Source organism: Dermacentor silvarum, chromosome 6, assembly GCF_013339745.2.
Source record: "Dermacentor silvarum isolate Dsil-2018 chromosome 6, BIME_Dsil_1.4, whole genome shotgun sequence".
Taxonomy (NCBI): domain Eukaryota; kingdom Metazoa; phylum Arthropoda; class Arachnida; order Ixodida; family Ixodidae; genus Dermacentor; species Dermacentor silvarum.
In genome coordinates, this window is record NC_051159.1 from 11,369,294 (window position 1) to 11,441,382 (window position 72,089).

Consider the following 72,089-nt stretch of genomic DNA (forward strand, 5'->3'; position numbering starts at 1 on the left):
GTTTATCATCCACGCCTTTGCAGAGGTACGAGAGTACCAGCTCATAAGCCTATGGGATCATTCACGCTGGTGATCTAGGCACTAGTATATTAGCTGTGTTTGAGAGGCACCATCTCGTACTATTCTTAACCTTCTCAGGCACTCACAAACCTGCTCAGTCTCTTTTCTTTTGCGTTTCCTGCTAGCTGCTATGCATGCCGACCTCCACCTTTGCTTTAAAGTATTCCACTCTAAAGTATTCCACGCTGGCAAGAGATCACGGAATAACGACCTTCTGCTCGTATTTGCAGGTTGCGGGGCTCATCGCATTGCCTGAACTGTGCGCCTCGAATCCCGCACCAACTGCTCCTGAGTTGACGGCGCGGTTTGTTCCTCCCTGTGGCTTGCCTACTTGTGATTATCCGCCACCGCCATCTGTAATGGCTGGACATAAATTTCTGGACGTTATCGCCTGCATCTTGTGGGCCTCAAAACGGCCATGCTTCGCTCCCTTTGGTAGCGGCAGCGGTGGCAAGAGGTCACGGAATAACGACGTTCTGCTGATATTTGCAGGTTGGTTATACAATTAGACACATTTTGGTAATGAGTGCGTGTATACCGCCACTGCTGCTGCTGCCACAAGCGTAATTCATAGTTTCTGTGCCTCCGCTGTTCTTATTTATTGTCGGGCTGCGGTTGCGGGTTCTGTTGTGACTGTAATTGTGCAATGCATTTATATCCTTAAGATGTCAAAAGAGATCAGAGCACTTTTTCAAGAAATAAAGCGTGATATGCGGGCAGAGTTCAAGGAATTCAAGAAAAGTATTGAGCGAGATTTTCACAAGGAATTAGGAGATATCAAATATTTCTTGGCTGAGATGAACAAAGAATACGAGGAAATTCAGGTGGGAAACAAAGAACTTAAAGAATCGAATGCTAATTTACAGATATTGTGCTCTGATCTCGCACATCAGGTAAACCACCATGAATGCGGAATTATTCAAGCGGAGCAGTATTCTTGGAAGGCAAACATTGAGATTAAAGGTATACCATGCAGTGCTTCTGTGCACCCAGCTGAAAAGGTCATCAAGATTGGTGAATGTTTAGGCCTTCCGCATATCCCAGCCGTTATTCAGCGTGTGCACTGAGTTCCAACTGCAACGAACGAAACTAAGAAGAACGTGGTAGAACAATTTGCACAGAGACAAAAGCGAGATAGTTTTCTGATGAACGCGCGCAGGACAAGCCTGAAGGGTTCTAATGTTGGCATTGATTCTCGAGCAGCAGTGTTTGTGAACGAGCATTTGTACCCTGAACTGAAGCGTCTACTCGGCTGAGCTACAGCGCGCAAACACGAAGTAGGCTGGAAGTATGTCTGGATGCGTGATGGCAAGATCTTTGTACGACAAGCTGATGGCACACCCAGGATAATGGTTCTCAGCGGCGAAGACGTAGCGAAAATGGTTAGCTCGTCATGGATGCTATGCAATGAATCTAGTGTTCCGGATAAGCTGAATTCTTTGCGCAGTTTCATTAAGAAACAGCGAAGTAGACATTTTTCTTACTGTAACTTTGAAGCAGGGATGATGTCTGTGGAACTATTTCGAGCATTAAATTTAGGCTTACTGGTGTCAGCCTTTTTTTTTCTTATTTATTTTTGTAGTATCAGCCGTAATAGGCTAAACAATAATTTTCATCACTGGATGCAAAAAACTTTTTTCTTTCATGTTCACTAAAGAAGAAGACTGGGAGGGGGCCCTGAGAAGCGACGACCACCAGCCCCAGCTCCCGGCCGTCCAGAGGGCTCACGAAAGGGCGGAGGCTCACGGGCTTCCAGTCCCAACGTGGGCGCGGCCCGCGACCCTTGCCGTCCACTACACCAAGAGTGGGTGGGGAGGGGTTGCTTAGGACTCAATAAAGTTATTTCCTCCTCCTCCCCCTTTTATGTCTTCCTTTTGTAATATAAAACGCCAGAGTTTATGGTGTTAGTATTCACTTAGTTTGCACTTGGTTACCTAAAAGCTGGTTGTGTGGGAAACTTGTCGCTGACTTCCACAAAAAAAGAAAGGGCAAGTGAAGGGGGAAAACAGTTTTACTCCGGCAACAAAGTAGATGAAATATTATCACGTGCATCTTGCAGTATTTTTTTATAAATTTTAGTAATGAGTACTGGTAATACCATTACCTCAACCTGTCCACTTAAGACTGCTGCAAATTTCGATTCTTCTGACCAATCCCTGTTGCCTCATGACATACAGAACAGTGTTGCTCGAAAGTGGCTAAACACAACGAAATAAAATGCTTTCATCTAAATGTTCGCTCAATAAGCAAACAAAAGAAATGACTTTCAGATACTCCTGGATAGCTTCGGATTTACATTTGATGCTTTAATGATATCTGAAACATGGATCGATGGTTACGATAGCTTTCAGGTACCCCATTACAAAACATTTGCTGTCAGCCGCGTTGGCCGTCGAGGTAGGGGCGTGTCTATTTTTATTAATGAAAGAATAGAGTCTGAAGCTATACAAGAATTCTGCCTCTGCTCTACTGATGTGGAAGTTGTGTCAATAATAGCTGGGAATAATTCAATACTATCAGCGTTTTATAGACCGCCAAATTGTAACATATGTGCCTTCCTTGAATTTTTCAAATCGTAGCTCCCATTTCTTGTTATGCATAAGTATGATGCTATAATCGGGGGAGACTTTAATATTGATATGCACACCTCGTCTTCTAACAGTGTTAGTTTCTATGTGCTTCTACACTCATACGGATTGACTATTACAACTAAAATACCTACCCGTATCACACCAACCTCTGAAACACTCTTGGACATGTTTATCACTAACATTAACGTGTCAAACGTACATTCAGGAGTTACGTGCCGCGATTTAAGTGATCACTTGGGCATATACCTTTTCTGCCAGAAAGCAGTTCCCAAACAAGTATCTCGGACTAAGGAACTTTATCAGCCCATAACAGGCGGCACACTGGACAGATACCGCTTTGATTTTTCTAATACAGATTGGAGTCTTATACATCAAGAAAGTGAGGCGAAGACCGCGTATCAGCTGTTTTAGATACATTTTGTACAATATACGAAAAACATTTTCCTTTTAAAGAAAAAGGAATCCATAAAAGAATAAGAAAACCCTGAATAACCCGTGAAATACATGCTCGCATTAGAGAAAAAATAAATTGTATAAATTATTTATCACTAGCAAAAGCATAGCCGCCCTAAATGACATCAAGAAGTACAGAAATAATTCAAATAACGACATTCGAAATGCAAGACAAATTTACTACGAAAAATACTTTGAATGCGCAGTAAACCGTTCGGATAGACTTTGTCTTCTTAGGTCACTTAGGTCACTAGATCCTTCAAACATCGGCCGTCGACCAGTGGAGAGGGTTACTCAGAACGGCAACCAATACGCGGGCAAATATCTCGCTGATGCATTCAACGGGTACTTCACTGAACAGTTCAATATTCGAGTAGATATGCCTACACTAGCCATTAAGAGGCATTCACCTACCATATTTTGGCACGAGTTGATGGAAACGAAATAATAGGCATATTTTCTGAAATTAATAACAGCGCACTTTGCGATGTTAATAACATCCAAATGCGTCCTGTGAAATACGTAATCGATTTCATATCTTATGAACTAGCATATTTATATAATCTATGTTTACAATCTGCGCAAATTCCTTCAGGCATGCAAATTGCCAGGGTAACCTTCTGCACAAAAAAGGCGATGTAAATGATTTCTAAAATTATCGGCATATTAGTATACTTCCTGTTTTTCCAAAGTCTTGAAAAAGTAATTCTTCGACGCGTAGAGAAATATTGTCAAACCCACGCTATAATCACTGATTCCCAATATGATTTTAGAAAAAATCGCTCGACTGAACTTGCCCTGCTTCATCAACAAGAATATATATTAGAGTGTTTTGAACAGAAAAATATTCTCTTAGCGATCTTTATAAATTACATGAAAGCGTTTGATCGAATAAATCACGATATTCTCTTTCAAAAGTTATAACTACACGGAACAGGCCATGCCTTGCTCCTCATTAAGTCGTACATGTCATCACGGACGCAGTACGTTCAAATTAATCAGCTTAGGTCATCTCTACGTCTTGTTGTCTGCGGCGTGCCTCAAGGCAGTATCCTCGATACACTACTTTTTAATACCTACGATAATGACATCGTAACCATTCATACAGTCACCCGATTTATATTATATGTAGACTACACTAGTATCGTACCAACACTTAAATCACTTGGTGTATACTTTTCGGAAAACATGCAATGAGACGACCAGATTAACCATATCCTCTTAAGAACAACCCGAGTAGTAGGCCTTCTGCTGCGCCACAGAAGCATTTTGCCTCAAAAAGTAATATTAATTTTGCATAACTCTCTTTTTGTTCCTATCTAAACTACTGTACACTTGTGTGGGCGACGACCACAAAGTCAAACCTGAAGAAAATGTCCATCATACAAAAACGGTTACTTAGGATAATATATACCCTAGTCTTTATGGATCCGCAACAGAGGAGCTCTTCGTTATATATGATATTGTTAATATATTTAGTTTATACCACTACAGGCTACTGCATAGGTACAAAGCGGAGTTGAAAAATCACGAGTACAGCTTTTCCAGCCTTGCGTCGTTAAGCTTATTCCAATCCCCGTATCCACACCTTCACAAAGCATATTGGGTTTTACCGACTCCACGGACTAACTACGGAGGGCAAATCCTGCACTACTAGTTCCCCCTCATATTAGATGAATTAATCGACGCGCATGTTAGTTTTCCGGACATCCAACATTTGGGCATACGCCAATTTCTCATAAAAAGAAATCAGCGACAATAACCACTGTCATTTACCCCCTTTCTCCTAATGCAGGTGATTTTTTGCTGTTTTTATTTTTTTATTTTTTTATGAGTAAGGCTATGTTCTTTGGTACCATGGCTGTATTTATATCTATGTATGTTTGCGTATATATGGGTCTATATATATATATATATGGATATATGTATATATGTTTATTTGCGTGCATTTGTGAATATATATGGCCGTTCTTCTATGCCTGTACCCAGCTAGCACAAAAGAGATATAATCATTCATATTCATGGATATTTCGCTTTGACCGTCAAAAATCTAGATTGAAGAAGACAACATCGAGTATGATTCAATTGGGATGGAAAAATCTTGCTATAAGGCGGATTTTAGAAGACGTTTAAAATCGCTTGTTCTAGCAGCCTACAATTATTGATTTTTTTGTTGTTGTTTTCTTTGTTCTCTTTTTGGCGGGAAAAACGGACGTTGGTTCTTGTTTTTGCTTCGCCCTGTTAGAAGAGAGTGCAATCAACCCAGGCGCGGGTGTTTGCATTGTGGTGAGTGAGCACTGAAGGGGCAGCCGCTTGCTCTTTATGCTCATAATGAAGTCCACAATAAAGAAGAAAAGTTACGCTGACCTTTCAGACCGTCAGAAGAGGCGTAGAGTTAATGACGAACTGATATCTGCCAGTCTTGTTGCCACGAGTACCGTCCAATAAGTATCATCGTAGGTTAATGAAAGTAGTAACCATGCTTCTAGTGAAGTATCCTCGCCACATGAGGATGCTCAATCCAAGGACAGTTTTCACGAAAGTGACGTTGCCTTGAAAGGAGAAAATGTAGAAGCACATACGCAAGGCATTTCTAGAGAATATTTTGTTCCACAAAACGACCCTCCTGTGAGCGCGGGCATCGAAAATGGAGGTTCTTCGGACTATGCATAATCATCTGCAGAAAATCAGGCAAGTCTTTGCCCACGTAAATGTGTGGAATTTCAAGGATGGCTTGCATCATGGGTTACAAGTCACCGAATTCCGCTTGTCGCAGTTTCTGAACTTCTCCGGAAACTAAGCACCACTTTCGACGTTGATTTTGTCATCTACGCGAGGGCATTGTTGAACAGTCCTCTATACACTTCAACGCGATCTGTCCCTCCTGGCGAATATTGCCAATTTTCTTTGAAGGAAAATTTAGAACGCATGATTGCTGTGTTCCTGAGTGGGTGTCGAGGGTAGATCCCTTGACAACGCTCAGAGAATTTTAAATGACAATGTCAGCGAAGTTGGACTGACGGTTCAAACTGTAAAATGTTTTGATATTGTTTGTCGCAGGTTTCGTTTTGTCTGTTTGGTTAACCTGTTTTACTTTGACCGAAAGGAAGAAAAAGACACCGCAGTCTAGTTGCTAGAGAACCGGCTGCTGTGCCCCATGGCAGAGGTTCGATTCCATTATAGGTTGCACATCACTTTTTTTGTATTATAAAGCGAGTTAGGAACCTACCTACCTACCGCAAAGTGCCAAGAATGAGGCATTAAAAAGTTCGACTTTTGTTATTTCAAATTATCTTTGTAAGGTGGCGCTAGCATTATGGTAGCAGCCGCATTTTGTATTTTCTTAGTTAAATTAGCTAGCATTTCTGTGCTTCAGGTACCGAGTACGAAGCCACACTGAGTATCTTTCTGCATTGCAGCAGCGTGTGTCGCAAGAGGATGCAGCGCCGCGACTTATCATAGCGGCTACCTGACAAAGCGAGGAGTGGCGCGACGGCTCATCGGCGTCATCATTGCGCCGACGCAGTCTGAGCAGCCGAGCGGACTGCGCAGTGCGCTCTCCGCGCAGCTTCCCTCCAGATTGCGTAACTTTTGAACCCGCCGTTACATTCACCGTTATTTTTGTCAGGACCAGCCGTTAAGTTCCTGACGCGTATTCGTTCATGAACTGCGGAGCGCCAGACTGCCTTCCACATCTTCTTTGCTTACGTAAGTAGTCATTGCCACTTTGACACCTGTCGTGTTTAATTATTTACGGTTTTCAGGCGGGAGTTTTAGGTGGAAGTTTTAGGCGGTAATGAAGTTTTGCAATGAAAGCGCCTTGATTTTAACTGGAATCTCCAATATTGTTTGAGAGGCATGTTTACGTCTGCGTACGTTTCTTTTATTGTGTGCGTATTCAGGTTTGCCAAAGCTCTCTAAAATTACTTCTGTGACGTTTCGTTGACCATTGATCGTTAGGATGACGATGACATTCCCGTTTGGCGCAGAATTTTGAGGCGTGCCACAGCATTCGCGTAGCCACAGCATTCTTCCGTCAACGCTCTTGTGCGAGATCACTCGTGTGTTTTTCCGAGCGTGAAAGATGCCCGCGAATACAAGCAAAACTGCCGAATGACTGGCCGCTCGAGGCAGTTTGCGTGTATTGCCAGGCATCTTTCACACTTGGAAAAACACTTTATGTAGCTCATATTGAGAAACAGAAAGCGGTATCAGGGGTTTCTCATGTTGCTTTACAATCTTCTCATTGACACTTTTCATCTAACTATGGTAATTGAGAAGTTAATTAATTAATTAGAACTAATTATCTAACTAGGCGGAACGCAAAAAATAATCTGAGTATCTCCAACATTACCTTGGTTCTGTCCTGGTACGTGGCAGTTGCATATTTTTAAAGTTTGGCTAAAGTAAATGAAACACCCTGTATGTAGTGCACTGTTGCCTTGTTTTTTGTAACATAATCCGACAGTGTAGCTATTTACAGCATCTTTTTTGAGGATACCTAACATTTTTTGGCTTGTCATGCAACAAATAAATTTTGATGTCGCACTGGCGTTTTCTTTTTGCAAGTCTGTGCAGTAACAAAATTCTGTGACAGAAAGAAAAATTCCAATATACAGTTGTAATAGGCACTGCTATTACATTATAAACATAGATACTCCGAGTTTATCAGCATAACAATAAAGAGCTTTTTGTAACTTACTATGCAGGCACATACCTACGTGCAAGAGAGAAGGCGCTTGAGGGTGAAGAGACCGATCATGTACCCTCTACAGGTGCCGAAAGGGGCATACAAGAACGCCGCCGCCCAAAGGGCCACCACGAAACTCCTGAACTCCAAGAACCCAGGTAACTGTTATTTCATATTGAAGTCGTACGAATTAAATTTTCAGCGTGACACATATACAGTCGTATCTCGATAATTCGAACTAGAAGGAGCCCGAAAGTTTGTTCGAATTAAAGGAAGGACTTATTTCTGAAGTATTCGTGCACCACAGGACGACGTACGAACGGAGTCGTTATATATCACGGCGCGCAAGCATATGGCGAGTAGGGGCCACGAGACTGCCCACGTCGGCCAACCCTCGCAGAAAACGATGCTGTAGGAACTGGGCGGCGACAGCACGGCGGCGCCGGGCGCGCGCGGACACGTCGAAGGTGAGGGAGGAGGGCGTCAGGGAAGCGGATTTGGCTTCAGCAGAGGTGACCCCGTCGCTTCGGTGGCTCCCCTCACTCTCCCTCTCAACTCCCTCGTAGCTCCCCCACCTTCGACTGTCTCCGTGCGCGCCCGCCGCCGGCCCGGCGCCAGCTTAAACCTCTCCCTTTCTTTTCCTGCCGTTGAAGCGAGCATTGGCCGGTTGTGAGCAGTTTCGTTGGCCGGACTGGGCCTCCGTCGTTGTCTGCAGTCGATGTCGATGTCGATGTCGTTGCAGTCGATGTCTCAACGCTGCGGCTGCGACGCAGCGTTGAGACATCGACTCGAATACCCGTGTTACGGCGCGACGACGTAACGGCGAGCTTGCCATTTGAGAGAGAGAAATTTACGCCGCGGTTCTTTTTCTTTTATTGCGATAGAAATTATATGGGCACTCCAAGCGTATTTTTGTCGCCGTCGTCGTCGCCGTGATATTCCGTATAAAGTGCAACGGCGATGAAATCGTCGCCGCGCGCCATGTGTGGGTTTTAGTGTGTGGGCTCATTTCGGTGTAAGCAATAAATTGCATATGCAAGCACTCTAGATCATAATTGATTTATAAACTGCACGAGCTTAACCTTTAACCCATTGCGTAACTATAAATGTCACCAAGGTCAAAGTTAGTGAAACTGGGTGGAAAATTACGGCTTATGTTCCCACCTTGTGTGTGGATGACTCACTGTTTTTGTAAAAAAAAATCTTTACAAGTGCTTGGCAATGTTATTGTGTGGAGGTTTTCAAACAGGCAAGTCATAGTCGTGCAACATTTGAATGGTTTAATTACAAGCAACTGAAATTCTTACTGTATATGCTTGAAGCAGCCGTGCTGCAAATAGTCGCTGTTACTCAAGGTTGCACTCGTCTGCTGTCTTTTATTTTTTAAGGAATCGCAATATATTTGCTCAATTTGAAGTATGCGATGTGTTTGATAGACTGGTGTTTAGGTATATGCTCAAGCCTGCGCCATTTCTGAATTGGCTATGTGATCTGCGGCAAATAAAATTGGGGTGGTGTAACAATGCTGTCACACTGAAGCTGTGCCTTTGCAGAGCCGCACTTACCTCTTTTCTCGTACAACATTATTAGGAATGCATTATCTATTCCTTTCTTTGAATGCTAATTGGCACCTACTTCGCACATGTTTAGGAGGCTGCTGTCAACTACCAGTCGCCAACTAGTCAAGACAACAGCCTTCTGAAAGCTAGCAAAATAGCCGACACTTATACTGGTTGGCGATTGTACATGCAACACCTTCAGTTAGATGTAAAGTATGTCTTCAAGGCAACAGAAGGGAATTTCACTTGTGATCGGTTATTGTTAGAATCATGTTAATAAAGGTGGAATGCTCGAAAACTGTGTGCTTGGACCAATATATTGTAGTGCTGCCCATTGCCAAGATATATTGCAGTGCTTATTGCCAATGCATTGAAAAACTATACGTTCACTAAGAAAAGTGTGCTTCAATTAACATACGTTTTACACATGCCTAATGTTTTTGCAGTAAGAAGACCTGCTGAATTAAGGAGCTACAGCCCAGCAGCCTGTTCGAAACCAGGTTTATCAAGGTCGATACATGTAATGGACGTTACTCGGAGGCACTCATATTTAATGTTGATTGCTAGCTTGTCTAGCCGTGTTTACTTTTTGCAATAAAAAAGTGTTATTGCTGTGTGTGTTTCGTGTATTGCACAAGAGCAAACCTGCATGCCGCCGGCCGGCGAAACGCCGCAGGGGCATGGGGAGAGGGAAGCAAATAGAGACGAGGGGGGCGCTAGAGGGGAGGGTGAAAGAAAACGGATATCAAAATCCCGATTGTAGCAGGATTCAATCTGTATTTTTTCAATTCTTCTAATGGTCTTACAAAACCCCATTTCAAGACGGGATTTTTCGAAACTACTTTAAGCAGGATTCTAGAACTTCTTGCAATAGTCACATCCGCCGGACATTAGCAACGATATACGACCGTTTATCACCTTCTAAACGGACTGCACGGATTTTTTAGTGCGTCTTTCAGACGTTCATTTAGTCTTGGCGAATCGGCATGGAAGCAGTTTTCTATCGCTTTTGTGCTAGCTGGGTAGATGTGCATATGCACTTTTTTTTCTTTCTTTTTTATGCCAGCGTCAACAGATGCTTCTTTTCTTCTTGCCTTTTTTTTTTCTTTTTCTTACTTTTGGTTAGTTCAACTGCAGAACCAACATTATTACGTTTGTGCACCCAAATGTTTCTGCACCGTATGCCCCACTGCTGCTGCCTCTTGTAATAGGAGCCGGAACTTCGTCAAGCAGATTGTCGCTTTTATTCCCACCTTCTCCATCATCATTTTTGTATTGATAGGAAAGAAACATTATTATTATTATTATTATTATTATTATTATTATTATTATTATTATTATTATTATTATTATTATTATTATTATTATTATTATCGCTTACTGATGTAGCTATTGCGGCTTTGAGTTCGGTTAGGGTTACCTGGTCATGCAAAGAAGCAATGTCTAGTTTCCCCATATCAATGCGTTCACCTGGCCTTCCTTCGAGGTTCAGGATGGCAGTGAAAGCTCTATGATCATAAATGTGTCCTGCGTCTGCAGGAAGATCAAGGATGGTGCATTGGACAATTTGCGATGATAATTCAGGAGGGAAATACAATTGATCTAGACGACAATGTGATTGCCTTTGCTGTCATGTGGCCCCGAAATTTGTACCGTACGTGTGTACCCAGGCATCTGATAAACTGTATTATTTCACTATACGAGATAATTCAGCTACATGCGCATTGAAAGCGTTTTTCCTTGCCCCTCGTGAGTCGCGCAAAAGGTCGAGTACACAGTTAAAATCGCCAACCATGAAGAATGGATGGTTGTCTAACAAAAATGGGGAGAGTCTAGCAAAGAAGTCATTTCGATCTTGTCGTACAGCGGGCCCATGGACATTCAAAGCCCGAAACTTTCCTCTCGCCCCAGAAGAAATCAAAACTACAATATCACATCAACCTTCTAAATCAAATAGGCGGTGATTTTCATGCAGAAGCACCCTACGAAAAAGCTCCGTCGCATGCCCCCGCGCGAGGGACACGTGTAAATGCAGAGCATAGTGAGTTTCCGTGGTGTTGGTGTTGTTGGTGTGGTGGTGGTGGTGATGGTGTGGTGGTGGTGGTCTGGGTTGAGAGAGAAGAGATAATCGTAAGTAGGTAACGTAAAGTTGTTATTATTTTATTGGCATCACTGCGATTCTTCTTATTATTATTATTAGGGTCCGCGGCCCGACGCTGACGCCTGCCCGCGGCTTCTCGTGCACGCTGCTCGGGATCCGCTTGTCGACGTTGACGCCTGGCCGCGGTTTCTCGTTCACGAAGTTCGGCGTCGGCAGCGCGCCGCCTCGCCGCCTTGTCTTCTGCCGCCGTCGACGAAGACGATGGTACGATGTCTTGAACTGGTGCTTCGGCGCTGATGTTGGATTGCGTCGAGGTACTAGTTGAAGGTCTTGCTTCCAGCGCTTATCAACTGCGACCGCCGACGAACGCAAGAGAAGAGAGCGCAAGAGTTGACGAGTGGAGCCCGCGCCAACCCGCTTTATATTCCTAGCGCGCGCGTTAGAGGGAGAGGGGGTGGAGACAGGGCGCGCTATCACGCCAGCACCTGCTGTTGCTACGGTGCTTGCAGCGCCGGAGCGCGACTCAACTACGACGCTTCGCGCGCTGGAGGTGTTTATTATACATAAGGAAGAGACGCTTAATTCTGCAGCCCATAAGGGAGCACGGCGCAGCGTCGTAGGGGATAGGGGGAGTAGGAGGTAAAGAAAAAGAGAAGAGAGATAGTTCAGGGGGCAAGTCCGCACATGGGTAGGCAGCAGAGGCGGCAGATGCACATGTGCTGCAAGCGTGATGCGGGAGTGGAGGAGTGGGGGAGAGGGCGCACCTGTGCTCGAGCTGTTGCGGACGTACGGTGCACGCTACATGTGAGTTAAAGAAATGCTCTGCATTTAAAACAACTCCTACACCGCGATATCGCCCAGGTCTATATGAAAAATATGCTTTTACAGAAAAGTCCTCAGAAAACTTTTTAACTTGCTGCTTGTCTCTTAAGTTACACTCCTGAAGAAAGAGGATTTCGACTTTTTTCTCGCGGGCAAAAAGAATTGCTTGTCTCTGTCTATCTCTGCTACGAAATCCCTGTGCGTTTAGTGCCATTATTTGCAAATACATGGTGAATGAGTAATTTGCGTACAAGATAGATTAAGGCAAATTGCTTACCACAAATAAGTTGCGCACTGAATCGGCGTCGTACATCTTTCCAACAGCCAGAACGCAGCAAAGTAAAAAAATTTGGCGGTGGCTTAACTCAGCTATGCCTGGGTGTGTGTAGCAAGAGGTACGGTGAAAGTTATTGTTTAGCTTGGTTCTCTCTACGGTTACATTTTTATTGTTTAGATTCGTACGTCTGAGTGTTTAGGTTTGGTTGTTACCTCTCGTTAAGTTATGGTTACATTAAATACTAGACATTTTTAAAGTGTAACGCATTTATTTTGAAAGTCTTCACCATGTTGTTTCTCAATTGCCACGAAGACGGCCTGATGGTCGGTGAGGAGGGAGGATAAGGGGTTGTCGTCCAGTGACTTGAACACGTTTCGGGTGCTATCCTCATCGGAATCAACTCGCCTGGCCGCTTCGTACTTACGACGCTTCTCGAGGCGTGCGGTTCGTTCTTCGTCTCCTCGGCTCGCTGCCTCCTCTTGGTTTTGTTCCGACCACGAAGCCTGGCTTCTTTCGGTCTCTCCGCCTCACTTTCCATATCTGCCGACGAATCTTCTATACATACGATGCAACGCCGGCGCCTCCTATGTTGTTGCAACGCGGTTTCACCGGCTCCTCCTCTGATGTCATGCCAGATGGCGCGGCAAGCGGCGCTGCGGCAGCTGCTAGGCAACAACTCAGCTCGCGGTGCGGCCACCGGCCACAGCGAAACGGCGAGAATACGGCCAGTGTAGTTCGCGCTACAAAAAGAGCATAGGAGCATCACAGCAGCGAACGCAAAACGGGCACTGATTATGTTCCTCACACAGGTTAGTCCGAAACAAGCCGGGTGCGACTGTTTTCACAAAAAATCCGTGCAGGGGCGGGACCTCGCCTCGATGACGTGGCCTCGCCTCGATGACGTGGCCTCGCCTCGATGACGTATCACCATTTTCTTTTTTTTTCTCTCTCTCTGTTTGGCGGCGCGGTCGGTGTGCGTCACCTCAGCTCGTATCAGCTCATACCACGTGAGCGTGAAGGTGGCGCGCGTATCATATTCGCGGCGTGCGTTGTTGTGTTTCGCTTGTGAAAGCGCGGAATGCAACGATGAGCGGGCCTCCTGACCGACAGAACGTGATCGAAAAGTACCTCCAAGGGTTACATCGTCATGAAGACGGCTGCTTCCATTGCTACCTGAAGTCAGACAATGAGCTTAAGGTTTTGAGAGGTCCATGGCTGCCGTCAACGAGAGGTATGCTGTGCGGACATCTAGAGACCTGAACAAGCCGTCTAAATGTAAGGATGTATCGACTGCTTCTTAATGTTTCGCTCTGCACGTAGATTTATCATTGAAAAACGAAGTAGTAATTTTAAGCAGGGACTCAACCCGGCAGAAATACTTGTTTTGAGTTGCGGTTAGTGCGCAACACTAGACAATTGATTTATCTTGATTCGCCTTTTTGAAAATCGGGTTATCATTGTTCTGGTTATCGGCTCAGAGTTCCCCTGGCACCGATTTATTTCGGTTTGAGTGAAGTATTGTTCTTGTTACCGCGACATGACCCGATCCTCGAAAATTTTGATAAACGTAAAAATAACTGAATTGTTATTTTTTGGTTTCTGTCATGGTTAGAGCCGCGCATGCAAGCTAATTGTGACTATAAAAAATTATAAAGTCTGCCCCTGTGGTCTTTACATAAATGCTTCAGAGCTGCGCTTGGGCGTTTGTTTTGTAAGCATCTAGGCATGTTTTTTTTTTTTAAGATTGAAAAAGCATTCGTGCGCAACGCGCTTAACACGAGACACGAATTGCGGTGGGGCTGTACTATGGTGGCTAGAAGGGCCACCATAGCTGTACTCCATGTCTTGACACGGCCGTCTGTGCCATCGTGGTCCTGCTACAAGGCATGGCCTGATATTGAACTGTTGATATTGAACTACAAGGCAAGGCCTGATATTGAACTGCTGAATATAAAAAAAAACAATTTTCAATGAATTGAATTGAATTCAATGTTCAATGAATGTATTCAATGAATGTATTGAATTCAATGTTAAAAAAACATGCGCAAATGCTTACAAAACAAACACCAAAGCGCAGCTCTGAAGCATTTATGTAAATACCACAGGGGCAGACTTTCTCATTTTTATAGTCACAATTAGTTTCATGCGTGGTTCTAATCATGGCTGAAACCAAAAAAGAACAGTTCTGTTATTTTTAAGTTTATCAACATTTCTGAGGATCGGGTCATGTGTCGGTAACCAGTACAATACTCCACTCAAACCGAAAAAAATCGGTGCCAGGGGAACTCTGAACCGGTAACAAGAACAATGTTAACCCGGTCTTCAAAAAGGCGAATCAAGATAAATCAACTGTCTAGTGTTGCGCACTAACAGCAACTGAAAACAAGTCGTTCTGCCGGGTTGAGTCCATAGTTAAAATGACTACTGCGTTTTAACACGAAAGTGTTTTATGCCGGGGTCCACCAAGACTTCACTGACGTATTTCCGTCACGGAAATCACGTCATAGAACATAATACAAAGAAAGAAACCAGAAGAAAAAGTTCCACAAACATGCAAAATTTGGAAATCGAACCCACGACCTCTCGGTCCGCGACGATAGATCGCCGAGCGTTTAACCCATTGCGCCACAAACGCATTTGCAGAGAGCTACACAGACGCGCCTTATATATCTAACACTCCTCCGTGTACCCGCGCTCTTGCTCGGGGCGGTGCCGCCGCCTACGAGCAGAAAAGAGAAGTACTGCATTATGACACTAACGCGCACCGACAGTGAACGCTTCGGTGGTCTCAGCACTACGACGCCTCGATGCCAGCATTCGAAGGGACGCTGGCATCAAGAAGCACTACCAACGCCACATAGGTGGCGTTCACCGTACTCAGCACAGCGGAGCGTGGCCTCCGCAATTAGCTCTGAAAATGTTTCTGAAGTTGATCGCGGAGGCTGCAATTACGACGCGCTGTACGCGCTGATTTGACTCGGTGACGATTCAGTTACGTGCTTTGTCTTGCGCGTTGTATTAGTGTGTCAGTTACGTGCTTCGTCTTTCGCGTTGTGCTAGCGTGTGCAGCGTAGTGCAGCTTCCATATGCACGACGGTTGCTCATGGTCATCGACGTTGGTAGTCGTGATGGAGGAGACGTGCCACCAGGCGTCAGCGTGGGTGCATCAACGCCTAAGGGCGCTTTAGCCACAAAACACCAATAGACATTATATATCAATGTGCAATAAACATTACACTACTTCTGTGAAGACACGTTTCACTTTCGTGTTCTATACCGATTCCTATATAAGAGGGATCAACCACATTTTTTTCAATGATAAATCTACACGCAGAGCGAAATATTAAGAAGCAGTCGATACATCTTTACATTTAGGCGGCTTGTTCGGGTCTCTTGATGTCCGCACAGCATACCTCTCGGTGACGGCAGCCAAGGACCTCTCAAAAAGCTTAAGCTCATCGTCTGACTTCAGGTAGCCATGGTAGTAGCCGTCTTAATGATGATCTTGATGTAATCCTTGGAGGTACTTTTCGATCACCTTCTGTTGGTCAGATGGCTCGCTCATCGTTGCATTCAGCGCTTTCACAAGCGAAACAAAACAACGCAAGCCGCGAATATGATACGCACGCCAACTTCTCGTTCACGTGGAATGAGCTGATCCGAATTGAGGCGCCGCATACCGAACAACAGAGAGAGAAAAAAAAAAGAAAATGGCAATACGTCATCGAGGCGAGGCACGTTATCGAGGCGAGGCCCCGCCCCTACAAGGATTTGTTGTGAAAACAGTCGCGCCCAAACAAGCCGATTCCTAAAATACCAAGGTTTCAGAGGCTCGCACAACGACGGGAACGCGATGTCTGCATCAAGCATCGTTCCGTCAACGCTGCGTCAGCTTCGTAGTGGGGAATAGAGTAAGAGTTGTCTACGAATCGGGGACAACGTCCATGGTAGTGGTGTCTCGTGGCATTTTCTTCCCATTTCCTGGAGTGTGTCCCCGTTAGTTCTAATGACGTAGAACTCTCCGAAGACAGAATTCTCTTGGCGTCTTCAGACGCCGTTTGTGAGCGCGTTCGTCTATCATTCACCGCTGCACTGGTACTACTCGCAAGCGCTGTCGTTGTTATGACAACCGGCTTGATATTCGATGGACCTGCCGAAACTTCGGAGATGCTGAGATGGCGTCCATCTGCGTCCTCGCCAGCATTCGGTGTTGTAACACATGTAAGAAGCCGTTCTGGCTGTGATCGGGTAAGCGGGGCGTCTAACGCAGGCTCATCGTCATCTTCCGCGGCAGACGACGACGTTGTGGCAAGTAGCATCTCGTTGCTCTCAAGACGCTGCGTCGCTGGCATCTGGGGACGCTCGCGTCGGCACCTCTGGTACACTTTCTTGTTCTCCTGGTTGATCGCTGGTTTGCGTCGCGGCTGTTACTTCAGGTACATTGTCCTCCAGAGCTGGTTGGGCGGGTATTGCTGGTATTACTGCAGCAGCATACGAGTGTGGTTACACACCGTCAACAGTGGCGTGCTCGCCATTGCAACGTCTGCATGGCACATAGCAAGTTGCAGTGGCATGGCCGAAAATAGCACATTTGCGCATCGAGATGACGTGAAGGAGGCCCCAAAATGACCGTCTGCACCGCACTTGGAGCATACTCTCTTCATTCCTTTGTATTCCAGCATTACCCGAAATCCAGTCACCATGATGAAATTCGGTGGAGGTTTTACCATCTCGAGCTTAACCAGTCGGCTGCCATTGCTGGGGCACTATAACGTAAGATGAATCCAAATTCTTTTGATTTCAAAAACCGCGATAGCCCCCCATCTGATATAACGTGTACACACTGAATATGCATGATTAAACCTCACAAAAGAAAAATAATTATTCCTGATTCGACGCCTTTTCACCATTAGCCCTCTGCTATTGGTCCGATGTTTTCTGGCTACGCCCACTTCGCCTGTCTGTCATGCGACCTCACAAAACCGCGAAAACTCACCACGTCAAAGGGACGTGTACGCAAAAAAAAATGCATTAATATGCCGAACAAAACTGAAAATTTTTCTGAATAGCCACAGACTGCCCCATTCCAAAAGGAATAGAAGATGGCTGCCCGCCGATCACTCAGGCCCTCGCTACTCGCACCTGCCGGGGAGCATGTATTTATTTGCGCATGATAAACCTTTTTGCATGGCAGTAAAACGTTATCGAGCCCTTTCGGCATGCATACGACATCGCTCTGCCTACTCTTCTTTGCTGAGGATCCGTTTTAGCGGCATTCTTATCCTTCCGTTGAACGCCGCCGCGATTTTCGACCAACCACCGCAAGCTAAGGCGAAGTGGACCAACCGGAGAAGCCGGCACCGCCCTCTTCATGAGGTTATCTATTTTCACTGTGCTGGCTCGGCCCCATCGAAACCCTCTCGACTAGAGAGTGCTCCTCGCCTCTTGTTAGCTAATTAGATAAGAAAAACCGCTGAGTGTAGACAATGTTATTGGTTTTGAAAGGGAACAAAGCTGACCTCCTATAAACGAGGAGAGTGTTTGATTGGGTTGTTCAGACAACGCTGTGGTCACCGCCCGGTGCTTGCGTCGGCGGTTACGTAAATTTGACGTTAGGAGTTTGGAATAAAAAAAAAGTTTGGAATCATTTTACGTTAAGTGGCTGACCTACGCGACGGCGACTGGCCAGGAAGGCAGCCACCGCCTCGACCGTGCCGAGGCGGTGGCTGCTACCTATGGGGCCCCGGACTAAGGGCTCCACCTTCGAGGCACAACTAGTCTCCTCGATATTGTCATAAAGTTTATTCTCTCTCATTTTACGTTATAGCGCCCCTGATGTCCCTCCTGTCCTTCGGAAATGCCTCGGAATTTCCCGTACGGTGCAAGTGCAGCAGTCAGGACGTCGTCACTGACACAGGATGCAAGACGGTACACCGTCACATAAACCACTGGAGTGCCCATGCGTTCCAGCTGTACGACCTTCTGGCGAGCAGCAGAGAGCCTTTCGCCGCTATCTTGGCAGCCTGAGCCGCGGAGCGGACAGCTGCCAAGAACTTGTTGCCGCCGTGATGTTGCAAATACTGCAATCATCCGGCACCTACGACTTCTTCGACGGAGTCGATGATGGCATCAACCGGCGTTGAAACCGGTACATTGAAGAGAAAACACTGGGCTTTCGTTGGGCGTTTAACGGGCGCTGGTTTGTCCATGGCTACTTCGCCTAAGCAATAACGGCGCAGTGCGTGGTGCCCAGGCTGATGACACGTATGTAAAGATGCGCCGAAAAGAAAACGAGATCATCCGGGTAACCAGTCAAAACTTAACAAAATGTGTTCTCGCACACCCAACCCTTTATCCAGGGCCGCATTGCATGCGCTACTAGAGCACTGCACGGGCTCGGGCTTACCCGAAAGCCCGGGCCCGGCCCGGCCCACGGGCCGGGCCGGGCCGGGTAGAGCAGTTTTTTCACGGGCTCGGGCCGGGCACGGCGTGTGCTTTTTGACCCGGGCCCGGGCCGGGCTCGGGTTTTTTGACGCGGGCCCGGGCCGGGCTCGGGCTTTCTGTGAGTTATTCTCGGGCTTCTCAACTCTGAAAAACATGTATTTTTCGGTCTCGGGCCGGGTTCGGGCCGGTTTCGAGCCGGGCTCGGGCCGGGCTCGGGCTTAAGGTAAAGGGGTGGCGGGCCGGGCCGGGCGGGTAACGTAGATTATTTCCGGGCCCGGGCCGGGCCCGGGTCTCGCCATAAAAGTTTTGATCGGGCTCGGGCGGGCCGCCCAATGTAACAACGGGCCCGGGCCGGGCCCGGGCCGCAAAAATCGGCCCGTGCAGTGCTCAGCGCTACATACTATCCAAACAAGTCACAAAAATATTGCTTCCGAGTTCTTCCTAATGTTTCTTCACTAAATCACTCAACCTGTAACTTCCAGTTCGCTGAAGGTTTATTTGTCATTTCCAACAGCGACGTTCAATAGGCAGACACAGGGGACCTAAGGCTGCACATTTACAGCCGACCACTTCGATGCGGCGAGAAGTGGTGGCGACAGACGCTCAGCGTGTTGGGCTGTTGCAATAAGAAACGTGGATGAAGGCGGAGGCCCCACAGGCAGCCAGAGACGCCGTATGGTGGTCATTTTATTGCGATAGCAATAATATGGACACTCCAAAGCAGATTTCTGCCGTCGGCGTCGCCGTCGCCGTCGCCGTCGCCGTCGCCGTGAGGTTCCGTATGACGTCAATGGAGATGAAATCGTCGCCGCGCGCCGCCGAACGCTGTATGTGCGAGTGAAAGGGCGCGAGGGACGCGCGCTTTCACGGGGAGTGAACCCACGGCGGAGAACAAACGCGCGGTTTGCACCGTGCTCCCTTAAGGGCTGCAGAAGTAGGCGTCTCTTGCCTCCTTTACAATCGCCATATATGTAGAGCAAGCGCGCCTGATTCCGACGCGCGAAAGGGCGCGCGGGGGGGGGGGGGAGGGAAGGGAGGCGACGTTTAGCTGCAGAACCAAGTGCCTATTTATATCAGAGGCTCCGGCAACAGTCACCAACGCCGCACGCGTTTCGCGCGAACGCGGGCAAAACGCCGACGGCGTCGACAACAGTTCTGCGTGTTGCCGGTGCTGCTGCATGTCCAAGTTTATACAGCTGATAAAGCTACCATCATTACTCCGTATAGATCTCTACAAATTTGCTATCGCAATTGATGCTTCGCCTTTCAGGTGAAACTGCGACAACTTTTTTATGCCTACATCTACTCTCGATTACGGAAGAGCCAGCAATTCTTACAGCGAAGCTGTATACCTCTTCCAACCAAGGAAACTTTCGGGTCGTTATCGTAAGCAAAAAAAAAAATTCGGAGGACACTTAAGCTTCTCTTTTAAGAGTGAAACGGGATAGCATTAAAAGATCCCTGACTGCTTCTCGCGCCTCCCGACAACTGCAGCTTAAGCAACGTAATGGTTACCGGGAAACTCTGGCGCCGAACGCTATGCATGAAGGCGAGCTTTCTGGTAGAAAAGCGGCCTCTTGCGTGGGCGGATCCCGAAGATATTGCACAGCCACGCCAAAAAATTACATGATATTCAGGTTTCCGCTTTTGTTGCGTATTTTTAATATTTCAGTGTGAAAAGATTTAACATAAAAGGCATGCGCTGTGGGTGTTTTGTTTGATGACATTTGTTTCTAGATTTTCATTCTAGAAATTCCGGGGAAAAGCTTAGCCAAGAATCCAAGACAAGGTATGAGCAACAATAATAGTAGGATGGTGTGGCAAAATAACCCGCATATACCGCATGTCATATAAGAAGGCGTGGCATATACATGTACCTAAATATATTCGGAAGGCCTGCGTGGTAGGGGATGATTTTCTCCGCCACCCGCCAACATCGCACGGCGACGCCGGTTGCCGACGCTGGATTTTGCCGAGCGTCCCGCGTGCCGAGCGTCCCGCGTGCCGAGCGCTCCCGCGTTCGTCGTCGTCTTCCACAGCTGTTCTTTTACAGTTGCCGCTCATCATTCTAGCGTAGAGTTCCACTTTTCTGTCGTCGTAAGGGGGAGGACGTGTTTACAGGGTAATGAGCCATTGCTTAAAAGGCAGTATGAGCTCATCAGTGGTGCATCACTGCATGCTTCGCACCTCTCCAGGTTTCACGTCAGTGGAGCTGCATTTCGCTCAATGGGTCATTGGACACTAACGCATAAAATTTAAATCACCACTCAAACCGACCCTACGACTTAACTCGTGCCAACTGTAATGACTAATAAGAAAAGCCAGCAGATCCCACGCCCTGTGGGAATCGATGTTATGCGAAGCAGTGTGCGGGGTGCCTACCAAGTTAACGAAACGACCATGAGAGCACCAAGACGTAGGCGGCTCTTTCATGACCTAAATGACCCGCATGTCATGACATTCATGTCGTGAGTCCTCAGGTGTCCCTTCAGCCCCACCTAAGAGACCTTAAGGTGAAAGCCTTAGTCATGCTAATGAATATGACTTCTGTTACCATCCTTTAGTGTTTGCTTCACTTAGTACCGACGTCCCAACCCATTTCAGTGGTTTTTCTGTGTTAATCTTTTTTCGCTGAGTCACTGTCATTTTTGCTCAGTCACGGTCATAACTATGACTTCGACCAACAAACCGAATCCGAACCCATTCCATTGGTTTTTGAGTGCTGTACTTTTTCGCGCATTCATTGTCATTTTTCTAAGTCATGCTCATGACTATGACTTCTACCATCATCCTTTAGTGTTTCCTTTACTTAGTACCCACGTCAGCACCCATTTCAGTGGCTTTTGAGTGTTAATGTTTCTTCTCTGAGTCATTGTCGTTTTTGCTGAGTCATGCTCATGACTATGATTTCTAACATCATTCATTAGTGTTTCCTTCCCTTTGTACTCATGTGCGAAGCCATTTCAATGGTTTTTGGGCGTTACTATTTTTTTGCTAAGTCATTGAGATTTTTACTGAGTCGTGCTCATTACTATGACTTCTACCAGTACCCTTTAGTGTTTCCTTCACTTAGTACCCTCGGCCGAACCCATTTCATTGGTTTTTGAGCCGTAATGTTTTTGCTGGGTCATTGTGATGACCTACATGATACGCATGTCATGCCATTTATGTCATGACCTATCACTTATGTTCGTCATACACTCCTGTCATACTATGCCAATTTTTGTACCTACCACGCTAACAAAACGACCATGAGAGCACCAAGACGTAGGCGGCTGTTTCATGGCCTACATGACACGCATGCCATGACATTCATGTCATGATATATATTTATGTTCGTCATATATTCTTGTCATAGTATACCAATTTTGTTACATACTATCGTAACAAAAAGACCATGAGAGCACAAAGTCGTAGGCGGCTAGATAGACAGATGGATACTGTCAAAGTAGCAAATGTTCGCCAAGAAATGCTTCGCATTTAAAACTAAAACAGTAAGAGAGGCGTCCATAATGGCCAAATTGCTGAGGGGGTCAAAGAAAAAGATGATGGCTTCACAGCATGTAGCTCAGCACTCGTTTTCAAAAAAAAAAAAAAAAACAAGCATCAAAACTACATGATGGACGATAAAGCGCGTGTTAACAATGGGAATACCCTCCGATGGGTTCCGATAAAAATCAGGTTTGCAACTGCTTCGAAAGGGGTTGACGTCATTCAAAACTATCGTGTGAAGTGCAAACCGTATAATGTATGCTAATGACGTCTGCGAATAATGCGACGCACGTTCCTTCTCCCGCGTGTGTTTCCCGGTAAAGATTATCGTTGCTTAAGCTACACCGAGTGGAAAAGTAACCAACATCATAGAAATCACGTAGTGACGTCACCATGATCTAGCAACTCATTCAGTTCATTCGAGGCTACCATGGGTAGCACACGGAAAGTAAAGAAGCCAGAAGAACCGCGTGCATAAAATGTCGTTGGGAAGTAATAAAGTGTGCGGTTAAGTACATTTCACTTGTCTCTGGTTTCACTCTTTGTCGAGTCACGTTTGTTAATTCAAGTGACGTCACAGTGGGTAATCGTTGTAGGTGTCTTTTACAGCTTCGCTGTCTAAACACCTTCACAGCGTGGATTGGAGCCACAGTTTTTTTTTTTTTGTCAATCATAAGAAGCTAACAGACAATGACACTAAAGAAAGCATAGGTAACATTATTTCTAGTTGTAATTGAAGAATAAATGAAAAATTCCTTTCGGAACTTCCACAGTCCATTCGGTCTTCACTTTCGCTGTCAGTGCTTAACATTCCGGCATAGCGGCTGCTAAGGTTGTTTTTAAAGGACCGCTATTGTACGTCCTGTCACTAAAAAAACACCAGTGGAACTTCCAGTTCAGCTTGTCACAGCCGGCAATGGACAGATCAATACGTTGTCTAGAAGCTTCTGTGTAGGGCACCCGAGCAAAGGGACCAATAAAACATGTTTCAATCCCAGTGGTGCACAGCTGGTTTGGTCGTGGTTTGGTTTGGCGCCAAGCAGACTTGGTTTGTAAAAGCTAGCGAAATTGGTTTCACACTCTTCCCTAGATGGCGCCTATGTTCTAGTGCCTCCCACGTCTGTGGATCAAAGGAAAGAACTAGGATGATAACCTTAGGTCACACCGACTGGATGCCACCCAGCTTATGATGGAATAAAACACTCAAGAGATCAGTGAAGTTTCATATCCTGTTTGGCATGTCTGTAAACAGGCTGGAGGTGATCGCCTACGTGCATCGCCCGTTCTTGTTTAACCAGGATCTACTGCAGCCGTCACTGTAAGGGAGAGCTTGATATGTCGCATGTAGCCGCCGCGCTGCAGCGCCACCGCAGCTGAGGGGCCACCTTTATCCATGGTAAACCCGCGGAGAGACTGCAAATGCGGCTGGCATGGGCTGGAAGTTTGGACGTGTACGTTATATATTTGATTGATTTTTAGGCAAGATGAGAATTCTGGCATTCTACAATTGAAGCAGCACGTTCGCTGGCGATGCCATTCAGGTGTTGTGTGCCGGCGGGCCGTTCCAGCTACAATGGCACTGCCGAAAAGGTATCGCTGTTTTGGATGCCGAGTGATCCTGAGCACTTCGAGAATTGGAAGCGAGCCATACCACGGCAAGAAACGGACGATTTCAGCTTCGAGTCCAAGCTTGTGCGTGTGTGCGCGGAGTACTTTGAGCCATCATCTATCTCCGTACGGACGATTTCACGATAAACGGTGACGCCGTATCGTTGCCGAGGAACAAGCCGCGCCTCAGACCGACTGCCACGCTTGTGTGTGTGTTTGTGTATGTGTGTGTGGCATTCTCAGTAGCCTGTTCTGTTTACAAGATTTGTTTCACATCTATATATATTACAAATAACATCATCGGTGCCTATTAGTACCTCCATGAGTACAAAATCACGTATAAAAGTTTTGTTCTGGTTAAAACAATGAAATATTTATGACCTGCAACCATAATTGCACTGTCTGTGTGTTGATATTTATAGACGGCAAATTATTCGCATAACCACTTAGTTTGAGTTCTTGCCTATGTATTTCGCATGCTAATAGCAACAGCTATTGACAATTCTAACATTTGCTTAAGGCTGCTACCTCAGCGCTGCGGGGCTTACAAATGGGCCATGCCACAAAAGCCGTGATAAATTGGACATTAGGCACTTAGTGCAACAGGAAAAAGAAGATGTCAGTTTTCTGTGTCAATACAACTTTCAGATCGTTTTTGAGCTCTACATTGCAGCAGTGCGAAGTTAAAGTGAAAATAAATGTTATTTCTCATAAGAATTTTCGCGGGTTAGAACGACTACATTTGCTTCAAAGAAAGCTCGCGATTCAAATACTATTATGTGTTGCAGTTAGCTAAAGAGGTATGGTACTGAGTGCAACAGAAAGTCAATCTTCGTCACTCTGCTTGTGTGAGTTAAAGATTAATAAGCGTAGTGCTTAGTCAGTCGGGCATAATAATCCGTTTGGGTTTTCATAGGGTATATTGACAACGAAAATCGCGTTTGAAAACTTTGGCGCACATTTGGAATATTACGCACGAAAGCTAGCAAAGCTTGCGATACTTGAAAATTACAATACTCCCCTTCAAGCAAGCGTTGCATTCTTGGCTACGATCTGCCGATGTACCTGTTCCGAACTAATTCTGACGTCATAGAACCTTTTATGTTACGTGCGATTACTATCTGTCACCATCGCCTGAACGGCTCGAGTGCAATTGGAATTCTGTACAGCACACGACCTTGAGCTTAGGTTGTCGTTTACTGGCAACGCCACACCGCTAATGTCTTATTCTTTGTACAGCGCATAAAAGTCGCTTAAAAGTTTTTCATCGAAGCCGGTTGGGCCTTTTTACGACAGATTTCTCAGTAAGAAGAACTCCATGCGCGTCGTCTGATGACACACGGAGCCGCCAGCTGACTTTGAGATTGTATACTTTTTGAAAGCGCCTTGATTTCATTTAGAAAACATTCTCAGATGTTCAAGTTTGCGTACTGTAACTGATGCGGCAAAATAGAATGTAAATAAAATCGAAAAGAAGCTGGGGTTTCGGCCACAACGCGACCATAGCAGAAAAACTACAACCGCCGCTGCCTGCGGCGGCCGCTCGGCTCGGTCGCCTTTCTTTTACTATGGCACCCCTAGCGGCAGGCGCTGGCTCTATATGAAACTGAGGCGGGAGTTTCGTGACCAGCAAAAGCTGTTAAGGGTCTGTGGTACGAGTAAGCATAAGGATCGCGCCTAAGTAACACTGGAATCAGTCTGCACTTCGTAAGCAGAAGCCCCCGACCGCGCTTCCGCAGAACAGTTGTGATGTGTCGCCCATAGAGCGAGGCAGTTGTGTGTTGGCGTCAGGGGTACACATTTCTCTCGCAATATTCGCCATTAACCTAATTCTAAGACCTGGAGGTGTTCTGAAATGACTTCTGCGGTTAACGTCAGTTGAACAAAGGCGACATCAGGGAAAGAAGCAGAAGACACGTGGAGCAAGCGTCACATGAGCAGGAAGCACCTCGATCATAGCGCCGCCACCTTCTGGACGACATCCAGGAGTCACCACGCTGCTGTGGCTAGCCCGCAGAGTCTCCCAACTGCACCCATCTAGTGACGTTGGTTGGAGCCAGCGTTTCCACATGGGCAATAACGTCAGCGCAACAACGCGTCTAAGGCATGGGCAACAAGGGCACCTTTAGCACGGCAACAATGTCTTCGTCAGGGAAGTAGGGCTGTTGCGCTGTCGAAAAAAGTCTCATTGTCATAGCATTGGCATAAACTTGACAGATATCGCTTACTCAGCCGCTGTTCATCGTTCTAAGTTCCTATCTTCCTTAGTGAAGCTTGGTTTGTTAGGATAACATTTGAAACGGAACAGAAGTCTAATAACACTTTTGTGACTTGCCAGTGACGCGAGGTTACAAATGTGAAGGCCACCAGCTGGTTCACGATATTTTAGAAGTTCTACAAGCACAGCAAGTAGTTCAACTGACAGAAAAATTGATATTATAGCATGTTATTTATAGATTTAAAATTCCCTACTCTTTCTTTCCATTGCGACAATCAAACAATGGTGGGGGCTATGGTAAACATTGCGATGAGGCAGCTTGAGGACTTACTGCCACATGGCGGGAGTGAGTCCTCAAGCTGCTCAAATGATTCCTCAAACAGTGAGTGCTCAAGCTGGCAGTGAGTCGCGCAGTCAACATTATGCAGAAACATGATTACACATAAATGTTGCGGTACAATAATTGCTCAATACAAGAGAGTTTTCAATAGTGCAACAACGAAATGTAACAATGGCAAGTAAAAACAATGCAGACAGTACACACCCTCACATTACACACACTTGGCAATACGTAAATCAAAGTAAGAAATACGTACACTTGACAATGCATAATGAAAGGTGAAAATAAATAGCGCTGAATTAATATTTACACAATTAGGAGAAAGAATTGTATAAGCGAAAATTATTTCATTACCAATCTTTTAAGTACGTATAAGTGAACACAGGTGACAAATTATGCTTGATTCATTAATTGGGAGAAGTTTCGGATAAGTGAAAACGGTTCTAACCGCGTAATGTTATCAATTCCGGTGTCATCAAATGAATTAAGCTGTCTGGGTAATTTATTTTTGGTCATTTGCAAGCCATAGTTGGTTCTTAAAGGGGGTATAGTCCAAAATTCTCCATTACAAGTAGTATAGGTAGTTTGCAGACAAGCAATTGCATTAAATACGCTGTTTTCAGAGTTTAGGTATGAGTGCCATATACGAAGTCGAGAGCGGTTGTTTAGGGAGTAAATTGTGGGTATGCTGTATTGTTTAAAGAGATGCTCACTGTGATTGTGATAGGGTACGTTTACTATGACACCTATTATCTCTTTCTGTAGTAGGTGTATTTTGCTCAGGTTATATTCAATTGTGCCCCACACAAGGTGTGTATAATTGATGTGTGATGCAAATAGTGAGTGGCAAATTAATACTTTTACGGATGTTGGCAGAAGATAACTGTTCATGTTTAGTATTCCTGTGACATGGCTAAGCTTTTGTACTATGGAGCCTACATGTCGATTCCCCTGTATCGTACTAGGTATGTGCTTAATACTTTAATTTCATTCACTATTTCTGTATTCCGTTTGTTCATCTCTAAAAGGGTTTTTTTGTGGAATCTTTGTCCCTTTCGCATAAAAATTACAGCTTTTTCTTATTTGAATTTATTTTTACATGATTTTCTGTAGACTATGTGGATAAGTTCTGGAGAAACTCGTTTGCACTATTTATTAAGCTAGTATAACACGCCGATCAAATTGAAGATGAAATTGATGAAAATTTATGAAATTGTACTCACTGATGATTACAGTGAGTACATTGAGGAAATCAACAATGTACTAGTACACTGTTGAGGTGTGGCCGGCAATATTAAAATAACCTTTGTTCTTACCCCTGCTTGTTCTAAACTCGTTAAAATTAGATTAGCAAGGGCGCCCTAAGCCATTCTGAGAGCGATCTTAACCGCTGCTCATGTCGACGTCAACAAGGCGCGGCGGGCAGCGATGGAAGCAGCGCCTTGCTGATTGAAGCGCTCACTCGGCAGAAACTACAGCTGAGCTCGGTGGCAACGGTACATGATCACAGCCACCTGACTGGCACGCGGTACATCAACGCTGTTTCGCATTTTCTGCAAAAGAACTTGATCACCCCCATGGTGCAAAAGTGGTCATTGGTGGTCAATCAGTTGCTCATAACCGGTAACGAGCGCAAGCATCCCCAGGAGTTCAGGTTTGAACTGCCATCCTTGATCAGCTGTGACGCAACCACAGATGCTCAAACAAGATACACCGCTTCTGAAATGGGTCGACGCCAAGTATTCCGCGGTGATTCATTCGAGGGACCGTACCTCGGGCCATCGAGTGAAGCGATCGATGACAGTGAGGCGGTAGGAATAAGGTCCGGCTGGTTTGCAAAGGACTTAATAATGTCTAGGTGTACGTGTTGGAAACGTTCTTCAGGCTAAGAGAATGCTCGAAACGCGAAGTCATGTGCCCTGTAATTTTGGCATGTTACCATTAGGTGCGCAACCACATGCGTCAGTCGCGCTTCATGCAGGGCCTAACGTGGCGGTCAACCACGGTCAGCTGTATGGCAGTGGCAATTGTATCTGCCATGAATGTTGTTCAAGCTGACGAATAGTGAAACACTGCGCGGGCTTATATCCCAGCTTCTAAAGTCACCTGAGAAGTGTTGCGTTATTTGTCACTCGAATTTAGTTTTTTAAATATCCACCCGAACGAATTTTGCTTTCGTTTCTCGACGTGGACTTGGCTCCGTGGCGAGATAAAGCGGTGGATACGCCGTGTGCGTGCGTGAAGCGCACGTTTATTGCCACTGTAACGCCTACATGCTCGCACTTCTAATGCGATAAGAGCTTGCCTAAATCAAATTTACATCCCATCAGCTTTTGTTTGTGTTTGACTGTGCTTCCGCATGCTAGCGAGCTCTCGCCATAACGGAATGTTCGCTTGACCTTCGGCTTGCTTTCCTCCTTGCCTTCCGTTTGCATTAGTGGCGACCGCTATTTCTATGTCGTTTCAAGCTACGTAAAGTGTTATCGCGTTATGTTTGTTCGACACACTTTAGGACAAAGAAATAAAAGTGACCTTGCAAACAAACGAAAGGACTATTGGTGGGTCTCAATGCACGTAAGCAATTCAGTGAACATTCTGTATGTGCCCAATTTTGCGCTTTCCTAATTTTTATTGTGTAACCAACCGGTGCAATTCATGCACTTACATGAAATCTCACTTCTGATGAACAATCACAAATTTATGCGGGCGGTATAAAAGCGCTTTCACATTCTACTACTGCAGCGAAAGAAATCGATGTAGTCGCAGGCGTCGCAATGTGACATTTACAGGGCTCATTTCACACGATTGCGATTCAAATAGTGCGGCTGGTGCGACGTCCTTGGTTGCTTTCTGACAAATTTTGTGCTGTACGGCGCATATCTTTTTTCAAATGTAATGAACAAACCTGTGCGTTAAAATATTATTAACCTGTCATAAATAGCAGCAAATATTACTCATGTTTTGTAATTTAAAAAACCCTTTAAAGTTAAAGTTTGTTTTGGAGTGCACAACAGTGCTTCCTGAAGTTCAGCGCGAGGAGACATGGCGGATGTGAACAGCTGCTCGCAGCTGGTCATTGAGCGCTGTGAGCTGTCTCGTGTGTCTTCTATGTCAGTGTCATTGTACCTGTGCTACAAGCTACAAGATGACCTATCAACAAGTCTATATAGCTATCCTCATCGCATATGCACTGCTCGGAATTTGGCTACAGCGAAGTCATCATTTCTGTGCAGAGAGACGATCACGCTACCCGTGCTTAACGTCAGCTTCTGAAGAAATGATGTGTGTATGTACATTGCTCGTCATTGCGCATAAGCGGTACCTACTCCTAGCCATATTTTTGCACTAAACAAAGCAGCAAGCACCAACCCGAAAGCCGATTCAGGCCCCTGAAGGAAGCCGCAAGTGATCTGTGTGGGATTACGGAACGTGAAATAGAATTGGTGTTGTGAACTTTGATCTTAGTGCTAGCCTCGTTCTTTCATGGCAGCCTGTTGTAATTATGTATAGAAGTCCTCTCTGAATGTTTTCAAAGACATAAAAGACAACATCACAATTTTTGTTGAGGATCTGCCGTCACTTGTGTGCTCATCATACCCTGTTTGTGAAGCAGCGCACTGAGCAGGACAACGCGAGAGAGACCTGAATACACGACACTCGCGACTATCTTGTTTTAGAACACACACTTCATATATCTGCGCACCCTCGGATGTCCAATATATGCAAAACAAAATTACCAGCACTTTTAAAATTATATATCCTTGCAAACTTGGGCGTCACAGATAGGCAACAACACGGTGTGTTCTAATCGTTGCAGCCCTAACACATTTATTTTAATATTAAGGAAATTATTCCGGTGCCTTGCTAATAAGATGACCTCACGGTGGCTCAGTAGAAGAGAGACCGACCGTTACAACCCTCTTTTAAGGTTATAGCGTGAAGGGCCCCGTGTCGCAGAAAATCCGGCGTCGGCGTCGACATCGAGGGCGTTTCCCGGCCAAGAAAATCATCCCGAACCACACCCACTACGCAGGGCATCCGCGTATAGTGATCTAATCGAACTTCTCAAAGTAAAATACGTAACAAAAATCGTCAAGTACGACGTCACCCCAACCTAGTGACGTCATAGCATCGGATTGTAATTTGAATATATGAGAAAACCTATTTATCTTGCGGAAACTCAAACAAAAGCCCTCTTTCCAGCATTTCTACCGCTCATGACCGGCGCGCCGCAGTTCACTCCTTGAGAAAATACCATCCAGATGGCGCTCGCCTCCTCGGCAGCCTACAACAGCGTTGCCAATTGTAAAAGCAGACGAAGAATTTGCTACTGGCCTGTACAGTACCCAGAGCAGCCAAGCTACTTTCATTCGAAGTAGTTATGAACAGGATAGAGAGGCTCCTTCTATAACTAGCGATGAAGTTAGAAGCGCCTTGAAAGACATGACCAGAGGAAAAGCTGTTGGAGAAGATGGAATAACAGTCGAATTATTGAAGGATGGAGGAGATAGCATACCTGAAAATCTTGCGGCCCTATATACGCAATGCCTCACAACTTCAAGTGTACCAGAACGCTGGAAGAACGCCAACATTATACTCAACCATAAGAAGGGAGACGTTAAAGAATTGAAGAAGTATAGACCCTTGATTGCTTTCAGTATTGTATAAAATATTCACCAAGATAATTTCCAATGGGATCTGTGCAACACTAGACTTCAGCCAACCAAGAGAACAATCGGGCTTCAGGAAGGGATATTCTATGATGCATCATAACCACCTCATCAATCACGTAATAGAGAAATCTGCGAAGCATAATCAACCTCTCTATATGGCTTTCAAAGATTATGAAAAAAGATTTCATTCAGTAGAGATACCAGCAGCCATAGAGGCATTGCGTAATCAAGGAGTACAGGAGGCATAGGTGAATATCTTGGCATATATGTACATGGATTGCACAGCAACCTTAGTTCTCCACAAGAAAAGTAGAAAGATACCCATCAAGAAAGGGGTCAGGCAAGGAGACACAATCTCTCCAATGCTATTCACTACATGCTTAGAAGAAGTATTCAAGCTCTTAGTCTGGGAAGGCTTAGAAGTGAGCATCAACGGCGAATATCTCAGCAACCTTCGGTTTCCATATGACATTGTCCTATTCCGCAACAATGGGGACGAATTACAGCAGATGATTGAAGACCTTAACCGAGAAAGTGTAAGAATTTGGTTGAAGACTAATATGCAGAAGACAAAGATAATTTTCAAAAGCCTGGGAAGGGAACAAGAATTCAGGATCGCCAGAGAGCCTCTAGAGTCTGTAAAGGAGTACGTTTATCTAGGTCAATTGCTCAGAGGGGACCCTTATTACGAGAAAGAAATTTACAGAAGAATAAAATTGGGTTGGAGTGCATACGGCAGGCATTGCCAAATCCTGACTGGGAGTTTACCACTGTCGTTGATAAGAAAAGTGCACAATCATTGCATCCTACCGGTGCTAACATATGGGGCAGAAACTTGGAGGTTAATAAAGAAGCTCGAGAGCAAGTTAAGGACCACACAAAGAGCGATGGAGCGAAAAGTGTTAGGCCTAAGGGTAAGAGACAGGAAGAGAGCGGTGTGGATCAGAAAACAGACGGGGATAGCCGATATTCTAGCTGACATTAAGCGGAAGAAATGGAGCTGGACAGGCCATGTAATGCGTAGGATGGATAACCGGTAGACCATTCGGGTTACAGAATGGATACCAAGAGAAGGGAAGCGCAGTCGAGGTCGGCAGAAAACCAGATGGGATGATGAAGTTAGGAAATTTGCAGGCGCAAGTTGGAATACGCTAGCACAAGACAGGGGTAATTGGAGATCGCAGGGAGAGGCCTTCGTCCTGCAGTGGACATAAAATATAGGCTGATGATGATGATGATGAAATATAGGCTGATGATGATGGTGATGACAACAGCGTTGTATGTAGGCTCCCTACGGCAGCAGTATCTGGAGGCAAAGTTGGAGAAAAGGCTCATTCACGAGCCGGGCTTACTTGTATTCGAAGCAGCGTGCCCAGAATGGAGTCCTATGTGACCTCTCGAGCACAGCGTACAGGTTGGCGAAGAAGTCGGCGCCCATTTCGGGCAGGAAGTTGTCGGCCATCTGCTCGTAGTTGCGCCAGACAACTCCGCTCTCAGCAGTGTCGCGCCATCGGATGGCCTCGAGCTCGAGGCCAAGCCGAGCCTCAGCCCTGGCCACCAGGTCCCAGTGCAACCAGCTGGACTCGATGCGTGCCAACAAGGCCCTATCCACCGCTGCCAGCGCACCGAATACGGGTTCAAAATGGTCGTTTGGCTTCATCATGCCCGCACGCTTTACCAGTAGCAATTCGAGTGCGGCGCTCACACCGGTCTCGTGGGTCACGTTGCGGCAGAACTCAGCGAAAGCCTGCGTCGCCGTCATTATTTTTTTAATGTTTTACTGCTTCTGCATACTTGCATTCTGACTAGACCAACAGAAAAGCTACCGTAATCTTTTAAGACTAGCAAAAAGCGACACTCTCATTAGCCAGTGGTATGTCCAGACAAGAAATTGTGCGCACACTAACTCGACAATTTTCCATGCACGTGATGATAATTACAACTAACTGTCCAGTTGCGGTTTCATAGCGATGAATAAAGCAGGGCTAAAGACGAAAGACCCAAACAAGAAGGTGCCAATACGAGCGGTCACTGTCACTAGATTTCACAAGTAGAATGTCACAACAGAATGCAGGATAAACATCAATAGCAGTTTGAGTCTGTAGTCTTGAACAGTCTAAGTTGGGACATTCGAGAAAGAAGGAGCCTTGTGAAAAGAAAGGTAGCCCGCGTAACACGAAAAAATATCGCGCGACTAGTCGGGCGGCTCTTGTCACGTGTTTTTTCGGGCTTGAAAAAACCTTCATGCAACAGGTATTGAGCAACAAAAGCTGCATTTGGATTTCTTTTTATGGTCTACTATCTTCTGATATTCATCAACAAACTTTTCAAATTCAACTATGTCATTAGGCCAAATAGAAAAAAATTGTCGGAGTTTCTCCAAGAGACGGCAGAGAACATTACTGCACTGTGCTGCAACGTGACATTTGCACATTTTTTTCAGTTTTGGCACAAGTTACGTGGAACACCTATAAAATATATGCTTGTGTGGAAGATAGGTGTGCAGAACCGTGAGATTCATGGCATACATCAAGCATATCTCACGAGTTCTATAAAAATAGCAATCAGCGCGGAAGATAAAGAAGAGTATTTGCTAGGAAACAGATTTATCCGAGACGCGCACCAATTATTTTCAAAAGATTTCTTGTGCGTTAACAGAACTTACTTAATAACAACCCGAAGGACTGAAACACTTTTACAGTCTGTCTAACACATAGGAGAAATCTCGGAGCGCATTGCAAGGCGCTCCGAGTTTTCCGCTAAGTGTGTGCCAGACTTACATACAAACAATGCATAGAATAGAAAAAAGAGACAGACAAACGAGCAGCAGTTTGTCTGTCGCCTTTTTTCTGCTGTGCACATTGCATGTGCATTTGTTCGCGACCGTCAGGCTGTCATTAAGATGTACCAACTTGGCCAGTAACACGCTCTGCTAGAAAGTAGTTAATTGCAGAGCGATTAATTGGGCTTGTTGTTGTACATTCATTACATTTCACATACTATTGGCGTTCATATTCATATTTATTTTACATGTTTGCGTTCAGAAGTGTCGCTGAGGGTACCTGAACAGTTTCTACCTACGCATCACGTGTTTCCGCTTCGTCAGCATTTTACAGCGAAGCTGCTAAGGGCCCACTCTGCGTTGGTCGCGTCCGGAAATAGAAAAAAAGTTGTCGCAGTTTCACCTGAAAGGCGAAGCATCAATTGCGATAGCAAATTTGAAGAGAGCTATACGCAGTAATGATAGCAGCTTTATCAGCTGTATAAACTTGGACATGCAGCAGCACCGGCAACACGCAGAACTGTTGTCGACGCCGTCGGCGTTTTGCCCGCGTTCGCTCAAAATGCGTGCGGCGTTGGTGACTGTTGCCGGAGCCTCTGATATAAATAAGCACTGGGTGCCGCAGCTAAACGTCGCCTCCCTTCGCCCCCCCCCCTCCCCCACGGCATGTCGCGCGTCGGAAGAAGGCACGTTTGCTCTACATATATGGTGATTGTAGAGGAGGAAAGAGACGCCTACTTCTGCAGCCCTTAACGCGCAGAACAGCGCAGATGCGCGTTTGTTCTCCGCCGTGCGTTCACTCCCCGTGAAAGCGCGCGTCCCTCGCGCCCTTTCACTCGCACATACAGCGTTCGGCCCGCGGCGACGATTTCATCTCCATTGACGTCATACGGAACCTCACGGCGACGGCGACGCCGACGGCAGAAATCTGCTTTTGAGTGTCCATATAATTGCTATCGCAATAAAATTACACCATCTTCGCGTAGGGGAACCCTGAGTAGTATGCGAAGCAGCCATGGGCTCGACTCAAGGTAGTTTTAGCAGGTGTATCAACTTGGACATGCAGCAGCACCAGTAACGCCCAGAACTGTTGTCGACGCCGTCGGCGTTTTGCCCGCGTTCGCACCGAACGCGCGCGGCGTCGGTGACTGTTGCCGGTGCCTCTGGGGCGTCTACCGTCGCGTCTCTAACCTAAGCTGCTGCTTCGCGTGGAGCCGCAGGTGTTGCCATCCGTTGCGCAATCCAGAGAGGAGAGGAGCATCGGAAAGGAGAGGAGGGGGAGGAGGGAGGAGAGGAGATGAGACAAGGAGAGGAGGGGGAGGGGGATGCGCATGAGCAGTAGGGGTGTGGACGTCGCACGGCGGAGGGAGGGAGGGAGTGACATAGCCCCGACCATAAGATGCTTCGCATCTAAAGAACTATCATTGGCCGTATGCTGTATGTGCGAGTGAAAGCACACGAGGGCGAGGGACGCGCGCTTTTACGGGGAGCGACCGCACGGCGGAGAGCAAACGCGACTTCCCAGTGGAAGGGGAGCGGTGGGCGAGGAGGGCACCGAGGCACCCTAGACTGTGCGTGTGCGTGCCCAGGTAGGATTTTACGGGGGCCCTGCTCAGCTCGAAGTTCTCGGCATTGGCTGCCGCGGGGGTCACCATCTCATTTTATTGGCTGCCTTCCCATGTGGGAATAGCCGGTAATGAGGCAGCGGATACCCTCGCCAAAACCGCCCACCATCCTGAAGTGCCGCTCACACGAGCAGTCGCTTCCTCAGATTTTTCAAGGCAGCGCCTGAAAAAACTGCTCACAATCGTCCACCCGGATGCCAGAGTGGCAAATGGCAACGGTCCTAGGCCACTTCCAGAGTGTGGCCTTACCAGGAGGGAACGCGCAACGTTGCTTCGACTGCGCACGGGCTGTGTCTGGACGGCGGCGCGGCTGCACGCCAAGGGACGCTCCACATCACCGGCCTGCGAACGTTGTGGCGACCCCGAGACCCTCGAGCACCTTCTCTGTGCTTGCCCAGCGCTGGCACAGGACCGCTCAAGGGTCATCACTGCCTACAGACAACCGGGTCTACCTGCTGCGACAACCAGCGACCTCCGGTTCCCGTCGCCTCCCCACCTCCGAGCTCTCCATAGCCTTTTGGAGTTTGTGGAACTGAACGGAGTCTCCGCCCATCGCTAAGCGCTCGCACCTAGCACGCCACCGCCTCCATGACCAGCCTCCTCCATGATCGGATGAGACTCTTGCTGCTTCTCCTTCTCTTCCCTTCCTTTGAACATCTTTATCTCCCTTTTCCCCTTCCCCTGACGCTGCGCCGTGCTGCCTATTGGGCAGCAGAAATAAGCGTCATTTTCTTCTTCAATAAAATCACTACTACTACTACTACTAGGCAGGATTGCCGGCATCACTCCCAGCCGCTGCCCGAATCCCGGCCTGCTGCTCCATCTATGCAGACGAAGTGGCACTCTGGGTACGGGGACCGAGGCGGTCGATCCCAGCCATCAGGAGGTCGCTGCAGGAGGCCCTGGATGCGGTCGTCTCCTACCTAGGAGGCATTGGGCTCAGGGTCTCTGCTGCCAAGACGGAGGCCCTCCTGATACACCCGGTGGCCTCGGCTCTTCTGCACGTCAAGCAGCTGAAGGTTGGTGCCAAAGCACTACCATGGAAGCCGGTGGTCACGTACCTAGGGCTTAACATTGACCACCGGCTTACTTGGATTCCAGCTGCCAAGGCGACAATGACCAAAGCGCGCCGAGTCCAGGGGGCTATCAGCAAGCTTCAGCAGCATGGTCATGGATGCACCACGAAGGGGGCTCTGCGGCTCAACCAGGCCGCAGCAACGTCTGCTCTCCTCTACGCCCTCCCATTGGTGAACCTGTCTCCAGCCAAGAAACGCCAACTGGAGGGACTTCACAGGGGTGCCGTGAGGGCCATTCTGGGGCTCCCCAAGTATTTCCCAGTAGCAGCAACACTCGCCTAGGCCAACGAGTGGCCTCTCTCTCTCCGAATGATCCAGCGAGTGCTGGGACACCTGGACCGGCTACACCGAACACCTAAAGGCAGGGCCCTCCTAGAACGGATTCGCAGCCTACCATCGTCACGGATGGGAGGGCTCAGCCTTCCCTACGAGCAGATGGTGACACCCACCAGTGGCGGTTCCCTCACCGCCACTACACCACCGGCCACCGGAGGTCCTCTCTCCCTCGATGGGGCTACAAAGCGTCGGACACCTGTGACCGCTCTGCAGCAGGCAGCATCCTGCAAACTCCAGGAGCAACTGGAGGGTCGGCTGCAGGTGTTCACCGACGGATCTGTGATGCCGGATGGGTCAGCAGCAGCGGCGTGCGTCATCCCTGCCAGAGCCATCAGCAGGCAATGCCGTCTGCCGTTCCCAGCGAGTTCGACAGCGGTGGAACTGGCAGGGCTTCACCTGGCTGCTGACCTCCTGGCTGAGGACCCACCTGCACAGCAGATTGCTGTGCTATGCGACGGCAAACCGGCGCTGCAGTCCCTTTCCAACTGCCATCGAGTTGGACTGACGGGGTCCCCTCTTGGCCGCGAAGTTCTCGGCGCTCGCCTCCTCCGGAGTCTCCGTCTCCTTTCACTGGCTGCCCTCCCATGTGGGCACAGCTGGTAACGAGGAGGCGGACACCCTCGGTAAAGCTGCCCACCACCCAGGAGTCACATTCACTCGATCAGTGGCGGCTTCAGACTACTCGAGGCCACGACTGAAGCAGCTTCTACTGGCGATACACCCCGACCCGAGGGGGGCAAACGGCAAGGGACCCAAGCTGCTCCCCGAGTCTGGCCTCACCAGGCGAGACAGAGCCACCCTGCTGCGACTCCGGACTGGCTGCATATGGACAGCAGCTAGGCTTCATGCCAAAGGCCGCAACGCCTCCCCCTCGTGCCGACGATGCGGCGACACCGAGACACTCGAACACCTCCTCTGCGCCTGTCCAGCCCTAGCACAGGAACGTTCGAAGGTCATCCGAGCCTATAGACTGCGGGGACTTCCTGCTGACTCACTCACCAACCTGCCGCTTCTGCTGCCTACCCATGTGCGGACGAGCCCCCTGAACTATCTCTCTTCTCTTTTTCTTTACCTCCTACTCCCCTCTCCCCTACGACGCTGCGCCGTGGTCTCTGGTGGGCTGCAGAATTAAGCGTCTCTTCCTTACGTATAATAAACACCAGTAGTAGTAGTAGAGCAAACGAGACTTCCCAGTGGAGGGGAAGCGGTGGGCGAGGCACCCTAGACTGTGCGTGCGTGTGCCCGCTCTCCCACTGCGGTTGTGCGCGGTCACACAAACAACGCGCACAACTGTTGTCGACGGCGGCGGCGTTTTTCCCGCGTTCGCACCGAACGCACGCGGCGTTGGTGACGTGTTAATGAAGAACGTGCCAATCTTTGCCGTTCACCCTAGGGCGGTGTACCGTAGCCACCATAACACCATATTACCTGTGGTCACTAAATAAATGAGAACCACCAGATCATATATATTTTTCATTCTTTAATAGTTCAAGTAGCCACTTACACCATCACATTTTAATAGTCATAATGGGAAATAGATAATTCCCACCATAGTGGAGCTTCGCTGGTCGTCCATCTCTACCCCAGTGGAATTAAGGGCTCACAGTTTTTTTTTTGTATTCAAGGTCTCCCCAATTGCGGTGTGTAATCTGATTTATTTCATTGTTTTATTTTATTTATTTTGATACCACAAATGCCTAAGATGAAGAATTTTACACAAGGGACGTGCGGCAATTACTTATAGAAGATGCTTTTAATGACTTCTTTGAAATCGGCAGTGATGGAGTGGTGCAGAGATACGCTGAAAGACCATTCCAAGCCGTTGAATTCAGCACAACGAATTATGACTGGCGTGCGGAAGTATGAGCTGAAGGTAGGTATACTGGTTTAACATTGTTGAGGCTACTTGAAGGATGATGGGTTCGTGCGGGGCCAGAATGAGTCTCTAGGCGTGCTGCCCCCTAAGGGTGTTGGCAGAGGGAGTGTTTGCCACCAGCGACCACCGCTGTCTGGCGGCGCTGTCCACCAACCCCTGCCGCTCACTCCCATCGCGTGGCGGTGCGTTGAATGGAACGCGCGTCAGTGCTCATTGATTTTGGCATCGGAGGTATTTGTCTTTTATTATTGTTAGAATAATCATTGCTAAAGACGATGTGCAGTGCTTCTGCAAATGACATGAGCTTTGCAGAGGTCGAAGGAAAACTATTAATTTTGTAGCCACGGTGTCAACATCTGTTAAAATTCCGCGTTTTACGCGTTGGAAATGTTTGCAAAAGGAACATTATTGGGAAAGTTTTTTTGTGTAGGAACACAAAAATGCTGCTTGTTTATTAACATATTTACTGCAGAGATGCCGAAATAATGCCGCAGCATAATTAAAAGTCGACCATTTGTCATATAACCATAGAAAAAAAAAAGAAAACCGATTTATTTCAGTGTCCTCTCAATACAACTTTTCAATAGAGAAAATAAGACTTAAAACCTGAAGTGCATTTCTTGGTGGATTATAAGAGCATGCTGCAGGTTTTTGTTCTTGTGGGTAACAAGACACCTTCGAGTGGCTTCGAGGTGTGTTGGACGCGCTCGCATCACGCACCGCAATTTCTATGTTTTTCGTGTGGTCCAGTTCTTCGAACCTACTAAAAGTGCACCTCATCTGTTCCGGGAAGTCAAGCGGCAGCCAGGGAGACGAGTATTTTGGCCCTTGGACCATTTTTCACGGAATTACGACCAAGGGATTGCTACCTCCACAAGTGAGCCAGTCTAACCCTACCGACTAATTGCGAGCGGCGGCAGCCGCGACGCCGGCTGCTACGACGCCACCGCCGTGACACCGACGCAGATGGCGTCTAAAACTCCTGCGCGTTGCTCGAAAAGCGGCTCAGCGGGGAGAGGCTCGACGATCCATGATTCTAACACCGAAGCGCGCATGGATTTCACGGACATCGGATCGCACCAGACGATCACCACCAAAGCAGGGATAAGCCCAGCACCTCCACCATCAACAACGGTAAGACTACGACCGACAAACGCATTCAAGACACCCAGAGGGACGGAGAGCTTCGGGCTCTCTGTGCCGACGTGGGAGGTGCCCTCTACACCTGGCGCCTAGCCAAGTGTCCTTCAGGACCCCTTCTTTGGGAAATAAAGTTTTACCACCACCAGGGATGGAGCACGGTTGTGTTAGTCATGGAAAGAAAAATTCAACGGAGAGAACGTGCGCAGGAGCACCAGAAGAACGACTCTCCGAAGAACGTAGACAAGCCAAAATTTCGCCCGAAACGCAACGGGAAGAAACTACAACCCTTACCAAAAGACGATTTCAAGGTCATTTTGAGACCGCATCAAGGACTCCCGCTTCGAGCAATTACAACTCCTACGATGGCCCATGCTATTATAGAGGCTTGTGATGAAAAGATCCGAGGTGAGCAGTTTCTGCTACGTATTAAGCCTGGATCGAACATTGTTATTGTCTCAACCCCAGAAAAGGAAGTCGCAAACACATTGCGCCAGATTACATCACTCAAGATAAATGCTAAAACCCCACGCGCTGAAAGCGTATATAGCTCTGGGGGACGGAGCAGTTCGGGGGCTAATCCACGGACTCACCCCACTTACACCCTTAGCCGTCCTTAAATCGAAAATGAGAGTGCGCACGCTAAATGTGGAAGTCGCTCACGCACGATTGCTGGGGGACACTAAGAGTGCCGTCATTGTATTCTTCGGAAACCTAGTATCAAGATATGTGTACTACTAGGGAGGCGAAATGGCCTGCTATCCGCATCGAAATACAGTGCAAGTGTGCAAAACATGTCAAAGGGTGTGTCCCAGAACTGATGTGTGCCCACAACCGGAACTGTTTGTGTGTAGGATTTGTGCAACGGAAGATCCTGCAGATGGACACGATTGTAACCCGAAATGTGCCTCATGTGGTGAAGGCCACCTAACGGGGGACCGACGCTGCAGAAAGCGTCTAAAACAGGTTCGCCGACCAGAACCGTCGTCAGGACGCCAAGCACGGAAACCTTCAAAGGAATGTGAACTCAAGAGTAAACACAGGTGGTTCGAATCGAAGGAAGAAGAGCAAGGGTATACCACGGAAGGATCTATTCCCTTCTACCAGAAAAATTTTCTGGAAGTAAACCGTCAAAAACCGGGCGGGCACCAGAGAAATCCAAGCTGAAGAACGCAACACTTCAACACCCTCAGCCCAGGGAAACCATTGGCCAACCAGAAATGGCAGCACCCAAGGTAAGCTGGGCGCAAGTTGCAGCTCCCACTGCACAACATGCCAATCACAAATCGCTAGCGGATCAGAAACTCAAAGAAGAAAATGGATCACTAAAAGCCATTCTGGCAGAAGTGAAGAAAGAGATGGCTGCCCTTAGGGAAATAATACACGACTTTGAAAACAAAACAAAAGAAGCGTCTACCAACACAGGTTATTAAACCCACACCAACACCAGAAGAGCCCATGGGCAAGCAGCTGGGAAAAAAATCACCGCATATCCACAAAGTGAATGATCATGAGTGGGCGAAGCACTGGGGGATCAATCGGTTAACCGTGAATCCCCGACGCCGGCAATCGGACCCAGAGGCGGTGAGAGCGCGGGAAGCGGCGGCAAAACGCCGGAAGCGTTCTTTACCTGAGGCTGGTGGCGCCGACGCTCGGTTCAAGCGCGACGCCGGCAAGCGGACCCAGAGGCGGCGGCAAAACGCCGGAAGCGTTCTCTACCTGAGGTTGGTGGCATGCTCGGTTCAAGCGCGAGCTTTTCGAGCCCTCAGCTCCGGGTCTGCTTGCCGGCGTTGCCGTACTGCTGCAGCTTTGCGAGCCCTCAGGTCCGGGTCCGCATGGCGGCGTTGCCGTGCTGCTGCAGCTTCGCGAGCCCTCAGCTCCGGGTCCACTTGCCGGCGTTGCCGTTTTGCTGCAGCTTCCCGCGGCCTAGACTCCGGGTTCGCTTGTTGTCTGCGTCGCCGTGCAGCAGCAGCTTTGCGAGCCCTCGACTGCGCTTGCAGTTGAGCGGCCACTCTCGCCTTTTCACCCATAGCGGGCGCGCCGTTATCAGAAGCGACTGTTATCATCCATGGCTGAAGAGAGAAACAGAGCGCGCGTCGGGAACGAACGCCCTTGTGCACCGCAGCGCCCCTAGCAGACTCCATGCAAACCAGAGCTACGGACGAGAGAGAAAGAGAGCGCGCGCCGGGAACGATCGCCCTTGTGCACCGCAGCGCCCCTAGCGGTCCCCATGCAAACCAGCGCTACGGACGACGGACGTCAAGGGACAAGGCTCGGCCCTAAGGTGCTTCGCCCCTAACAATCACACATCAAGTACAGATTATGTTCACAGAATTGCATGCTCTTAAGAGACACGTAGAAGATTCCCTAAGTTCCATCAAAGTAACCGCACGAAAACGCATTAATGATAGCCCAGGAGCTCCTAGCCGTCGCTCTAAAGTGATAGAGACGACGGGTAGCGATTTATGGCTAAAACAACCTGTACCATTCATGCCTAACACGGCACATAGAAACACTGAAAACTTTGCGGTATGGCAGTGGAATTGCCGTACGTTACGTAACAAACAAGCTGCCCTTGCACAATATATAGTCAGTGCCAGTCCTACCCGACATTATATGCCTACAAGAAATCGGGCAAACCACACAAAAACTAAAATGATACGAGACATATTCCAATCCTGATTATCCTAGGGTCGCCACCTTTGCGAGAAAAGGCCTGGCCCTCAGCGTCACGTGACGCCACAGCACTGTACACATCATCAAATACTAATGCTGTGGCCATGCAAAAGAATAAAGCAGAGGCTGTAATCGTAAATATATGCAGTCATCCTCGAGAGTGAGCACCATACTTCGATACCCTATTAATTTATGCAATATCAGACATGGAGCGAAAAGAAAAGATGCTAGTGGTTGGTGGACTTCAATGCTTCGAGACAAAAGATCGATACGGGTTAGAACTCATCACAATACCGGGGTTTTACACACGTTTAGGCAATAGTGTAGCTGCGGATACAACCCCAGATCTAGCTTTCTCGAGCCATCCAGGGGAGACTCGGTGGACAAATTTGGAGGAAAATTTGGGCATTGACCATAACATTCTCTAGATAGGTCTCAATTTCCCAAAAATCCGTCGCTCTCTAAGGAGGGCTTCCATTACAGACTGGACTGTATATCGAGATAAAGAAGGGCAGCCCATTTTCACAGAAGATATTGAAACATGGGTGCAACAAATACGCGAAGCTCACAGGAGAGCAACAAGGAAGATCGATACAAAATCGGATATAACAGCGGTAGACAGCCGCCTCGTACATTTATGGGAAGCACGCAGAAGCCTGACGGGACGATGAAAAAAAAACAAAGGTTAAATTGAAAGCTCAAAATACGCATAGCACAACTAACACGGGAGGCTAATGCTTATGCACAAACCCTAGAAAACAATAATTGGCACCAATTCTGTGAATCTCTACAAGGAACCCTATGTAACATATTAGCCACCGGAACACGCGCTGATGTGTTGATGTTGTATCAGTAACAGATTGCATATGTTGGCGTGTTACGTCATCACTAGATTGCTATAAAAGATGAGTGCGTAGGAAATAAAGGCCAGTGTTTTTCCACGGTATCAAGCGTGCTGTTTCGCTTCGGCTGCTCCCCGCGAGTTGGCTATGACAGTGGCGACGAGGATGAAAGTGTGATCCGCTGGTGCTGCCTGGAAATTCCCCTGTTGAGGCTGTGTTCTCTACCGTATATCAGTTGAGAATGCCTGTAGTCGGCAAGCTTGAGCCGTTCGACGTGGGAACAACCAGCTGGGATGAGTATCAAGAGCGGGTAGAACAATTTTTCATAGCCAACGACGTCGAAGATGAAAAAAAAAGCGAGCAGTACTTCTCACCTGTTTGGGACCTGCCACGTATTCATTACTGCGGAACCTGCTGTCACCGTCGAAGCCGTCAGAAACAAGCCTGTCAACGATCTTTGACGAACTGAAGAAGCATTTTTCGCCGAGACCATCGGAAGTGGTTGCAACGTTCAAGTTTAATTCAAGAATACGTCATTCTGGTGAAACGGCTGGGGATATTTTTCGCTAGCCTGAACAAACTTGCTGACGATTGTGCTTTCGGCACGTTCCGAGACAGAATGCTTCGTGACCGCATTGTGGCAGGGGTCAACGAAGAGGCAACGCAGCGACGACTGTTGGAGTCACCAGATTTGACCCTTGATACCTCAAAGAAGACAGTTATCGCGATGGAAGCGGTGAACAAAGATTCCTTCGCGCTGTCAACGGCCATGCCAATGACTGTTGCGCCGACGAATGCCGTGTCACGTGATACAGGAAAGCAGAAGCATAAACATGTTTCATGTTTCCGCTGCGGAGGCGACCATCTGGCGACGCAGTGTCGACATGCAAGTAGCGGCTGTGACAAGTGTCGAAGCAAGGGGCACCTGGCGCGAGTATGCAAGGGCAAGGCAGCTACAGTTACGAGAGCAAGAGGTTCGGCGTTTTTGTCCCGGAAGCATCAGTCAATCCATACCGTAGACGACGAAGAAAGCTGCTCTGAGACACCGGCACCGCAAGTCTGCGAAATGTAGCAAGTGCGCGCACCGGCTCACGACGGTAGCCCGTACCGGGTTGAGGTCTCCGTGAATGGAACTTCACTTATTATGGAACTTGACACGGGATTAAGTGTCTGTCGTCTCGGAAGAGACCTTTCACCGCAAATTTCTGTCATGTCGTCTGGAACCGTCAAGCGTCATGCTGAAAGGTTACACCGGTGAGCTGTCCCCGGTGCAAGGCAGCCTGCCTGCCACTGTACGACTAGGAAACCATGAGTGCCGGGACGTGTTGTACGTCGTCCCAGGACACTGTCCCGTCCCTGATGGGACGTGGCTGGATGAAAGGCCTCGGAATTGAACTGCGCAATGTGATGGACCTTAAGGCTATCACGCCGGTTGAGGGAAGTCGTCGCTGAGTATGCGAGCGTTTTCGACGACGCCTTGGGAACATTCAAGGGAGTGTCCGCGAAAATAACAATCGAAGAGAACGTGAAGCCGAGGTTCTTCAAGGCTCGTCCTGTTCCGTTCGCAATGATCGACCGCGTCAACGAGAAACTGATGCGCATGGAACGAGTTGGAGTGCTGCGTCCAGTTAAGACTTCGGAATGGGCTGCGCCTGTCGTGCCTATCTTGAAGCGAAGTGGCCAGATTCGGATATGTGGCGACTTCGAGGTTACTGTTAATCCCGTGACAGTGCCTGAAAAGTACCCGATACCACGCGTTGAAGACCTGTTTAGCCGTGTTTGCGGTGGCGAGAAGTTCAGCAATGTGATGAGGTTCTTTCAATAAATTACTCGCTACTGAGGCAGAGCCTCAGCGCATGAAATGACGAAGCCGTTCGTCACCACAACAAGCAATTCATTAAAGAAAATACCGCGAAAAGAGAAAACGAAACTCAGCAAACTAACCGCAAAAACAAAAGAGGGTAAAGTCTAGAAAAAAAGCATCAAAGTTAGAAGGGGCCTACAGTTTCATGGTTCGCACTGGAGCTGTGAGATGAACTAGAAGCGGCGACAGAGGTGGAGCACGAAGTAGAGTAGCGGTGCCGAAACTAGAAGCCGTCGAAGCAAAATCCTGGTCGCCCCCAAGCGAACACCACGGATTCAGTAATGCAGGAGGAAGTTCCGCAAGTTTCACTGTGACATTGGGAACCTGGATAGGTCACCTTAGTAGGGTAGAGGTCTTGTCACCGGACAACAAGTCCAAGGGCTTCACCTCTGCGACCGGCACAAGGGCTTCGTTTCTTCCAATGTCGGTCGGCACCTTATCATCAGGCAGCCATGATCGACACTGCTGTGCAGATAGGCATAGTGGAGACGGGTAACGGCTAGACGCCCATGCTGCGTTCGCCAGCCGGAGTTCGGGCATGGCGCTGGAGACGCTGGGCCGCCTGGGTCGGACGCCCTTACAACGTTCGCCAACCGCAGGCTTCAGGAAGAAGTTGGTTGTCGTGTAGAACCCAGATGGGAAGCTTGGAGCGGCCTTAGGCCAGTACCTCGACTCGCCGCTACTCCCGCACCCTGGTCATCGTCTTCTCCCTCTTCTTCCACGTCTCCCACGATCGCTGTCGCTTGGTTGCTTGCTTGCTTGCTTGCTTGTTGCTCATTTCTGGCACTTGCCCACTACGATCACGGCACTCGCGCACTTCACATATCACAGCAAGTGCGACTTGAAGGATGCCTATTTGCAAGTTCAACTGGACGAGGCATCCCGCAAGCTGGTGACAATCAACACACCAAAAGGACTGTACCAATACACTCGTTTGCCTTTTGGCGTCACATCTGCTCCTTCAATTTTCCGGCGGCTGATGGAAAACCTGCTACAAGGGCTCAAACACATTGTGGTGTATTTCGACGACGTTCTTGTGACTGGACGCGACGACCAGGACCATCCAATAAACCTGGGCCTAGCCCTAAGCCGACTGAAGCAAGCTGGGCTTAAATTGAAGCTTGATAAGTGTACCTTCCTGGAACGGCAAGTTCAATACCTGGCTCACGTTGTCACGGCTGCGGGGTTTCAACCCAACCCTGAAAAGGTAGAGGCTGTGCTGAAGGCCCCTATACCCAAAGATGTCAAGGCATTACAGAGTTACCTAGGCCTAGTCAACTTTTACCGCAGGTTTCTGCCGGGACTGTCTAGTGTGTTGCATCCCTTGAACAACCTGCTTGTGGCCAAGGTGCCTTAGCAGTGGTGTGAGGATCACGAACGTGCTTTCCAAAGGAGCAAGGAGCTACTTGTTTCAGCAGCAGTGCTGGCGGATTATGACCCCAAGAAACCCGTGGTTCTCGTATGCGATGCGTAACCGTACGGCGTTGGCGCCGTTCTGGCCCATAGGGAAGACTCGGGGGCTGAACGACCAATCGCATTTGCATCACGAAGTCTCGCGGCAGCCGAGCGGAACTACAGTCATCTCGACAAGGAGGATCTTGCGCTCATGTTTGGCATAACAAAGTTCCGACAATACCTCTGGGGACGCGAGTTCGAGGCTATTACGGACCATAAACCATTACTGGGCTTTCTCGCTCCGGACAAGCGCGTGCCTGAGATTTGTTCACCACGTATCATGCGCTGGGCGCTGATGCTTGGAGCATATAACTACAAGCTCATGTGCCGGCCGGGAGCAAGCATTGCCAACGCGGATGGTTTGAGTCGCCTACCACTACCAGTGTACGGTTAACCTGTGGAGAGGCCAGCGGAAGTTTTCATGCTGGAGGCTGCTTATCCTCGGGTACTGCGGTCGGCTGTAGTCGCGGAAGCGATGTCCAAGGACTCAACCTTAGCGAAGCTACGAGACGCCTTATGGTCTGGAGCTGAGCTACGTGACCCCGAGTTCAGGTTCTACGCAGATCGAAAACTGCAGATGAGCGTGCAAGAAGACTGTATGCTTCCCGGATCGCGGGTGATCATTCCAAGTGCATTGCAGCAAGAAGTGTTGCGACTCCTTCATGAGGGGCACCCTGGAATGACCAAGATAAAGGCTATCGCCAGGAGTCACGTCTGGTGGTCCTCGTTGGACGAGGACATTACTGCTGGAGTTCGCCAGTGTCAGGCCTGCCAAGAACACCAGAGGGTTGCGCGGTCAGTAGCGATGATGCCATGGCCGTTTCCGGACAGACCATGGTCTCGCCTTAATATTGACATCGCTGGACCTTTCAAGAACCGCTACTTGCTGGTCGTTATCGGTGCATATTCAAAGTGGATAGGGGCCGTGCCTATATCTACACCATCGGCAGAGGCAATTATCGCATGCCTGAGGGTTATGTTTGCCACTCACGGATTGCCAGATGTAGTACATGGTGTCAGACAACGGACCAGCGTTCGTGAGTGAGGAATTCAGAAGCTTCCTGCATCGAAATGGCATCAAACAAGTAGTGACACCTCCATACCATCCAGCGTCAAACGGGGCTGCAGAACGGGCAGTTCAGTGCACCAAGTCAAAGCTAAAGAAATCGACTGAAGGGAGTTTTACATGCCAACTTGCTCGTATTCTTTTCAATTACAGGATTACTCCCCACGAAACTACCGGGTGCTCACCAGTGGAGCTGATCATGGGCCGTAAGTTAAAGACTGCTCTAACGTTGTTGCATCCAGACATGAGAGTTAATGTCTTGCTGAAGCAGTTCAAGCAGAAGATTGTCCATGATGGTGGAGCTCGAACCATGCCGCCCGCAAGACTCGGGGACTACATCTACGCACGGAATTTCCATTCGGGGATAACCTGGATGCCAGCAAGCGTGACTGACAGAGCCACCGATAGAGTGGCAGAGCTGATGTCGTTTTGTCAGACGGTAGGTGTTGGCGGCGCCATCAAGAACACCTGCGACCGAACTTCGCCCCATTTAGTGCACCTCCTGGACTGCCGCCTGCGCGACAGAGTTCTTCACCGCCGCCAGGGTTACCGCCTGTGCAACAAGCTTCGTCAACCACGGAGTGCGTGTTGGAGCGGGCGGGTGTTCAACCGGCTGTGCAACTAGTTCCGCTACCCAGCAAGTGTGAGTCGGAGCAACCGAATCCCGTTGTTGAGCCATGTCTTGAAACATGCAGCGAAAGTGGAACAACAGTAACACGCGATCTGGTTGTGCCTACTACCCATGACAGTAGGCCAATGCTGCGAAGAAGCACGAGGACAAAATAAAAAAAAACAGTTGTGCGTTTCTGACCACGAAGGCCGCTAAACTATCGTTGTCTTTCTTTTTTTGTTTGTTGGTGGGGAGGAGTGTAACATAATAGCCACCGGAACACGCGCTGATGTGTTGATGGTATGCGGCGTGTTACGTCATCACTAGGTTGCTATAAAAGATGAGTGCGTAGGAAATAAAGGTCAGTGTTTTTTCCACGGTATCAAGCGTGCTGTTTCGCTTCGGCTGCTCCCCGCGAGTTGGCTATGACACCCTACACCAAAAAAAAAACAAAAAACATGTGCCATTTTGAGAAGCATGATAGATCCTGCAAATACAAAAACAGTGACGAACCGAACTCTTCGATTACTTGAATGCGAATTTCGAGACGCTGACACGCATCTCCTAGACACCCTAGAAGACATATATATACGAGCAAATGCCACGCAAAATAATGTTACTCCCACATATTCAGGAAGGAGCATTGAGGAGCTAGATACCTGTATATCGGTGGCCCAGGTTTTCGCGGCAGCGCAAACTTTCAAAGAAAAATACGGCGCCTGGACCGGACAAATTAACAATTAAACGCCATGATTCGCAATCTTAGCCTCAATGCTTTGACAGGGCTAACAGATCTCTTTAACAAACATGTATGGACTGAAGGAGGTCAAATCCCACAGGCATGGAGGCATGCAGAGATCATTCTAATACCGATACCAGGGAAACCGAGAAACATAGAAAACCTCCGACCCATATCCCTTACCTCATGCCTGGGTAAGCGTTTTGAAAAGGTTATACAGATGAGACTCACTAGGTACATAGAAAACAGCAACCTTTTCCCAGAAACTATGTTCGGCTTTAGACAGCATATGTCGGTACAGGACGTGTTTCTCCTACTGAAAGAAGTATTAAACCCAGAGAGAGGAAATGCAGACAGATTCATAGTGACATTAGATATCAAAAAAGCGTTCGGTACCATCTCGCACGAGAAGATTTTAATGGAACTAATAAACATGCACTGCGGACAGTGGACTTATGAATACATAAAATCATTTCTAGACAACCGCACAGCCACGATAAGGCTAGCAGCTACCCGCTCAGACGTTCTACGGACCCCCAAAAGAAGAATGCCGCAATGTTCAGTTCTTTCACCCCTTCTCTTTAATATAGGGATGAAAGCACTAGCAGTGAAACTACAACGGACCCCAAACTTAGGACATGCGATTTACGCGGACGACGTAACTTTCTCGACCATAAAGGAATCTTTAGCGGAACGTCAGGAGACCCTCCAGAAGGCAATTAGCATTGTAGAGGATCTTGTGGCAGAAGCTGGCATGAATTGCGCCCCGGAGAAGTCCGAACTAATCCGAGTAAGAGCGCCTTATACTTGAAAGGATGATAGACTTCCGATAAAACTTGCTCTTGGAGGTCAAACAATACAGGAGGCATCTAAAGCTCGTATACTCGGACTAATGCATACAGGAAAATGGAGCAGTAAGGCACGCGATCGCAAATCTCCGGAAAACCATTAACAGTGTGTCTAGGATGATAAATAGAATGGCAAGAAAGAGAAAAGGCTTCAAGGAGGACCAGATGATAAGGCTCGTGCAGGCATTTATCATAAGCCGTGTAACCTTCGGCCTTCCTTTCCAAAAAGTATTAAACTCAGAAGAAACTAAAATAAACGCGCTTACGCACAGCTTATAAGGCCGCACTTGGTCTACAGATCTCCACTATAGCAAGACCCTTTTTGAGGCAATGGGTATTAGCAACAATTTTGAGAAACTTGTGGCTGCAACACTGATCGCACAACGAGAAAGACTCAATGCCACGGAGCAAGGCCGAACACTTCTCCGTCGATCCACTCAGACCGGCACATTGCAGCGACCAAACAGAACTCCTCCCACCAGACATACGTGCTCAAATCTCTCTGTCCCCAATTCCTAAAAACATGAGCGCTCAGCACGTTCGTTGAGGAGAACGCTGCACTTACCATTCTCCTGCGAGGGTACTTTCAGCAAGACGGCGCCCCTGCCCATTACAGTCAGATGGTTCGGGATTACCGGAAGACTCGTTCCGCAAACGTTAGATTGGTAGGAGTGGTCCTCTCGCATGGCCAGCACGTTCACCGACGTGATGCCATGTGATTTTTGGTTGTGGGTCATGGTCAAGTATCGTCTCTATGCCAGCAAACCTAGCAACTTGAACGACCTGGAGCACTGCATCGCTCAGGTCATCGCTGTTATCCCTGCCCAAATGGCCCAGTGGGCTTTACAATCAACAGCGAACAGAGTTCAAAGTGCATTGAGCGGGATGGGTGCTAAATTAACACCCTGTCACCAAATCTTTTGCCTTGTAATTTCACGTGGGTAAACACCAAGTTACAGTTATATCATACTTTCAAGCGAAGCTTGTGTACGCTAGCCTGCGCCGGCGATGTAATGCTAAATATCCCCAGCCCTTCTCCTGTAGAGAAAATATGGGTCAGCGAAGCTTGTCGTGTATGTATCTGACCTTCCTGGTGAATTCCTTTCTTTCTCTCTCTCTTTTTTACCTCGTTCTCACCCTCTCTTTCTCTTTCTTGCTTTCGCTATCTGTTTGTTTTTGTCCCTGGTATGTGCCATTGAGCTTGGACCCTTTCTGCACTATCACAAGGATCGGCCCACTTTTCAGGGTGACATCACCACCGCCGCTGACACTTGTGATCCTATAAAGCTTTATTATAAAAAAAAACTGCTCTCAGAGCTGCTCGAGCGTCGTCGTCGTCTTCCGCAGCTGGCTTGTTGGCTCGTGCTCATGCTCGGCACGCGCTCGTGCCATTGCTCCCGCGTTCGTCGTCATCTGATTCCACAGCTGGCTGCGTTGCCTCTAATCATTCTAGCGTAGAATTTCACATCTCTTCTGTCGTCGTAATGGGAAGGCCGCGGTTACGGGGGTATGAGCCATTGCTCAAGGGAGTATGAGCCATTCACTGTTATAAGTGACGGACAGATTTAATTTTGAAGCAATTTATTTCGAAGAATCGCAAGCGCCAATCGCGGGTGAATGCTGCTAACCACGCCGCCGAGAAAACTCGACACATCGAACGCAAGCGACAACGGTGGTCTGCGGGCATACCGTCAGTGACGTGTTTCTGTCCGTCGCAGCAGAACGTGTGTGTAACCTCATAATTGAGAAATACTTTAATGAACCCTCGGGATTAACCCAGTATTAAACACTGGGGCAACACGTTTCAGCTTCGCTGGTTAACCTTATTCAAGGAGTAGAAGTCTTCCGCAGCTGGCTCGTTGGTACCCCTCGGTTTGCGCTCGTACTCGTGCTCGGCACGCGCTCGTGCCACTAATGAGTCAACACAAGCTTCGCTTGTACCCCCCTTCACAGTAGTGGAAGGGCGATCTTTTTTTTTTTGCCTCACCCTGCATACTTATTTTTGATGTGAAAGCGTCTTTCTGTTAGCGCTGGTTCATGCTTTATTTGGCCGGCCTGGGACCAGAATATAACTATTATTGGCATCAAGTATGCCCAACTTATTCGTCAGGTCCTCGCGATCGGACAGCTCGAACTCGGAGGACAGGCCCGAGCTGTTCAAGCCTACCTCAAGACATCGGACAACACAAGCCGTGGTGTCATTCAAGTGCATGGACCCTAAGGCCACTGAAGCGGATATTACTCAGGCCATTTAGTCACCGGAGGCTCCAGTAGTAGGAGTCCGAAAATTAGGAAAGACCAACGTAGCAGCGATCACGTTCGAGGGCCGGAAGGTGCCTTTCAACGTTTATTACTGGGGAGAAGCTGTGCCGGTTCGCCTCTACCACAAGACGACACCAGCCTGTCCACGCTGCGGCACGATTGGACATCGGCCCGACGTTTGCCCTAATCCGCAGACCGGCCGATGCCGGGCTTGTGGTGAGACAAATCTACAAGAGGACCACGAGTGTCAACCCAGTTGCCTCATTTGCGGGGGCCCTCATCTCACGGGGTCCATCCAGTGCAACCAAAAATATAGGAGAGGAGGTGCTGGAACTGGAGCCGGGCGGAAACCCGTCAATGGAAAAGCCAATCAGCAACATCAATCCAAGAACTCTGTAACGATCCAAGCCCCTGACCTGCAAGCTCGAACGCCGGGGGAGACCCCTTCGCCTCGACCGCGTGGGAGAGCCTTCAGCGGGGGCCCTGGGGAAGGCGGTCGTCCAGCAGACAAGCGTGATGGGCCCGAGCCAGACCAAACGAGCAGCAACAAGGTGAGCTGGGCAGATGTGGTTGCCTCCCCTCCCCTCACGTTGGCTGATGAGAAACTTAGCGCTGAGAACGAAAGGCTCAGGCTAGAAATACAAAAACTTAGAGAGAAGACCGCAGTGAACGCTCCAGAGAACTGTATACCACCGCAGGTACCTTCCGCGCAAGCGATGGAGGAGGACAACCCTCCTTCGCCCCCGTCAGGTAGTGCGACTAAGTTACCCTCACGTACCTCAGAAATCGGGCGAGGAGCGTCGGGCGACGGCGTAGCGTTGGCAGCTGTACCTTCGATAGCGGAGTGTACGGCGCACCGAGACGCGGACGCAATTACACAGAAATTCAGTAAATGGATGGAAAATATGGAAAAGCGAATGAAGGAGGAAATCGCAAAAATGGAATCGCGCATGCTACCAAGCCTACAGGCTAGCGTAGAAAGAATTGAAGAGACGCTAAGCAAAAAAATTGAGCAGAACTTACATTACAAGGAATGGCAGAGCGGACAATACATACGATGCTGGAGCCACATCTGTCAAAACTCCAAGCTTATGAAATTAGGATTGACCGTAAGTTACAGGAATTCGCTGAATGCTCGCGCACGAAAACACCCAGATTGACAGGCAAAATGGGTACCAGGCAGATTGCATGTGATGACATGCTTGACCTGAGTACAGAAAAACACGGACTAACCTCTTCCAGTCTGCAACATGGCTCGTCAAACTAAACTGACAATATTACAATGGAACTGTAGGAGTTTTAAACGTAAGCGGGGATCCTTGCAACAGTATGTGGACTCTCTAGACGAGAGGCCGGATGTAATCGCGCTACAAGACGTTAATGTGGAAGCTAAACTCAGGTCGTACACTACGCATCAAACTAACAATTCGACCTGCATACTTGTACATAAGGATAGTACGGCTTCAACAATAGACCTAGAGCTCAATGATGACATAGAACATGTGTTTATTTGTATTCTCCCTAGCACTCGTTCCAGTAAAGGAGCGTACATAGTAAATATATACAGCCGGCCCAAACACAGGACAGCAGTTTTTGACGAAATCTTTCAGAAAGCGGCTCAGGCAGCAAAATCCGCGCCTCTCATTATAGTGGGGGATTTTAATGCGTACAGCTTTCTCTGGGGCTACAACAACGAGAACCTATGTGATGTGTTTTTGTCACTGATCTCGGAAGCGTGCGGGTGTTATGAGAGATGGAGAGGGAAGACGCATGGCAACACAGCAAGCAGATTTTAATCTCACACAAAACCTAAAAACCTCAAACTAAAACTCAAGTACACACTGAACTAAGACACAACAAACAAATAAATGTTAACAAATGTACAACCTAATGATTCAATAAATATGCTCCAAGTTCCGCCTCCGTTAGATCTGAGCGTTTTCTCTACGAAAGTCTGGCAACTCTGGCCTACTGATATCTCCATACAAGCATGGATCTCACTCAGTTCGTCGGTGTGGTTGCTCGTATCTTTCCGGCCGGAATCTCGTAGAATCTTTTTCCATGTGGCCGTTTCGCCGATCTTCGCATAATCGATGCTCCATAGAAGTCGGTCCTTCAACTCGCTCGTCTCGGGAGCCTGGGTAACCCGGTCGCTGTTGCTGACGTGGCAGGGAGGAGCGACGGGTTAGGCCTAGCGACGTGCTCGGCCGCCGCTTCCGTCTAGCTCCTTCCCCGAGTGCCGACGTGGCGTTCCGGGGATCATCGAACGTGCCGGTCTGCCGTGGAAGAGGGGTCCTCTCTTGGGTGTCCGGTTCTGCCGTGAGAGGCTGCAGCCGGTCCAGGAGCCTCGCTCGAACTTGCCGAGGTCGACGGCCACGCCTTGGACGGCCAACGTCACGGACTCGGCCAGACCCCCCAAGTCTCCCGTCGCCAGAGCGGAGCTGGCGATGCGACCTTCCTGGCCCGGAACCACGTCGATAATGCTCGCTCAGCCTTGCTTCTCCCTCGATCACAGCTCGGATCACGCACCTCGCGCGCTCGCGCCGTTCGGAACGCTCCGATCACATCGTCCTTGTCTTCTTTTATTTCGCCGCCGGCGTCTTACTCATGACAACCTAAAAGGCAGAAAATTGGCAGCAGCAATATCGGATATGGATCTTACTATTCTGACGGACCCGCAGCATCCTACGAGAATAGGCAATAGCGTGTCAAGGGACACATGCCCCGATTTAACGCTAGTAAAGAATGTTAAAAATTGCGAATGGCAAAATACGCACGAAGGCTTATGCAGTGACCACTATATACTTCGTATCTGCCTAGACCACAACAAGCATCGCAAACACAGGGGACAAGCCCGGCTTGCGGATTGGTCGCTCTTTCGAGAGTCCAAGGATCCTCAACTCAATTCGCCTATAGAAGAATATGAGAAGTGGGCTGAATCGCTGCTAGCTGCCAGGGAGAAAGTCACGAAAACGCTGCAGACCTCAGAGGATGTCCCGGCAGTTGACAATCACCTGCTCCACCTTTCGGAGGCCAGGAGAGGCCTCACCAGAAGATGTAAGAAGCAAAAACTAAATCGCAAGCTTAAAATCAAAATCGCTGAAATCACACAACAAGCAGAGGAATACGCGTGGACCTTGGCCAAGAACAACTGGCTAACCAAGTGCGACTCACTGAGAGGGGGGCTTGGCGCCAAGTCCACGGTCAACCTCCTGCGATGCCTGATCGAGCCCAGCAAGACGAGGGGAGAGCAACAGCGGAACCTGAAGAGAGCACTCCACGGTAGAGCACTGCACGGGCTCGGGCTTACCCGAAAGCCCGGGCCCGGCCCGGCCCGGCCCACGGGCTCGGGCCGGGCTCGGGCACGGTGTGTGCTTTTTTACCCGGGCCCAGGCCGGGCCCGGGTTTTTTGACGCGGGCCCGGGCCGGGCTCGGGCTGTTTGCGAGTTATTCTCGGGTTTCTCAACTCTCCAAAACATGTATTTTTCGGTCTCGGGCCGGGCTCGGGCCGGGCTCGGGCCGGGCTCGGGCTTAAGGTAAAGGGGTGGCGGGCCGGGCCGGGCGGGTAACGTAGATTATTTCCGGGCCCGGGCCGGGCCCGGGTCTCGCCATAAAAGTTTTGATCGGGCTCGGGCGGGCCGCCCAATGTAAAAAGGGGCCCGTGCAGTGCTCTACTCCACGGCTATGCAGGTACGGATGAGCAGCTGGTGACAGCCCTCGCGAGCAAATACCTCTGCACGACAAAAGATGACGAACCTGTGCTACATTATCCAGGCAAGAATAATGTGGAACTCGACAGCGACTTCGATGAAGAAGAAATACAGGCCGGCGTTACTAAGCATGAGAAGAGGTACGGCGCCAGGACATGACAAAATCACGGTAGGCTTGCTTGCCAACATGAACAAGATGATGCTAAGCCACCTGACGGATTACATCAATGAGTGCTGGAGAACTGGCAAACTCCCCCTGGCGTGGAAATCGGCAGACGTCAGCTTTATCCCTAAGCCGGGCAAAGAGGTAAGCATTAACAACCTCCGTCCGATTTCGCTCACTTCATGTGCCGGCAAGCTGATGGAGAAAGCAGTGCATGCCAGGCTTTCAGTGTATTTGGAGGAAAACGATTTGATGCCCCACACCATGTTTGGCTTTCGGGAGCGCCTATCCACGCAAGACGTACTGTTGCAGCTCAAGATGGAAGTTATTGACCCACCCAGCAAACGCAATAGTAGAGCCATCTTAGCCCTGGATCTCAAGGGTGCTTTCGATAATGTGAAGCACTCAAAAATACTGGACAACTTGCGGAAGACACAATGTGGAAGAAGGACTTTTGAATACGTCAGAGACTTTCTACAAGACAGACGAACTCATGTAAGGATTGGAGATTTTAGGTCCGAACCAATCCCTATGGGCACTAGAGGTACGCCACAAGGAGCAGTCCTCTCTCCTCTGCTCTTCAACATCGCCCTTATGAATTTGCCGGAGCAACTCGATCGCATAGAGGGAATTCGGCACGCCCTCTATGCAGACGACATCACTATTTGGGTGACCAAGGGCAGTCTAGGGCAGATGGAAGAGGCGCTTCAAAAGGCTGCATCGATGGTCCAAAGATATGCCGAGGAGTGCGGACTGCACTGCTCTCCGGAAAAATCGGCTCTTTTCATCATGCGCAGACGACAAGATGAAGCCCCGGTAAAAATTAGGCTTCACGACGCCGCAATCCCTGAAGTGGAGATAATGCGTATCCTGGGACTACTGCTTAACAACAAGGGTGCCAACTCAGGAATGATTGCTAAGCTCCGTACGACATGCGAACAAGTAATACGTATGATTACTCGTATCACCAATAAGTCAAGAGGGATGATGGAAAAGGACACTCTTCGGTTGGTCCAAGCCTTTATACTGAGCCGAATCGTGTACGTGGCTCCGTACCTTCGGACGAGGAAGTGCGATATAAATCATTTCGATGTCATCCTTAGAACAGCATATAAGAAGGTGCTGGGACTGTCGGTCAAAACATCTACGGAGCGCTTGCTGCAGTTGGGGGTGCACAACACAACAGATGAGCTGATTGAGGCCCACCTATTAAGTCAATATGCCAGATTGGCAGGAACGAAAACGGGGCGCAAGGTGCTGGAGGACTTGAAAATCAGCTGCCCTTACCACACGGCAGCAAGACAAGACGTTACGAAAGAGTGGAGGAGCAAGTTTGCGACACTGCCCCTACCGAAAAACATGCACCCTGAATATCATCAAGCAAGGAGGAGGGCGAGAGCCAAGAAGATGGACGGGATCTATTCTAAAATAGAGGGAGCCTTCTTCGTGGATGCTGCGGGTCCTGTAGGAGGGGTCTCGACAATAGCGGTTGTGCATCAAGGAAAAACGGTCAGTGGACTTTCTGTTAGGCACGGGAAAATTGCAGAATTGGAAGAGGTGGCGATTGCTATGGCAGCTTCGCATCCTAATTCCGAATACATCATTACGGATTCGCAAACTGCATATAGAAATTACATGCCGGGCAGAAGTGCGCCGCTAGCTTGCAGGATTCTGAAACAATCTGGGGTCTTCGCTTCGCGCAAAGAGCTGATTTGGGTGCCAGGTCATCAGGGAGTAGAGGGAAATGAGCGTGCACACGCCGCCGCCCAAGCTTTCCTCCCCCGGGGTCCCTCCTCCTCCCTCCCCGTAGAACCGGAACTCCCATTGCCATTAGTAATTTATGCAGACGTATTACAGCACTTGCGCCTATCGCGACGAAAAAACCCGGGCCCTGCCAAAGGATTAGATAAATCAGAAGAATGTCTTCTACGGAGATTACAAACCTTGTCATTTAGCAATCCAGTAAAGCCACATGCTATCGAGCCACAATCCTTTTCAGCCGAATGTAAATTCTGCGGGCAGAAAGCAGATTTGTACCATATGGTATGGGCTTGTCAGGCTAATAGTGCCTTAGAAACCACACAACAGCCAACGTGGGAAGGATGGGAGGCAGCCCTGTCCAGCTCAACCCTCGAGGACCAGCAAGCCCTCGTGAAAAGAACCAGGGCGGCGGCCTTAGCCAACGGAATCCCGGAATAAGGATCCGACCACCCTTCCCCTAACTCCCCTCTCCTTTTCCTGTCAATAAAATGTTTTCATCATCATCCTGCTGAGTTCGAAAACACTGTTCAATGTTTTAACAATGTTACCAAACCAGCTCATTCATCTTTACATTTTTTTGAACGTCTTCTAATTTTTTTATTAAGGCCCTAATAGCGCTCAGCGCTAAGTTTTGAGAATACAAATATTTACAGTGATTACTGTGGGGACGTTTGAAAAATTCGCAGGATGCAATATTAGTAGAGAACAATGTGACGTACTGTTGCGCTAAAACTGCTTTCATGAAGCACGTTCAAGCGTGATCTTCCATCAAAAACCCACACAGTACAGAGCTAATCAGCCAAGTGCTGCTCGGTGCCATATAGCTAAGAACTGCTCAAGAAACTATATTAACTCAGGCGAGTGAGATCCACCTTCCGCACAAAGGAGTTACGTTCTAGAAAGGCGAAAAAAGAGTAAAATATGGTGAAGGATTGGAGTAAAAGCATATTGAATGCACTTTGCTCAATTCACCAAAGCATTAGGACGACAGCTGTGCATCTGCGTTCTGGAACACACACTTGACCATCAAATCAAATCAATCTTTTATTTGAAATTGTCGACATACACACGGCAAGAGCACAAACAAAAGACCGAATAAAAATGGTTTGACAGGGCCTGTGCACCTTACCAAAAATGCCCATCGTCAAAAAAAAAGAAGAAAAATGTGCCTAAAATCTCCGACTAGAAAGGAAATGAAGAGCAAAGTAAAAAGAAAACACTGGTCTGGTTGAATAATGTGAACAAGCCTCATTAACTTCATTCCCTATCATCAGTCTAAGTTTAAATGAATACGCAGCCACTTATGGGTGGGAAAGCCTGGTTCAAGAAAGCTCCTACGATACATTAGGGAACAGCCATGAGGAGTGTAGTTGACTGACCTGTTCACGCTTCTCCTTGTCAGGCTCGTTGGCCAGGGCCTGCACCTGTCCGACACGCGCGAGCAGGCGCAAGTAAAGGAACAGGGCGCGCACCTTGCGTTTCGCGCCGGACAGCTGCTGACTCAGGGCATTCAGGCTTGCTCGATTCTCCACGCGCACCAGGCTCTCGTCATCGGGGTTGACGGGTGGCTCGCCACTGTGCCTGGGCGGCACGAAGATCACGTCAGGTGAGAAAATAATGTTGTAAAAATACGAAGTGTTATCACAGAAAAAGCTGCTTACACTGCACTTTCCAATTTAGAGTATCAGGGTGGTTTTGAAGAATTGAGATTTTAGGTGTTCTACAAAGGCAGTGAGACCGTCACAGGGAAAAAACAACTACCGGTTTCTTCCTCTGGTCTGTTCAATTCCTACTGTATGTTATTTAGACTATCCCGTCAACACAAACTTTTGATATATCTTCTTCTACCCTAGTGTTCTTTTTCATCGCACAGCCGTGAATAATTACCTCATTTGCCTTTAAAGACATGCTGCAGAGTCCCTTTTTATAGTAAGCATGACACACGCAACAAAGGCGCAATGGCGACTTCCGCAATCGACATAAAAAACCATGTTTTCCGGAACTATACATATAGGGCTTCTCTGACAATTCTAAATACGACTTGAAGAGTCTGCCCGAGAAGCTGAGAAGGTTATAAAGGTTTCTTCGCAGTAGCCTCACATTTTTTTTTGTAATCAACATCTGAGATAAAAATATTCCTGTTCACACAGCATACAGTATATAGTTTCGCTAAAAACACCCCATGCACTTTCCCTCAAACACTTTGACAATGCATGCCGGTTATGACTGTACATGGAAACATGATCGCTATTGCCTTGATATTATAACACGTCAGTCCTAACATGTAGTGTGGTCCCAGGTACCACATTCAATTGATAATTACTTCCATCGATGGAGACATATAAAAGAAGCCATGCTGGGAAACTTTTTTTCAGGTCGTTGCCCTTTTTTTGCCGGACACGTTTGACTTTTGCTCGTAAAAAGTGCTGCAGGTCGTTCCGAAAAGAGCTGATTTATGGTAGGATGAGCCAAATGATGTATATTTTGGCAGTTATTTTTGAGCGCTACGTCTTTTGTTTTCTTTTCTTCGTTCTCCGGAACTTAACTTTGACATCTCTTGTGTTTCAAAAAATTGTGCCTCTGGAGAACTACAGTAGTGCTCTCTACTGCAGGAAATCGGTCTGGAGATGGATCATATCAAACAGCCGACGGCATTCTCGTGAGGACGGACAAATTTCTTGAACACAGACTTTGCTGTGTTCGCTTTGCATATTGTTTCCCGCTAGCTGCAGTGCTATGTCCGGGGCCACATTATTTGTGGCCCTGGACATAGCACGGGTTACATGTTGCGGGTTACATCGCAACAAATTCAGTGGTGGCTGTGTTTCAATGGGGGCGAAATGCAAACCCCCTGAGGTATAACTTAGAATGCAGAGCATTTCAAGAACCCCAGATCAACTAAATTAACAGGGAGCACAACACTACAGCGTGCCTCATAGTTAGATTATTATTCTGTCACATCATACCCAAAAATTTATTTTATTTTTAGGGGTATGTGTCAAGCGCCAACACTTAATTGACAATATTAGATATCTTTCTAATCACAAAATGGTCAGTTTTCAAAAAGACGATATAATTCTGCAGAATTAGTTCTTATACAGTGAAATCACATGAAATTTTTCAGGAAACACAAAATAACAATGGCATTGGATATTGAAATATCACTAATATATACAATGATAAAAATATTAGGAAGTGGAAATAAAGAATTTAAATGGTCGTTTGAAACCAAAAGGGAAACATCTTGATATATATTTGTTGCGGAAGGAAGAAGCAAGGCGGAAAGTGTACTTACAATATGTACACGATTCCCAAGGGCAAGTTTTTTTTTTCGCCCCGAAGCTCATGCTCCTCTACCTCAATTTTGTGCAGAGCAGTGTAACATATTTCCGCCTGGCGTGGAAGCGCCATCCCCGTGGTTCTTAAGAGGAGGACTGGTAGCGTTTTAGGCAGCTGACATGAACGACGTCATGGGAAGGCGGAATGGGGCGAGTAATAAGTGCGACCGGAGATATGTCGTAGGTCACGTCGGTCACCTGGCGGACGACCCGGTAAGGACCGGAGTAGCGAGACATTCGTATTTGCGCGAAGGCCGACGTGGTGGGTTGGAGACCATAGAAGCATAAGATGCCGGGGAGCATAGTCGGCGTCACGGTGACGACTGTCATAAATGCTTCACTGCTTGTTTTGATAAGCACAAAGGCGACGGTGAGCAACTTGGCGTGCTTCTTCGCCTCGGCAATGACCTCGCGGACATACTCGGACACGGGCTCTTGAGGGGTAGGCAGTATTGTGTCAAAAGGGAATACGGGATTGCACCCGTGCAACAAAAAAATACCGAGTAACTTGTAGTGTTCTGGCGTGATGAATCGTACGCAAATGTGAGAAAAGGGAGAGCAGTATCCCAATCACGATTGCGATCAGAAACATAGAGGGAGAGCATGTCCGTTATTGTTCTATTACGCCGCTCATTAAGACCGTTCGTCTGCGGATGGTAAGAAGTATTACGGTTGTGTTTGGTAATACAGGACCGGAGCTAGTCGTCACAACTTCAGTGATGAAGTAGCGACCCCAGCGGGTAAGAATTTGATGAGGAGCGCCGTGGTGAAGAATGATGTGAAACAGGAAGTCGCCTACGTTTGTTGCACAGGAGGTTGGAAGGTTCTGGTAATCGCAAACCGAACTGTATAATCGGTTGCGGCAGCAATCCACTTCTTGCCGAATTAAGATGTGGGGAATGGTCCCAGGAGGTCTACACCGACGCGATAGAAGGGTTCGGCAGGAACGTCAAGAGGTTGGAGTCTACCAGGAAGGAGCACAGATGACTTCTTCCGGCGCTGACATGACTCACAAGAAGCGACATATCGTCGAACACATCGGTATAGACTAGGCCAAAAGAATCGTCGCCGGACATGCACGTACGTACGAGATTCCCCGAGGTGACCAGAAGTTGGTACATCGTGCAGCTGGGACAGAACAGTGGCACGAAGATGCCTGGGAATGACAAGCAGCATCTCAGGTCCGCAAGGGTGCCTGCTGCGCCGATGTAAAACACCGTCCTGGGGTGCTATGCAGGATGCGCCGAGTTTGGCGAAACTCGGGATCTTCACGAGCTCTGGCGACGCCCCAAGATGAAAGAACTAATGGTAACAAGACAAAGTTTGTCCGTCGGCACGCCTCCAGTTTCATTGGTTTATCTAGATTCACTCTGGGTGGCTATCATCTCTTGGGCGTTGCCATATGGGCGGTCGACAAACTGGGGCTCACGTGATCATACGGTCGGTGCATGCTCGTACCTTCTTTCACTTGTCTGTCGTTCCACCGAGTGCATTATAGGCACAATCATGTTATCAAATAAATACATTTAGTACGATAATATTAGTCACATTAATGTGGGTTATAAGCATTTTAAAATTTACATATGCGCACTGAACGTGTATTAGACTAATTTGCCGTTTAATACGTTTCGCGTTATACCACGAGGGAACGCTCGCCCCCCTCTTTCTTCCTCTGGATTGGATTGGCGCGGCTCGCTAAGTGCTTGCGCTAGCATTTCTGAGCACAGATCGGTGTGCGCTGGTTTTCGCACTAGGCTTTTAAGAGATCGCTCGTTGCTGCTTGTCTTTCCTCTGGATTGAATTGGTGCGGCTCGCTGCCTGCTTTCGCTCCCATTTCTGAACACAGATTGGTGTGCGCCTGGTTTTCACATTGGGCTTTTAACAAATCTCTCCTTGCTCGCCCTAAAATAAGGCTGCGAAATGAATGAGCGTCTGCTAGCGCAGTAGTGGTTTGCCACGGGCTTACAGTGTAAGCACTCACGAATGCCGGGAAGCACTCATACAAGGGTCAGAAAACTACGCTTTATTTTCTTTTACTTTGTGATACACCTTCAGACGGGCTAGCACCGAGCGATGGTTTCGAACAACCGCTGGAAAGAGTCTTTGTACTGGGTTGCCCGAGCGATCCGTGGCTTCTAACAAACGCAAGAAATGATCTTCGCAGCGTACGTGGCGGTTAATTGATTACCACGACATTTATGCCAGGAATGACTCCAGCAGCGGTGCAGTTACCCTGTCACCACCGCTGACGAGGTGGCGATTCACTTTTTGACAATAAATTTCTATTGTTTTGCGTTTGAACGCTCGTGATGGGGTCCACAAACTTCACGCTGTGGTTGACTGTCTCCCAGTGCAGATAGAGGCTCGCCTCGTTAACATCCACTAAATTTCTAATACAGTTCTATGCGACCCATACCTTACTGCGAATAAAGGCCCCTGATTGAACATTGGCTGCAATAATGGCTTCGTCTCGTCGGTCGACCTTGAAAAGTCGCAGCACTCCTGCAGTAGCGCCGACCATGCCGAAGACCCACGGTGCACGATCGTTTAACATCGCCGTAATTTTGGCGGCTCGGTGGAACGTTGTCGCCCTTCATCAGGCGGCCTCGGTTGTACTTTCGCTTGCCGCGAAGAAGGCACTCGTGAAATTGCACTATCTTCCCGGAGCCCCCGAGTGGAGGTCGCGCCAGCAGCTCATCCATCATGACCTCATGGTAGTAGTTCTTCCAGTCGGCGATGGCATGCTTCCATAAAGGAAACAAGTAACTGGCCATCTCCTTCAACAGCCACACATCTACGCTATTGCTCACGTAGTATGTGAGCCAAATCACTTGCCGCCTAAAGAGGTGGACGTTCGGACGGCCGAGGCGGTCCGTGTTGGCGAAGTAACTTCCTTCGCCTCTCTGCCCGTACAGTGCAGCGGTACCGTGTAACTGCAAAGGCTGCTTTCGGCACCTGTTGCACCGGAAGGCAGCCAGGCGTCCATTCTGAGTCTTCCTGTACAATGTGACCGCTACAATGGGACCAACCAACCACAGGTTGGCTGGTCCGGTTGGAACCCTAGGTGCTTGCAGGTGCCCCAGTACTCCAATGACGCCGCCGGACCTGGCCTGGCGCTGGGACACGGTGGACGCACGGCGCTTCAACACGGAGAGAGCCGAAGCGATCGCACGAACTCTTCCTCTGCAGCCTAGTCACACCAATCTGTGCTCCGAAAGCATAATTTGCCCACCACGCTGTCTCCGCAGACGAGAGCTTTCGCCTAACTCGCTACACAGCCAGCGCACTGACGTATTGGAAAGGCGAAAATGACGTTGAAACTCTACGTCCGTCATGTAGGTGAACGGGTCCAGACGGTCTATTGACGCTTTCTGTCGCTGGATGCGATGACACAGGCTGCTGCTGCTGCCACTGCCATGTTCCCGAGTTCAACTCGGGGAGGGTTTCGCGATGTACGAGTTTGGCATGAGTTCGCCTGTCAATCAAAATCATAGGTCACGCCCCACGCGAAGCATGTAACTCTTGTGCGCGCACCCACCACAGTCGAGTCACGCCCAACTTATTGTTCGGCAACAGCGACCCGGTGCTGAGCAGAGAGGTATCAACAATCTTGACATGTCTTGACCGCCGAGATAAAAGACGCACACCGCACTGTCATCGGTGATGTACTGAGCGCCCACTATCGCTGGCTTATACATACGCGTATATCTTCTCGGGCTGTGATGGCCCCACAACATGGTTTCATTGCCTGCACTGTGGCGACGTAGCACACAGCAAATAATTATCGGCACGTCACTGTAGCTACTTGCAAGGTGTCGATGCGCCGTGGTGAACGACGATGCTGAGGAGTGCGTAGTGTTTTCCAACGACAACGTATCGCAACTGTCATTTGAGATGACTGATCTGTCATCTGTATCGTCATGTATCGGAGCGGTCGTGTCGCTAACACGGTCAGCATCGGTCATCGCCCGCTTTTCTAGACCCATTACAATGACATTTCTTCATCACAAGCACTGCACACTAAAGAGTTGCAACACCTTCCTGCGTTCGAAGTCTCATTTCATAACTGCACACTAGAGCCCTCACATGCCAAAATGCGATTGTTGCGGTGTCGTTACGATATCCATCTGCGATCGCTGTTAGCTCCAGCACAAACAATCGGCAAGCACTTTGGTGTGCACAACACACTCAAAATACTGCGTATATGCGCACAGAGCCACCTTCACTGGGCAAGCAATGAATATCAATTAATTGTGACGCTGGGCAGCTCGCTCTTCACAATGCATCACGGAGGCTTCGCGCACAGAAATAAACATGGTACCGTACAGCCACTTTGCAGCGACAGCCGTTGCTCCCCTCTCTATGGCTAGAGTCTCGTTTTTCGTTGGTAAAGCGGCGGCCTTAATAGTTTCAGTGAAGCGCCTGCGGTGAACAGCCATGCCGCGGCGATGCGCTGCCCCTCCCCTAATAGACGGGAAGTGGTCAGATCATTGTCATGACTGACTTTATGCGTCATTATCGCATCGATTTTATCGACAATAGCACTGCAACGCCCCTGGCGACTTGTCACCGTATGAACTCCCTCGTGTGTGCGACCCTCTAGAATGTATCCGCTTGTAAGCTGTCGCCTCACTGTCGCCACTCACGGCAAAAAAGTGCAAAATCTAATAATTCGTTCGATCTCCGTTTGCCATCAGAAATTTATAGCATTCAAAACGAAAAACCGATACTTTAAGAAATAAATTGTTCGTTATTTTATTTGTTGTATTTTAAAGTATTCGATTGAAGGAAAGTGTAGATGCAAGAATGCACAGCATGTGCCCTGTTCGCATTCGACGGAGGATAGAAAGATAATGCCCGAAAGAGGAGAAACGCCCTTGACGCGCCCGAGAAAGGTGTGGCAAGCGGCTCACGGCAAGTGTGCAGATAGACAGCGGGACAGTCACGGTATTGCTAAATTGCGATAATACGTTGATAACAATACGCGGCGCTGGCGCGTTTCGTTGCGCAGCCTTCTGTGCTTGAAACGCCGCGCAGGGTGCGCTCATGTTGTCATACGCGGCTTTATCTCGACATTTTTTTAGCCCGTTGTTCTTGCGCTTTCCTTGCTATCTCCGTTCACTGACTGCCATCGAGCAAACTCGGGCAAAACTCGTGCGAACGAGAAACTCGGCACATCCTGCATAGCACCCCTGCGGTGCTATGCAGGATGCACCGAGCTTGGCGAAACTCGGGATCTTCACGAACTCTGGCGAAGCCCCAAGATGAAAGAACAAATGGTAACACGACAAAGTTTGTCCATCGGCACGCCTCCAGTTTCATTGGTTTATCTAGATTCACTCTGGGTGGCTATCAACACTTGGGCGTTGCCATATGGGCGGTCGACAAACTGGGGCTCACGCGATCATACGGTCAGTGCATGGTCGTGTCTTCTTTCACTTGTTTGTCGTTCCACCGAGTGCATTACAGGCACAAGCAAGTTATAAAATAAATGCTTTCATTCCTTGGATTCGATTGGCGCGGCTCGCTACGTGCTTGCGCTCCCATTTTCGAGCACAGATTGGTGTGCGCCTAGTTTTCACACTGGGCTTTTAACAGATCGCTTGTTGCTCACACTAAAGAAAGGCTGCGAGTAGGGTGCCTCGATGCGCGCGCGCGCATCGAGGCACTCCATCTGCCCCAGCTGCGAGACAAAGTGAGCGTCGGCTAGCGCATAAGTGGTTTGCCGCGCGCTTACCGTGTAAACACTCAGGAATGCCGGAAAGCACTCGTACAAGGGTCAGAAAACTACGCTTTATTTTCTTTTACTTTGCGATGCACCTTCGTACTGACAAGCGTCGAGCGATGGCTTCTAACAACCGCAGGAAATACTCTTTATACTGGGCAGCTCGAGCGATCCGTGGTTTCTAACAAACGCAAGAGAGGGTCTTTGCAGCGCACGTGGCCGTTGAGTGCCACCACATCCATCCTAGGTGGAACTCCAGCATCGGTGCAGTTACCCTGTACCCATCGCTGACGAGGTGGCGCTTCACTTTTTGACAATAACTTTATATTTGTTTGCGTGTGAACGCCCGTGATGGGGTCCACAAAGTTCACGCTGTGTTTGACTATCTCCCAATGCAGATTGAGGCACAGCCCCGTCAGCATCCACTAAATTTGGGATATATTTGTATGCAGCCAATTCGTCACTATGAATAATGGTCCCCGGTTGAACATTGGCTGCAATATAGTCGCCTAGCATCGCCGCCTTTCGTCGGTCGACCTTTAAAGTCGCAGCACCCCTCTGGTCGCGCAGAACATGCCGAAGACCCATGGGCCATCATCTTTAACAGCGCCGTAATTTTGGTGGCTCAGCGAAAAGTTGTCGTCCGACATTAGGCGGCCTCGATTGTACTTTTGCTCACCGCGAAGAAGACACTCGTCAATTTGCGCTATCTACCCGGGGCCACCGAGTGGAGGATGCGCCAGCAGCTCATCCCTCGCGAACTTACGGGGGTAGTTCGTCCTGTCGGCGATGGTGTGCTCCTATAGAGGAAACAAGTCGCCGGTCATCTCCTTCAACAGCCATATGTCTACGCTTTTGCTCACGCAGTACGTGAGCCAAATCATTTGCCGTCTGGAGAGGTGGTCGTTCGGACGGCCGAGGTTGTCCGTCTTGGCGAAGTAACTTCCTTCGCCTCTCTGCCCGTGCAGTGCAGCGGTACCGTGTAACTGCGAAAACTGATTTTGGCAGCTGTTGCACCGGAAGGCAGCCTGGCGTCCATTCTGAGCCTTCCAATATAATGTGACCACTTCGCCTGTGCAGGTTGGTTGGTCTGGGTTGAACCCCAAGTGCTCGTAGGTGCCCCAGTACTCCGATGACGACGTTGGACCTGGCCTGGGGCTGGGGCGCGTTGGACGAGCAGCGCTTGAAACAGGAGAGAGCCGAATCGATCGCACAAACTTTTCCTCCGCAGCCTAGTCACACCAATCTGTACTCGGAAAGCATTATTTTTCCGCCACGCTGTCTCCGCAGACGACGGCCTTCGCTTAACTCGTCACACAGCCAGCGCACTCACGTTTTGGAAAGGCAAAAATGAGGCGAAACTCTGCGTCGGTCATGTAGGTGAACGGGTCCAGACGGTCATATTGACGCTTACTGCCGCTGGATGCGATGACACAGGCTGCTGCTGCCGCCGCCATGTTCACGAGTTCAACTTGAGGGGGGTTTCGCGATGTACGAGTTTGGCACGAGTTCGCCTGTCAATCAAAACCATAGCTCACGACCCACACGAGGAATGTAACTCTTGTGCGCGCGCACAAGGTTTGGGCCACGCCCAACTTACTTTTCGGCAACAGCGACGTGGTGGGGAACTGATAGGCATTGACAGCCTTGAACGGCCAAATAAAACACGCACAACGCACTGTCATCGGTGATGTACTGAGCACCACTATAAAAAAAAAAAAACGCCTCGACTTTCGCTGGCTTATGCACATATCTTCTTGGGCTGTGATGGCCCCACAACACGGTTCATTGCCTGCATTGTGGCGATGTAGCGCACAGCAAATAATTATCGGCAGGTCACTGTAGCTGCTTGCAAGGCGTCGATGCGTCGCGGTGGACGACGATCCTGATCAGCGCGTAGTGTTTTCCAACGTATCGCAGCTGTCATTTGAGATGTCTGCTCTGTCATCGGTGATGTATTGGAGCCGCAGTGTTGCAAACACGGTCAGCAGTCAGCGCAAACACACCTAGTGCGATGGCATTTCTTCATCACAAGCACGGTACACTAAACAATTGCAACACCTTCCTGCGTTCGATGTCTAATTTCCTAACTGTACACAAGAGCCCTCACCCGCCAAAATGCGATTGCTGCGCTGTCGTTACGATATCCATCTGCGATCGCTGTTAGCTCAGCAGCAGAGGCAATCGGCAAGCCCATTGGAGTGAACAACACAATCAAATTCTTCGTACATGCGCACAGAGGCACCTTCACTGGGCAAGCGGTGACAAGCGATGAATTGTGTCGCTTCGCAGCAAGCTCTTCTTCGCAATGCATCGCGGAGACTTGGCGCACGCAGATAAACTGCAGAATTTTCACTGTGCTGCGTCTTTACAGACCCTACAATACCGCTGTTGAATTTCCCGCGTCCTTCCTACAAGAAAGAAGAGGACGAGGATCGGGCCAGGGAGCGCGTGAGCGCGTTTGAAGGGAGGAGCCTGCCATCTTGGACGTTCTGGGCTCAGGTGGACGCTAATAAACGCCTGTCTGAGTCTCGAGCTTTTGTCGGCTGCTCCGTGTGCCACGTACTCTATCACCGCACAGCAATTTTGCAGCGACAGCCGTTGCCCCCGTCTCTATGGCTGGAGTGTCGTTTCAGTTGGTAAAGCGGCGGCCTTAGTAGCCGCCTCAGTGAAAGCACCTGCGGTGAACAGCCATGCCGCAGCGCTGCGTTACGATTCCCCTAATAGACAGGGAATGGACATGATCATTGTCATGACTGACTTTATGGGTCATTATCGCATCGATTTTATCGAGAACAGCACTGAAGCGCCCCTCGCGACTGCTCTTCGTATGAACTCCCCCGTGTGTGCGTCCCTCTAGAATGTATCCGCTTGTAAGCTTTCGCCTCACTGTCGCCACTCGCGGCAAAATAGTGCAAAACCTAATAATTCAATCGATGTCCGTTTGTCATCACAAATTTATAGCATTCAAAACGAAAAACCGTTACATTAAGAAATAAAATAGTTCTTTGTCTCATTGGTTGTATTTCAATGTATTCGATTGACGGAAACTGTAGGTGCAAGAATGCACCGCATGTGCCCTGTTCGCATTCGACGTAGGATAGAAATATAATGCCCGAAAGAGGAGGCACGCCCTTGACGCGCCCGAGAAAGGCGTGGCAAGCGGCTCACGGCAAGTGTGCAGATAGACAGCGGGACAGTCACGGTACTGCTAAATTGCGATAATACGTTCATGACAATACGCGGCGCTGGTGCGTTGTGTTGCGCAGTCCTCTGTGCGTGAAGCGCGGAAGCACTGTGCTGCGCAGGGTGCGCTCATGTTGTCATACACGGCTTTATCTCGACATTTCTTTTTGCCTGCTGTTATTGCACGTTCATTGCTATCTTCGTTCACTGACTGCCATCGAGCAAACTCGGGTAAAACTCGTGCGAACGAGAAACTCCGCACATCCTGCATAGCACCCCTGGAGTAAGAATATACGAAGGTAGGGATAGCTTGACCCAGGTGTGAGCTTGTTCATGAGAGCACGTATGCTTGAATCTCGGCGCTGTTCGGTAGCGAGATCAGTGAAAACAGATATCGAAAATACAGAAGCAGAAGCATCGGTCGCAGGAACATCAGGAGAGTCGACTGGATCGCGGGACAAGCAGTCAGCATCTTGGTGTGAACGACCGGACTTGTATGAAACCGGATACGAGTATTCCTGAAAGCGTACCACCCGCTACCTAGGCGACTGGTAGGGTCTTTCAGGGACGAAAGTCAGCAGAGCGCATGGCGGTCTGTGGTGACTCTACATTGTATGGACAAAATTGCGCCACTTCCCAGACTGTGCAAGGCAGTCACGTTCAATGATGGCATAATTACGCTCAGCTCGAGAAATCAGAACGCTGGCGTATTGAATCACGTGGTCATAACCTCGCTGATGTTGGCATAATATGGCACCGATTGCACGTGACCACTGGCATTAGTGTGGACTTCTGTTGCAGCAGACTGGATCGAAGTGCGCCAGAATGGGTGGAGATGTCAGGAGAGAAATAAGCTTTGAGAAGGCGGTTGATTGTGCAGAGCCACAAGAAAATGGTGCGTGTGCCTTCAGAAGAGCAGTAAAAGGATGGGCGACTTCTGCAAAATTGTGCACGAAGTGGTGGAAGTAAAAACGCAGGCCTACGAAGCTCCAGATATCATTTTAGAACCTGTTCGCACTGGAAACTTCTATACGGCACGAATTTTGTCCGAGTCTGGGCACACACCAAATGAGTCAACAAGATTACCGAGGTTAGCAATTTGTCGCCGTCCGAAGTGACATGCAGACAAATTAAGTTTAAGACCAGCATTGCGAAAAGCAGAAAGGACGAGCGAGAGGCGCGGGTGCGTGGCAAATGTCGGAGCAAGAACGATGGCGTCATCTAAGTAACAAACACAGATGGACCACTTGAGACTATGCAGGAATGTGTCCATCATGCGTTCAAAAGTGGTTGTAGCATTACGTAAGGTGATATGCATGACCTTGAACTCGTATAAGCAATTGAGCGTTAAAAAGACAGTTTTCTCGTGGTTTAAGTCGTCGACGGCAATCTGCCAGAAGCCGGAACGAAGGTCGACGGAAGAAAGGTACTTCAATTCGCACCGTGGAGGCGGTCGACGGCGTCATCAATGCGTCGTAGAAGGTAAACGCCTTTCTTGGTGATCTTGTTGTGGTGCTGGTAATCGACGCAGAAGTGCCAGGTGCCGTCCTTCCTTTTAACTAATACGACAGGGTACGACCAAAAAATCAATGACGGTTCGACGATGCCTCGAGAGAGCATCTTTTCGATCTCCGTTTAAATAACTTGTCGTTCATGCAAATATATACGGTATGGTCGCCTG